Genomic DNA, 72,089 nt, shown 5'->3' with positions numbered 1-72,089 from the left:
TGTATGGAAAGAGCGATTTTTTTTCAACAAAAAAATTAGAATATCATATCACACACAGAAAAGTTGATGTTGATAAGTCTAAAGTGGAGTGGTTAAAAATTCAATGGTTGAAATTTTCTTTCGAAATGCCTTTTAAAATATTTTTTAAATATTCAAACAATGAAATCACTCCTTTTAGTGAACTTAATTTAGAAAAACGAAATACCACACTGATCGGAAATTTAGATTTACTTTACCCTAATGGAAACTGTATAAATCCACTGAAAAAGAAAGATCTGTTATGTTTACTTGATTTTGTTCCTCCGATTCATCATGAGTTTTGTAATAGTCTTAAGACCAATATTCAAAGCATTGATGTTAATGAACTACCTTTAGTAGATGACGACTTTAGTGATGATGAATGATGAATTTAAAAAAAAAATTTTATTACGTGTTGATATTTTTATTTTTAAATTAAGTAGTTACTGTGTTAAGAAATGTTATGTAATAATGACATCATATTATTTATAGACACTTGTGAATTGTAATATGTATTCAAAATACTCCATGTACCATCGTGTAGCTATATAATAGTCTAACTATTTTTCAAATACTGTAAAATTAGTGTAAACTGTTAACAACAACATAGGTATATTTTGACCTGACTTTTGGGACCCTGGCCTGGGCCAGTCTCTCCAAACCCTTGTTAAAACTCTGTTTATGAATGCATATAAATTTGTATATGTGTTATGCCAATTACATTTATCAACACTACTTATTACAATTTATTGAGATTAATTGAGAAAGTAATTGATTCATGTTTTATAATATGAAGTTCGACATTTGTAATTTTCATTTACAATTATCAGTGTTTACAAAAGCCATACCGCCAGTATACAATTTTAATTTTTGAGTGCGTTAAAGTTAATAGAACTCCATAACTGTGTTTTGGTTTAAGAAATTTTCATTTAATTTTATTGATATAAAATAAAGTTGATTGTTTATTTAGTGTTGTTTTTCTACTTTTGATATTTTTAGTTTAATATTCAAGTGCTTACATATTTTTTTTTTCAAGTGTAGTAGTTTAGTTTCAAGTAAGTATTTTTTTATTTTACAGGTATATTATTTTATTTTGTGTAACTATACTATAGTAAAAGCTTATAAGTCGAGATTTAGGTTCAAGACTTGAAATAAAGTCGAGATTTAGGTCCAAGACTTAAAATAAAGTCGAGATTTAGGTTCAAGACTTAAAGTAAAGTCGAGATTTAGGTTCAAGACTTAAAATAATAATTTTGAAATTTACATTTGATATAGATAAGTTAATTTGTGTTTAATTGTCGATATATGGTTAAACTTTTTCCTCACCAAGATTTAGAATTGCACATTTAATTGATTAAGGCTGTGTGTCAGCTTTTAAGTTGTCTAATAAAGATTGTTATTATAAAAAACAATGGAAATTATTGATTCAGTAGCTTTGGTTGATATTATTGACTGGAGATCTCTAGGTGATGGTCAATGGTTAACTGGAGGTGCAATTGATGCTTGCGTGAAGTATTGCTATCAAAACATGTTGACGGTTGATGAAGGAATGAAACTAAAATTTTTATACGTCAATGCTTCTTTAAGTTCAGCTATATTGAATAGACCTAATGATGTGACGGCCGACTGTCCATTAATGAAATATAATTTTAAAGAAAGGATAATATTTTTCCCATTTAATATTGATAACTCACATTGGGTATTATTTATATGTGATTTTTCAAATAAAAAAATTACTTTTTGTGATTCTTTATGTGAGAACCTATCGGGAACATTTATAAAAAATTGGTCTACATTTTTATAAATTAGAAATATGTATTGCCAAGAGTTTATAGAGCCAAGAGATGTAGAATTTGTGTTTTATAATATGCAAGATGTATAAAAAGATGGTTACAACTGTGGTCTATTTGTGGTGCATTATATAATGCAGAGAATTTGTGGGCCATCAAATATGAAATTTTCTCCTGATAATATGAGAAAACTGGTTAGAGAATCCCTAGAGGTAGAGTTCAATAATGATGTTTTTAATGGTGATCATTTTGGAAGTTCTGAGTTAGTAGATTTTACTGAACCGTTGGATATTTATGAAATAAATTTTAATGATAACTTCCTGTTTTACTTTAGTGCACTCTTAGATTCTGAATGGTCGAATATAGTAAAAAATGATGAATGTAGTTACCTCTTTGATTATAATTATGATTCATTTTATAAGAGACATGATATTTCATGTAATTTTGAGGAAAAGAAGACATTCAAAATAAAAGATCCTTCAGTAGTTTATGCTATTGGATCAGAATGTTTGGAAGATGATTGCAAAGCTATGTTCTTTTGTATAGTGGTGTTCAGTAATTTAAAGAACATGGATTTGGGAGTTACAGTTATTACAAAATATTTTGGTAATTCTTGTCCGCATAAGCCTATAAACCGTGCATATGATGATAATTTATTGCACTCAAATTTATTTATAGATGAAAACTTGCACAATTTTCATGTCTTAAGAACTGGAGGTTTTGATTACAGATTGAGGGCACAAAGTAATTATTGCATAAAAGATTTGGCTGAACAATATAGAAACCTAAATATGTATTTAAATCGTTTAAAGTCCTATTTGAAAATATCTAATATTTTAAGTGAAGAGGATTTTGCATATTGTTTTTCATTAATTAAAACGGACATGTATTATCCAGTTGTTGGAAATGTATTAAGACGTTTACATTGCAAGCTTATAACCAACAATAGTTCATTGATATCTATTATTGGTAAAATTAATAAACAATTAGTACAAACTGATTTTCAATCTAATGCACAGTATGATAATATTATTATCAATAATGCTATAAATGGTACTATTAATTTCTCAAATTTGTATGGATCTTGGGTTTTGACAGAGGCTCAAGTGGTGGAGACTAATTATCTAGAAAACCATGAGCATATAAAAAATGTATTTTCACAAAAAATGATTGAGATTAAAAATTATTGTGTTTTAAAATATTATGCTTCGAGAAATAATAAAAAGATTAAAATTACAAAAGAAGGAAAACGCCTCACGTCAGTGTTTTATGCTCGTTGTAAGCATGAAGATTGCCATCATTATGTATTTCGATTTTTTGTGGATCTAGATAACAAAATATATACTTTGCAATTATTGTCTACAAAAATTGGTAGTAATCATAAGCCTGGAGTCTTTCATGCTCCTTCTTTAACGGGGTTACGAAGACTAGCTATCAAGGAAGAGTTATCTCATAAAACTGCTGCCATGGTCAGAAGAGATACTATTTTGAAGGCTGATCCTGAAATGTTAGCTGCTGGTAACTTGAGCAACATTTATTCAAAAAATGGTTTGCAGATGGTATGAAATGAAAAACTTGCTGAAAACGATTTACATTGGGACGATGTAGCTGATTTAATTTTAAAATGCAGAAAGGAAAGAGACTATGTTCTCCTGATGATATATATGTACCTACATCAAGCCAGTGACCCAATTCCTTGATCAACCAGTAATAACTATATCAGATTTTAAAGAAATTTTAAAATATCCATTTAACTCATCAATTAGAGAAAACAAAATCAATATACTGAAAAATAAAATTAATAATATTATTGAAGAAGATAATTTTGAGTTAGAAGACATTATCTCACCAGAGGAAATAAGCTCATCTCATTCATCAGTTTTTGATTGCACAGTTTATTTTTTGTCTGGGTATGACAATTTATTTCATTTATAATAACATTGAATTATCAGTTTTACTTTGTATTACAGATACATAACAAAAAAACTTACATAAAAACAAAATGTGATTTCTGTTTACATGGGTTAAAAAATTTTAATGAAAATACATCAGCCGAAGCTCAACTGGTTAATTTAAAATCAAGAGGGTATTTAACTCATCCAAATAATAATTTATTTCAAATGCAGGTGTGTTACCCTGGCACCCCAAGTTCAAAATTTCGACTTGAAAACTATTTGGTATTATGTTATTTATTATATAACATTTTGTAACCGAAAAAAAAAATTTTGTAACCCCATCGGTGCCCCGGAAAACGGCGATACATGTTCCGGGTGCCAGGGTTACGTTACCCCAGCACCCCAAACATTAAATAATTAAAATTTCGACTTGAAAACTGTTTGGCATTATGTTATTTATTATGTAACATTTTGTAACCGCAAAAAAAAATTTTGTGACCCCATCGGTGCTCCGGAAAACGGCGATACATGTTCCGGGTGCCAGGGTAACGTTACTTAGTTAAATGTACAAGATAACAGCTCAAAATTTTGGAATGTTAAAAAGCTTGACAGTTTTATACAAGGTCCTCTACTTTAAGTTGTTATTGTTAATTTAAAAATATGAAAATACATATACTGCATAGGTACAATTTTTTTTACAATTATATTTGTGTACTTGAAACATTTTATGTACATCTATTATTTTATTTTATAATTTTATTATATTTTGCATTTTAAAATGCAAGTTTTTCGGGAAAATGATTGCATCCTACCTATAAATTATAATAAATTACTTTATTTACAATATTATCATAAAATAATTAGTTATAATATTATATATGCGTACAGACCGGGTGTTGACCAGTTAACCTCAACCAAAGGTACCATTTGCCCATAATAAAAATTGTATTAAAAATAATAGTTCACCTGGTACAAAGAGAGTATTTGACCAAAGTGCTTAATTTTAGATTTGTGTAAGTGTAATTATAATTATTGTTTTTATTATTTTTATAAATTTTACCTATCATTTTATAAATTTTTTTTATTATTTGCATTTTTTATGTTACAAATTACAATACCTAATATCCTTATAATTTATATTATATATATAATAGCAAATATAATTGTATACTATATTACCTTTTTTGAAAACTTACATTTTATGGCACTTATAATTATTGTATTAATTATACTTTTATTATAAATATTATTATCATTTACATATTTACGATATTTATTTCTGCTATTTTGATGTATTATAATCATGTTAATCACACCTACTGTATAGCAGAGCGTTACTCACCCTTTTTCATTTTTTTTTTTACTTCAATGTCACTTGCTTTTTAAACTGTTAAAGTACATGTATTATTTGGAATCGGATAAATAAAATATAAGTAGTATTAAATTATTAACTTTATATATTTTATACAATTTATTTTGTATACAATAACATTTCAATGTTCACTATATTTTTTGTTGCTAACGATACTCCATCTTTTAGGTCATCATAAACTTCCCATTGATCATTGGATCTATAAGCAAACGCCTTATAGTGGCCTTCAGTCACTCTTAAGCCCCACCGGTCTTGACCACTAAATCCTACAGCCCCTCTTAAATAATAAACTTCCTTGTAAATTTGTATTGTCTTTGTAATAATGTCTAAATGTAATTGAACTTCTCCTGCATAATTTTTTTGGATTGCTCCAATATCGCTTGTGTTAAAGCTCGTTGATGCTTCTAGATCTGAGGACATTAAACAGTATAAAAATTACAGTTGTTTTACAATATAAAATAATTGTTTCTCTTTATCATTATTTAAAATATATAAAATACCTTTAGGTAATGATAGTAGTTCTATCAACAAATAGCTTTTCATGCTGATAGATATAATTCTATTACTTTTGCAGCTTTGACACTCAATATACTCTTTTTCTGTGAAATATTTATTAATTTTTTCTTGGACGTTAATTTTTCCCTCATAAGCCATCAATGATAATACTTCATAGCTGTGGTCCAAAGAAAATTCTGAACAGCGGTTAAGTTTAATGTATGATGGTATATCTTTTAATAATTTGTTGGCTGTTGATGAAATAATATCCATTGCATCCATTAATGTAATGTCGCCGACAATATGGTTATTATTTAATTCATAGTATGGAGCTAATAATCTAATACGCTCATTATATATTTTTTTTCCACTTTTACTTTTGATCATAGCTAAATCAGTAATCAGTAGGCATTATAATAAAATTATAAATATAAACAACACAACAGTAATAATTTCATTTAAGTATAAAAATAGATATTTTGGTAATTGCGATGACTTTGAATTCAACCTCTTACAAACTTCTTAATTTTAAATTCTAAATAGGTATAAATAATGTACTATTTGACATTTGTACGACAAGTATCTTAAATAAAATAAATTAAAATATGAGTAGTTAATTATTTATGGATGTCCATTAACATTCTATAATATAAGATAGCTTGATCTTATACTATGCGACCATGCAGATAAAAAATAGGGCTCGGAAATTTTAGGATTTCGAATGTTTTTAAATAATCATTAAAAACATAGTCAAGTAATATATAAATTTGTTTACTTATAATACGAGTTTATACTTAAAATGTATAGTTGCATATTTTGCATATTTGACAATTATTTATATGAATGAGTAAGTTTTTAATTCCCAACTTAAGAAAATATCTAATAGTTCAATGTAATGCTCAAGTTAATTAGTACTGTATTAAAAATAAATAAATATATTCAATTTAAGTTGTTTTTTATTTAAAAAATTCACATCGACACAGCGCATGGAGCTTTCACAGTGCTTCGCTAAAATTTATTTTTGATTCATAAGTAAGCCAGTTAATATTTGTGTTACGCGTTATGAAAACAAGTGTTTCGAATCACAAAACGATTTTATTTAACGTTTATATTTTATAACTAATAATAATATGTGCTATATTAATTAAATAATTTTTACATTTAAGAACAAAGAAAAAGAGGACGACCGAATACGTCCGTTACGCCGGTTACGTATACCGACGATTATCGAATTTCGTGCGAAATGATCGCCGATCTGAAATCATACCTTATCGCATACGACCGATAGGTACGTACCGAACAATTTGTTCATAAGACTTGCACTACATTTTTATGTTTATTTGACGTTTTATGAGGGACGTATTAAAAAATAATAATAATAAATAATATAAACGATAAAGCCATGATAGATTTGTATACTTAAACATTTTAATTAATTTAATCACAATTTTCCAGGGTACGTTACACATTTTTTTTTTGTGGTTACAAAATGTTACATAATAAATAACATAATACCAAACAGTTTTCAAGTCGAAATTTTAATTATTTAATGTTTGGGGTGCTGGGGTAACGTTACCCTGGCACCCGGAACATGTATCGCCGTTTTCCGGGGCACCGATGGGGTTACAAAATTTTTTTTTTCGGTTACAAAATGTTACATAATAAATAACATAATACCAAATAGTTTTCAAGTCGAAATTTTGAACTTGGGGTGCCAGGGTAACACACCTTTCAAATGCTTAAAAAATTTAGAATCATGCTTTATATTACATGCCAACTCCAATAATGTATTTGAAGAAACATTAGATGATTTTTTCAATAAGTAATCAAATCTAACATTTCCATGCATAGAACATCAAACTGATACTAACAGATACTAAACAATACTAACAGACATTTGTAGTAGTTTCATAATAATGCGCATGAGGCAATATAGCTATATAAAAAATCAATTGGATAAGAAACAAAATAAAACAAAAAAAGAAGCTATCTAAACTAGTAAAAAGTTAAGAATGAACATAGATATAGGTAACTGTAGGTATTTATTTAATAATATGAATTTTTAAATTGTTACTAGATGAAAAAAACAATTGGTATTTTAAGATTATCACAATTTTATTTATCTTACTGTGGTGCCTATTAATGTTTAACTGATTTATATATAAAATATTTATAATATTAATGTAAATTCCTACCTTTTATAGATGTAAGATGGCAAGATGTACTTATTTAGTTATTCATGTTAATTTTACAATAATTACAATTTAATCTTTGGTTTTATAATCCCAATCATTGAGGGTTGACCTCGCCTACGTGTACAGAACTATTGTGTTACCCACTAATTAATTATATTACGTTTATTTATAAATGTAAAACATTATTAAGGCACCTATTATTTATTAATATTTACAAAGACATAACGTATAAATGTATAATGTATATTGTATATGTATTTTATTTATCGTGCTGTGAAATTACGAATTAGTAGGTAATAGGTAGGTACAATAGGTACATAGATAATTACAACAACTAGATAGCCGTCTCCCTCTTATCATTGAAGTCGTTCGCCATTTACAAAGCAGGCAATGTTTACAAAACAATATTATCAATCTTCAGTTATCACAGTGTATTAATTAATCAATAATCAAATAAATATAAAATAATCTGAAATCTGAATTCTATTAATTCTAATTAATTTAAAATTTAAAAATATTACTTAATGTTAATATTATATTTTGTTTACATAATTACATACCTAACTTACGTGATATCCAATTACTTAATTGATTTATAGCAGAGTGGGAAGAATTAATGTGGATATGGGATATTATTGTTGGAATTAGTTAGGAACGTTCTATTTGGTTTCACCACTGGAAGTAACAATTTCAAAGAGAAAAATATGTTTTATGTTGATTCTGAAAGAATCTATAGAACTGTCTATGATACCTGTCAAATAACTGACAATTGTGAGTTACTTCCTAATTCTTTCTTTCTTTCTGGGCTTTTACAGGCCCTCAAGGCCCATCGCCGCAACAAAATATTGTTTCCATTCTTCTCTAACATTTGCACATTCTTCTGCGTTTCTTACGTTCAGGAGTTTCAAGTCTTCCTTTACTCTATCCACCCATCTTTGTCTGTGGCGTCCTCGAGGCCTCTTAGTGTCGGGTTTCCATTTAGTTATTGATCCAATCATTCCCTCTGACCTCCATACATGTCCTGCCCAACTTATCCTCGTACTCTTCAGGGACCCAACAATTGTAGGTCCCTTGTATAAATCATACAATTCCCTGTTGCCACTCACCTCATATTCTCCATCGTTATTTCTCTTTGGACCGAAGATTTTCCTTAATATCTTTCTTTCGAAAACTCCTAACTTTCCTTCGTCCGATTTTGTCGTGGCCCATGTACTACATGCATACAGGGCAACCAGTTTGACTATGACTTTGTATAACGTTATTTTAGAATTTATTGATAGTAATCTTGATTTGAAAAGTGGCATTAGACTATAGTAGCATCTATTTGCTGCTGTAATTCGTTTTTTAACTTCTTCGTGGCTAATAGCACTTTCATTGATCTCTGTGCCCAGATATTTGAAGCTCTGTACCCTTTCAAATTTGTAATTATCAACTTTTAAATAGCTAACACTGTGATTTCTTCTCGATAGTATCATATACTTTGTTTTTGACTCATTTATCTTTAAACCAATCTCTTTACCTTCATTTAGTAGAATGCTAGTTGTATTTCTCAGATCGTCCTCTGATTCGGCAATGAGGACTATATCGTCAGCGTAAGCCACTACGGTTAGTTCGTTATTGTTGTTCATTTTTATTCCTTTGGCTTGGATTAGTACCTTTCGTATAACTGATTCTAAGGCGATATTAAATAAAGCTGGCGATAGAGCGTCTCCCTGTCTGAGTCCAGTTGTCACTGGGAACTCATCTGATACCTCTCCTCCAAAACTTACTTTAATTTTGGACTCATATGCACATGCTCTTATCATTCTGACTAATTTTGCTGGTATTCCCATTTTGTTCATGACATTCCATAGTTTTCCCCTATTAATCGAATCGTATGCTGCTTTGTAATCTATGAACATAAGGTGGATGTCTTTATTGAACTCGTGACTCTTCTCAGCTAATTGTTTGATTATGTGGGTTTGATCAACTGTTGATCTCCCTATCATGAACCCAGCTTGATATTCTATTATTTCTTTAATATAAGGATTGATTCTGATTAGAAGAATGTTGGATAGAATTTTATAAGTTGTGTTGAGTAAGGAGATCCCCCTGTAATTTTCACACTCCATGATATCTCCTTTTTTAAAAACAGGACATAGGATAGATACTCTCCACGATTCGGGTATTTCCTCTTGTTCCCATATTATGTTTATTAATTTATGAAGTTGGTTTAGTAAGCATGGTCCACCCTTTTTTAAACATTCTGATACTATTTCATCTACACCTGGTGCTTTACCATTCTTAAACATATTTAATCCCATTTCTAATTCATTTTTTGACGGGGCTTCGAGTAGCTGTTCTACTGTCGTTAGCTCGTTTACAGTGATATTAATTATTGGCTGGTTCAAAAGCTTTGCAAACATATCTTTGAATTCGCATGCGATCTCTTTGTTGCCTGTTAGAAGAGTTCCATCACTTTTCCTCATAACATTTGGTCTGGGCTTGTATCCATGTCTTACTTCATTTTCTTTTCTGAAAAATATTTTCGAATGGCTATTTCTATTATTTTCTATATTTTGTATGCGTTCTTTTTCCCATAGTCTCTTATTCGATCTAATCACCTTTTTTACCTCTCTTTGTTTAAGTGCCAACAATCTTTTATTATCTTCATTGGGTTCATGTAGTACTTTCATGCGGGCTCTATCTTTTTCATGTAAAACTCTTTTACATTCTTCATTGAACCACATTTTCCTTGTTTTTTCTGGTATGTACCCAAGTACTTCTTCAGCTGTGGTTTTTACTGTTTGTTCTACTTCTTTCCATATTTCACTTATATTTGGTCTTTCTTGTATATTCTGTATTTTCGACATTAACTTTACTTGATATACTTTAGCAGTTGATGTTTTCAGTGCATCTATATCTATTTTCCCTTTATGTTTCTGTTTCTTTCGCCACTCTGTTGATATTCTGATATTTATTTTTGCTCTTACGAGGAAATGATCTGACATAGCACTACTCCCTCTCATGCTTCTTACATCTCTTATACAGGACTTAATCCGGAATCAACTATTATGTGGTCTATTTGGTTTCTTAAATATCCACATTAAGGTGGTCCTAGTCTATTAGGTATGAATTTCTAATTATGTCTTTTCTTAAATTATACTTTTTAATAATATTTGAAGACACTTAACAACGATGTACAAAAAGTTCCATGTGAATTCAACAAGTTAAACCCGTGCCACAATAGAGTTGAAATTGTCTATATCTATTTTTTTATGAAAATAGCATATTTTTCTTAGATTTTAAACATAGTATATTAAATATTGATTCTATACAAAAAAACGATAATACATAATTTGCTAAGAAAAATATTTTATATTATTTATAATTTTAAACATTTTTTAATAAACTTAATATTTATCTCGAAAATTATAGTTTAAAAATAATAATTACACAAATCTTGCAAAAAAAAAAAAAATATTATTTATTTTGTCGATAAGTAAATATTAGCATTAGACTATTAGTAAAATATTTGTTGTTATAAAATTACGCTAAATATACCAGGACACTGATAATGAGACAATATTCAGAAGATTATTATTTCAACGGTATTTTCTAATCTAAAGTTTGAACATTGAACAGACCGATAAGTAATATTGTGACCGTCTGTTAGTAACTATTAGAGTTGAACACTAGTCTACACTCTACACTCTACAGTGATATATCAGCGTATCACAAACTCGATTGCCACTTCATATTAACTGTTTATTGTTAAATTATATTTAAATAAAGCATTCGTCATTTATGTTTAAATTATATAATGACTTCAAAAAAGAGTTTACGTAAAGATTCTTATACATTTTTAATTGGCTATACAAATCAAATCAAATTGTCGGTAGCAAATTACCATCTATAAGACAGGTGTTATCGGTTCTTTTTTACAACATTCGTGAAGTTCGCCTTAATTTAAACGAAAGTGCGAAATTAGTAATATAAGAGGTAAGTGTTTTTTGGCAAAAGGCACGTATACCGGTTAGTGCTGAACAATATTGTGCCATAAAACTTCAAAAATTATATAACGAATGGAGAAATTTGCAAAAGTTGCACTATAGAAAAACAGACACACAAATTAAAAAAAATGAAGAATTTTGCATGATATTAGATGATTTATTTGACATTGCTCAAGCTGATGCTCTTGAAGTTATAAAAATAAAAGAAGATAGAGATTTTCTAATATCACAGAGGCAAAAAGGTCGTCCTGGATCCATGTTGGGGATTGATCTAAAAATAATTAATAAAGAAAAAAGAGCCGAGGAAAGATTAAAAATTGTTGAGGAAAGACGAAAAAGAACTTATGAAGAATCTGAGATCCACGGTCAGTAAAATTATTACATACCTACCTAACTGTGAATATTATGTATTCATTTTTATTATTTTTATTTATTTTTTGTTTATATTTTAGATACATATATGGAAATGAGTACGTCATCAAACGATGAGTCTACTATGGAAGATGAGGAGTTTGACAAGCCCGGTCCATCTACAAAGTGCTTTAAACAATCAAATAGAGGAAATATTAATTTCATCACATCGAAACTTGCATCTGCATTAGATAAATGCAAGCTTAGCGACAGAGATGCCGTTCACATTTTAATTTCAACAGCAGAAGCATTAGGTGAGGATGTTAATAAGTTAATTATAAATAGAACATCAATTCGAAATACACGTTTACGTTTTCGAAAAGAGCGCGCAGAGAATATCCGTAAAGAATATAAACTGTTAATCGATGATGCGGTTATTCTTCACTGGGATAGAAAGCTATTACCTGCGTTAACGGGGCAAAAAAATGTTGATAGACTTTCCATCATAGTTTCATGTAGTGGTTGTGATCAATTACTTGGAGTCCCAGCTCTTAATACTGGAACAGGGATTGACCAGGCAGATGCAATTTTTCATATGCTCAATGATTGGTGCATCACAGAAAATGTTCAAGCTTTTTGTTGTGATACTACGGCTTCAAACACAGGCCGAAGGTTAGGTGCTTGTGTATTATTAGAAAATTACTTAGAGCGTAACATTTTATATTTACCATGTCGTCACCATATTTATGAGTTAGTTTTAAAATGTGTTTTTGATACAAAACTATGCACGACATCTGGTCCAGATGTACCAATATTTAAAAGGTTTCAACAATATTGGGGAAATCTAAATACCGAAAAATTTGAACCTGGAACTATAAATGAGTTTATACAAAAAAATGTAAGTGATGTGCGTTCTGATGTAATTAATTTTGTAGTTGATTATTTACAAATTAAACAACTAAGGGAAGATTATAGAGAGTTGTTAGAATTGACAATTATTTTTCTTGGGGGAGTGCCCCCTCGAGGAATTTCTTTAAGAGTACCCGGAGCCATCCATCATGCCAGGTGGATGGCAAAAGCTATATACTGTTTGAAAATATTTTTATTCCGAAGTCAATTTCGTTTAACACAGAAAGAAGAAATGTCTATTGCCAGTGTGTGTGTCTTCATTATTCGACTATACATAAAAGCCTGGTTTGTTGCACCTATGGCTTCGAAAGCACCTTACCAAGATCTAAATTTTTTAAAAGATTTAATAAGATACCAGTCTATTGATAAAAGTATATAAGTATATAAGTCACAATTAAAAAAATGTGTGGCCATTTGTGGTATCTATCACCCGAAGCAGCTGCGTTATCGTTTTTTGATCCACACGTACCAGTAGACACAAAAAGAAAAATGATTGCAGCTCTTAATATGGATACAGAAGAAGATAATATAAATCGATATGTTTTGAACCCAAAAGAGTCTATTGGTATATTAAATAAAGGCCTTGAAGATTTTATTTGTGTGAGCTCAATGCAATTCTTTAAACGTTTCAAAATAAATACTGACTTTCTTACGACTGATCCATCAAAATGGAACGATGATGAACATTTTAAAAAATCTACTGCCATTGTCACCAACATAAATGTAGTCAATGATATTGCTGAAAGAGGAGTTAAACTTATAGAGGAATACAATACAAAAATTACCAATGATGAAACTCAAAAACAATATTTGCTCCAAGTTGTGTGTGACTACCGAAATAAATACCCAGACTCCAAGAAGAGTACTATTTTACATAAAACGTTTTAAAAAAATTAAATCTGAGTATAAACATTAATAAAATAAAAATTTTTCTTTTAAATATTTGTTTTATGAAAAATGTATAAGAGTAAAAAATACACAAAATGTTATTTCAAAAAAATTATGTTCTTATACTTTTTTCGATACAATCATTTTTATTTGTGATATACTTGAAAAACATATCAAACTATGTTGTTTTCTACAAAACAGAGATTCGCAACTTCAACCCTTTTGTGGCACGGGTTAATATTATCCGATAATAATCTTATTATTATATATTAGTCTTATATATCTATATTTTTTTAGTTTTGGATGAATTAAAGTTGCAAGGTCATCCCAAAGTTGGATGCAATGAACATAAATGTCAATTTACTAAACATATAACTAAATTTTACCTGACTACACGAATGATTTTTGCATGTAAACGAAAAAATAAGGATATTGATGCTAAAAAGAATGCAGAAAAGCGATTAAAAAAAATTTCTAAACTAATTTAAATTTTAACTTTTACAATCACTACATATTATTTAAAAAATTATTTTTAAAACAATGCAATACACATAAAATATCAAAATATAATATACCTTATTTATTAATTTTAAAATAATGTGATTTTAATTTTTTTTAAATATTTCTTTTGCCTTTCATCACCTTTTATGACAGTAAAAATGCTTAGATTTTGTTCAACAGTATCTTTTCTAAATGGAAAGTGAATCAAGTTGCCAGTTGATACTTTATGGGGAGGGGATACAACGATATTAAATCATTGAATTCAAATATCAATAGTCATTATAGTGGTCCAATTGTAACAGTACAGCAGAGCGACATCCACTTTTTATTTATTTTTTGTTTGGAGAGGGTAGAGGCGGCGTAATTATAATATGTTGCCCCGAGGCGCAAATTTTTCAAAATATGCACCCCTGAATCCTACACACAAACCAATATTTGTAATTGTCAATTGAGTATCATATTTGGAGCTCAACCTGTATTGTGGCACGAGCACTTGCAATATTTTGAGAGAGGAGAGCTTCTTCTTTAGAAAATTGCTTTTACCCCTTAAAAAGGAAGGATCAAATTATGCTTATTGCAGGTATCATCAATTTGAAACCCTTTATCGACCATTATCGCATCATGTTCATTCATAAATTCAACAATATTACTTTGGTTAAATATAACATTATCAGAAGCTCTTCCTCCATATGCTTTACTTATAAAGGTATTGAGGCCTCCAGGAGATACTCCTAACATAAATTTTAAAGTATAGTTGGATTTGTAATTGCTATAAAGTTTAATACGGCACGAAAGGCACTTAGGTTTTTGAATTGTGATTTCAGTACAGTCTAATATTACTTTAACATTGGGAAAATCTTTAAAACAGTTTGGTAAATTTGATATAATTTCATCATTACTTGGCCAGTAAATACAGTTTTTTAGAAGGCAACTTAGTAAAGGTATTGTTGATAAGTAAATTTGTCTGCAAGATGAAACACTTTTATTTTTAAAAAGAACAGCTAGTACAGCAAATGATAGGTCTTGTTTTACTTTGGTGAATACTTATACAATACGTCCTTTAATGTCTAGGTTATGAGTTCTTTTAAAGAAATTTAAGTACCTTGTACTGTAAGACTCTTATCACAATTCCTTTTCTTAGGAGCTGTTCTTTTCTTTGGATATGGCATGGTCACAGTTGATTTGGGGAGATTTTGTGATGGGATGGCATTTTTTTTTAATTGACGTTTTAATTTTTCCATACCTATTTAAAGTATGCAGTACTAATAAATTACACATCTATATAAACAAGTCACATGTGTATTTGGTATATACTTCATATGAGTTATACATGTAATACTCATGGCCGGCGAGAGGGTGGGGCAGTAGGGGCCAGAGCCCCGGGGCCCGTTGTCAGAGGCGTATTTAGGCACAGCCGCACAGGCCCTGTAGGCCCGGTCCTAGAGTGGCGACATTAGAAGGACAAATTTTACAAATTTTTTAACTTTAGAAAAATTACTTTTATACAAATTATTTTTATTAATTATTAAATTAATTATTTAATATTTATGTTATATAATTTAGAATTACGAGTTGAAGCGTAAACACTATCGTCCGTTCACTCAAAATTAAACAACTATCTTTAATAATATATTAACCAACAAGCGCGGAGAACCGATCGCGGAAGGTTGCCAATAATTAAAATCACCGTTAAACGACGGTAACGGTATTTCAGGTAGTCTTGGTACTGACTTGGCTGGCGCGGCATCGACCTGGTTCTGTTCGCTTGGAACGCGTTTAGGATTTTTGATGTTCTCAAAATCACCCCGAATGGCGATTGCAGTGGTGGCTTTAATGATGAAAGCACTTCAGCTGGAAACTCGGCCGAATATTCGCTTTCGGAATTTATTTCCAGTAGACTATCTAACACGTCGTTGTCCGCATCCTCAAATTGAGCCCACAAATCCCCCAGCGTAGCAGTTGCTACTTGCAGCTCATCCATAAGGTCAGGATCGTCTTACGCGCGTTGAGCGAGGCTGTTAACTGCTTTGATTTTCTTGACAGCTATAGTACGTTTTGTGTCAGCTATAGTGACTAGACGTCTGACGCGTTTGATATCCTTTTCTTCGGCAGTCTCAACCATGTTGACCGGTGTTGTAATATAATGACGTAAACTTAACGGAAACAAGTGGTAATAGACGATCGAAGACGACCAACAATGTGCTTACCCGACACAAATTTGGTAGGTACCTGTTATGATTCGGATATAACCTGTATGAATTGAAACGCGCGATACACCAATGTATACCTATATATATATATATAATAATAAAATAGACAAAAATGTGAATATAATATTATTAAGTACCTGACAATACTAATCAAATATAAATGAATAACAATAATTCAATGTTACGAATGCGACATTAGTGTCGACTGGAATAAATTATTAGAAACTGAATCTAGCACTAACAGTAATATAAATAATAGGAGCGGTCACTCGTTAATTGAATACTCGAAATCGAAAGCTAATTTAATAATAATAAACAAACCACGCTCTGCAACCAGATGTTTTCGCAGGAATAATTCTTACACGTTTATTAGTAGTTTACTACTCCGACTCGCATTGATTTCAGGAAAGGTGACCTCTTTGAATACAATTTTATAATAATGAACAAGATGTCTTTGAGGCGCTTAGCGCATATACATATAATGCGAAATATACGGCAACAATATAACAATACAGCTTAACTATTTAAATAAATATGTGGGCGCCCAGATAATACAATAAATAAAGGCTACGAAATGAATACGAGCTAGTATAAAGAAGAATAAATAATAATGCGATCGATAGATCGATATTCAATACGTAAATAATAATAATACAAATGATAACACGATTATGTGATAGTGGTAATGATAATACTACTTATTTAAGTCAAATGGCTGATTCTTTACAATTTTTTTAAATATCAATATTTTCGTTTAGTAAATTATAGTAATTATACATCACATATTATTAAAATAAATGCAATAAAAAAAAATAATTATATTTTAATATGCACCTATTTAAAAATTTTCTTATAAAATATTTGTAAAAAACTTTATATTATTTGAAATTAAAATGTTTCTAACATAAACTAGATCGTAATTTACTTAATGAAAATATTGATAGATTGAAAAATCAGCCATTTGACTTAAATAAATGTTTTTACCATATACATTTTTCTAAAAATCAGATTTACAAATTGGCTATTAAAAAATAAAAAATGTAGCGCTAGTGTCTATGGATTATATTTAAAAGAAATTTTTAAAAAATATTGATTAGAACAAAAGTTATTTCATTTGTCAAAATGTCAGATCTCTTTGGGACACCCTGTATATATAAAAATCGAATCGACGGAGTATGGAATCGTCCAACATGATAGCCAGTGGACTAGTAGCCAACAATGGCACCAAAAAAAAATGGACGAAGACCGGCCGATGCCTTCACGCAAAAAGCCTGATCGGCGGATGCGAGCGAACTAGTCGGGCTTCGGGTGATAAGTATCGTCGCAATCGCAAAAGTCGCAATATGACGACGACAAATGACGATTTCCATTGTCCATCGACGGTGCCTTCTTATCTGAATGACCCGACTCGTCTCAACGCGTATCACGGCTTTAGATAGAATGGTTGCGCGTCGACGTATGTTAAGTTTACTGACCATAGAATATAGATAGTATAGAACGGCCACTCGATTAATTTTTTGGTTTCTAAAAACGCGCCTGGTGGTACGATTTTGAACTAACACTCATACCCCGCCAGCAACCCACCTAGTAACTACTATCTATTATACTATAATAACCATAGTATTATTAGTATTATAAATTATTATGTATGATTTTAATATTGGCAAAATACAATTTGTTTGAAAATCATGTTCCATAATATTCCATTTTGATGTTTCAGAAGTAATTTGAGTATTAACTATTAACAAATAATTTCTATGTATGACCGTATGAGTAGGTACATAATAATACATAATAAATAAATTCTAGACAACACAAATATTTAATAATGATATTATAAAAAAAATACAAAATATAATTAGTTATTACTAATAATAAATACAAATAATAACAAAATATGAATAATAATTATAATAATAATAACAACATACCTCATATTAAATGATAATGATAATAATTTTATACAGTGCCTTGTTTTAAATTATGAATTTTTATATTTTTAGCTTTATGTTTTTTATAATAATCAATGGCCAAATGTTTGTAAATCGTCATTTATTTTACCATGATTTAATATTTTACCTTTTAAAAGTGAATTAATTTTTTTTGTGTATGTGAATAAAAAGAAATGTATAACTTTTTTTAAATAATATCTTTTAAATTATGAACTGTGCAATTTAATTTAATTTCAACATTTATTTCAATAGCTAAATTTAATTTTAGAGAAATATTGGGTAAATGACATATAAGTGGAGTATAATAACTTAAAATCATAAATATTGTTGCATAAATATACAACATACTGAGTCGACCCAGTCATGTACATATATACATTATCTGTTTGGTGGGGTCGTTATCCGCCTAGCCCAAAGGTCAACGCCGCGCTGTACGGCGATCAAGTATACTATATTAATATACAAAAAACCAGTGTGTATACGGCGTCCGAGCTTGTGACTGGCGTATGCTATTAAGCCGTGGTCGCCGCTTGACGATAAGTTCATTTTGTATATTCCGCCTTCTTGTGTGGTTTTCATTTTTTTTACGCATTGTTACGTCGATTAGTGCGCGCGGTTTCGCCGTCCTGAACCCGACCATTAAGTTCGTGCGGTTTCGCCGTCTTAAACATAACCTACCATAATCAACGACTCAAGTCGCCAGGTCCCGGTCACCGTCCATACACAGCAACTCAAGTCGCCAGGTCCCGGTCACCGTCCATACCCAGCAACTCAAGTCTCCAGGTCCCGGTCATATCGTGTTTTGCATTGTCACGCTGTCGTGAGTTATTTGTCCATTTATTTGTATTATTATTTAAATTTTGTTGTAAAATATTAAGCTCATGATAGTGACATATTGGTTAATTATTTTTACCTGCCTAATCCTCTGATTCATTACGGAACCCGCACAGCGTGTCCAATCTCCCGATTATTGTTAAAGGGATTGGTACGTGTTACAAATATATGTTCAATAATTTCTTCAAATATTTTTGATGGATTTTTAAGGCTTTTCTTAGTATATTACCTGGCTTTGATTAAAGAGTTCTCTAAATTTTTTTTAATTATATCATTCTTACAACATTTACAATTACCAATGGATTTCAATATTTAACGTGCAATATAGCCTCCTACATATCCAAATGTGAAGGTATTAAATTTTGATTTTACTACTGAACTAGGAATATCTAATGAGATGGGTATATTAAATAGATCATCTGCTTTTTCATTTGTTACAGGACCTACTAAAAATGATTTTAAATTAATACTGTGCAATCATCAGTTTCACAATTCCCTATAGATTTTACAGAGCTAAAATTGTTGATTAACAATGTCTTAAAAGAACTAACAAATTGTATAGAAGTAGGATTTGTATTACGGACGCCATGGCTGCGAATACTTCCAAAAAAACATTCAATTGAGTCCTGATTAATGTTACGAGGAATTAAAAGTTGAAATTTATGTACGTTTTTCAATTTGTTCCATAAATAAGTGAAACCTCGGAGTGTTAATATCCAGTTATTAATGCAAGGTGGAGTACTTTGTTTACCATTCACTTTATCGACAAACTTCATAGAGGTGAAAACTTTAATTGCATCAGACCAGAAAGAAACATGAGGTGACTTGTCTTTGACTGCAGATCTCAATGGCTTTCCATCATTTGACATAATCGTACTACCATTGACTGAATCGAACACCATATCCATAAATAAAAGAAATTCTGCTGTCCCATGAGCGTTTGATAGTTTACCATCTTCAGCTATAACATATTAATATATAATATTATAAATAATCTAACAAACCCAAAAAATGTATTTTATGCTTTAATGTACCATAGTCTGTTATCAATCTTAATGTTGCTGCTACTCGTTGGCTCATTGTCTGAGCTGCGATTGACACCCTCAATCCTCATTTTTTTAATTTTCTTTGGAATAATATGAGCTTCAGTAAGTTTGGGAAGAGTTCGAAGGACACATGTTTCATTTCTCAAATCTAACTCATACAAATGTATTATATGATCCCATGAAGCTCTGTGTGTTTGACCATTTTTTACATCTTTTGTAAGTAAATTATTTCGTATAGTTTTCAATAGATGAGGGGGGTCAAAAATAGGTATTATTTCTTCATTGTTGATTGTGAATCCAAAATATTTTTTTCGACATCATTTTGTAAATGGTCCCTGTTTATTTTTTCTTTTAAAGTTTTAATTGCTTTAACATTTGAGGTACCTTGATCACAAACCGTAGTGATGATTTTCAATCCTGTAGTTTGAACTGCAGTTATCACTTCGTTGATACATTTAATTAATTGTGGCGTTTTAGTAACACTTTGACAAAAATAATAGGCGATGGGTTGTTTCCATTTGCGATGAATTCCACGCAATAAAAATACCAACACATGGTCACATAATATTCTACTTTTTTCATTTCTTCCAAAATTTTCAAATCCATACACCATATCATCTTTTATATTGTACGCTGTAGCTGGTTCTATTGCCATTTCATCAAAAACCAATCAACATAATCTGTTGTTAGGTTTTAATCGTGTTGCTTGATGCGTTAAATTTTTAATAATGTGATCATTGATTCCTGCTTCAAACGTAACATGATTAAGAAGGTTGGTTAATGTTTTCTTTGATGGTAGAGCAAATATTGTTGAAAGAAACCGGTAAGCTTTAGGAGAATTTTTAAGTATTGAAAGTAATAATATTTTGTCTTGTAATGAAAATCTGCGGCCTCTAGGTTTTACTGTTTGAGTTTTAATTTGTGAGTGAAAAAATGCAAGTGTTATTGTGTTTAATTTATTTAGCATATTATTATTATCAGTACAAGATTTTGCAAACTTTTCAGCCAACTGAACTCTAGATTTGAATTTGTTTTTGTTATGTAGTAATCTGTCACTTTTTTTTTAAGTTTCATTGCTTTGTAATACAGTTTTTTACAATTTGGCGTAAGATCTCGATGACTATAAACATCTATATCTTTCAGGGGTAACTCATTTCTGTGTGACTTATGGACAACAAGCAGTTCTTTAGTAACTGTACCACTGGAAGACGATGGAACTTGAACTGTGAATATTATAAAAACTTATGTAAGAATATGTTAATTGAATTTACTATTGATTAAATATTTATAAATTACCAGGTATGTCTTGTTAAGTAAGTTTTGAACCCAATGCTCTATCTGGACTAAACAATCATGCCACATAGTTTAAACAAGTTTACAGACATAAATACATTAACTTTCTACCAACAAAAACTATATTTTATTCGAACAATATAATTATTACAATAATCTAATTAATACTGAACACATTACACATATTACAATAATCTGGTTAATTTAACAAAATTTAGAGATTACACATATAATACACATAATACAATTATAACAAAATAAGTTATTACTTTGTTTAAATAAATTATTTCAGTCGAGTATTGAGTCCTATGCAGGCTCTACCTGCATTGAACAATCATGCTACTTAATTTAAACAAGTTTACAGACACATATATTATGGTGATTATTAATATTACTTTTCGGCAAATATAAAGTGGGTAATGAACCCTTTTTTAATTTTTTTGTTCCTGGGCTCTCACAACATTTGTCAAAATGCTTGTGACAGACTGCATAACGGCGCCGAATCACAGATTTATCTAATTCATAAAGTTTTGGGTTGTTACAACGCTCAACCTAGACATTTCCTATACTAGTCAATGTAAAAATCACCTGTTAAGACGCTCAGTCAATAGCGTCAAAAATAACGTGTTGCCTTCATTACTGCGTGACTATGCTCCTGACGATGTATACAACGCTGATGAATTCGGATTGTTTTTTAAGCTTATGCCAGATAAGTCTTTTGTTTTCAAAAATGAGACATGCCATGGTGGAAAGTTGAGCAAGGAACGTCTCACGGTTTTAGTATGTACAAATCTACCGGAACCCATAAATTGAAGTTGGTCGTCATTGGAAAAAGTAGGTCTCCTCGCTGTTTCAAAAATGTTCGTACGTTTCCATTTGAATACCTTGCTCAACGTCGTGCTTGGATGACAGGAATACTATTCATGAACTGGATTCAACAGCTAGATGCACTTTTCGGTAAACAAAAGATAAAAATTATTCTGTTCGTCGACAATTGTCCGGCTCACCCTAAAGATATACCTACTAACAATATAAAACTTGTTTCTTTCCACCAAATACTACATATAAGTTACAACCCCTAGATCAGGGTATCATTAAAGTGATAAAACAAAAGTACCGAAAAAGTTAGTTCAGCGGTACTTGAGAGACATGGAGAGTACCAACCAAATTTCAACTTAAGTTAATGTTTTGGACTCCATACATTACGTTAGTGCCGCTTGGGATGAAATTAAACCAGATATAATAATAAACTGTTTTCGGAAAGCTGCATTTGGTGTGTTGAACAATTCTGAACAGGCTGATAGCTCACCTTTAAAAGAAGAGGACTTTCAGCTTCTGCAAAACTTTGCTGATTATGCAACAGTAGATGATGAACTCATAACCAGTAGCACTCGGACTTTAGATGAAATAATCGCTGATACGAACTTAGTGGACATTGACAAAGAAGACGACGATCAAGAAGAAGAAGATCAAGACTTTCCTACTCCTACAATAACTACTGGTTTGCAACATTTATCGGAAATTCGGAAAGTATTATCCTGTGTTGAAAATTCCGAAGAAATTTTAGGTTGTCTTAATAAAATTGAAAACTTTCTTGCTGAAACGCATTGTCAGAACCTTAAACAATCAAAAATAGATAATTTTTTTAATAAACAATAATAAAATATGTATGTAATAATAATATTTTTTTAAATTAAATTCAGTAGCACAAAAATATAAGTACATATGTATGTATATTGTAATTATAATTAATTTATAAGTGTATTTCTCATTAAATTATGTTTAATAATAAAAAAAATTAACTCGATATTTCAACCACATCATTTTGTTTCATTCCCGCATAAGACGTTCTAGAGAGCTGGTCCCTTAAAGAGCGTCTTAAGCGAGTTTTACTGTAGTTTATACAGAACCATAACTACAGCTATAGAGTTCGTCCCCCCTGTTACTGACTAAGTGACTATGCAATGTACTGTAGTGATCACGTCGCGCGTCGCCTACAGGTATCAGTAGTCAAGGATGATGTTGGAATGTGACTCTTGAGTTAATTTAAACAACTTTGGATTCTTCATAGTTAGACTGATTGGTTATTTATTTTGACAAAACATATATTTATTTATAAACATGAAAGCTGAATTTTATTTAACAAGTTGAGTATTCTGAATGACTAGAATAAATTCGGTTTGACTCGAATATTAGTTTAATTAATAAGTTCAGAATATTATTTATAAGAATTTTTCAGTCCTATGTCGACCGTTGTCCATGAAACATCGTTCGCTACTACTCCGTTCAAATTTTTTTTTGTTATACTTTATACTGCACCGATTTTCTCCATTCAAATACGTACATCTCGAAAAAAGGAAGCCGAGTCGAAAGAACTGGGCAACACATCTGCAGCTGCACCAGCATCTCCCTTAACTTCGGCAACGTTAAAAAAATAATTACTCAACTAATTGCTATCTTCTGTACGGCGGCCGCGCCACGGTCGGTCAGCGGGCCGGTTGCCGTGTAGCGTACGTCTTATCGCCGCGCGATAAGACCTATTTCCTAATTACCCGCGTGCACTATGGCATCATATAAATCTAAAACCGTCGTATCTCCTTTAATTATCCAAAAATCACGTATACAGAGCGTGCCAAATAAATCACCAAACCAATCTGCCCATTCAGAGCTTGAGGATAGCTGGACCACTCCGACTGTTAAAAAACGTGCAAATCCGCTTTCAACATCCCCAGACTGAAACCCAGTAACAAACACAAAAAAATTCGTGTCTCAAAATCGTTTCGCAATTTTCTCCGACCCGGTTGACGAAACCGAAAAAATGGAACAAGATTCAGACCTCAATGAACCTCTCTCCGCCCAAATCAAGCCTCCACCACCTATATTTATTCGCACTGTTAAGGACTACAAAGCCTTTTGTGATAGCATCAAAGAAATAACAAAAGGGGAACCCCCTTCTTGTGCAAAAGTTACATTAATGGTATCAAACTGTCCACTAGCTCTGCTGATTCTTACCGCACTGTGATTAAATTTCTACAATCCAACAAAGCTGATTTTCATACGTTTCAACTCAAAGAAGACAGAGCCTTCAAAGTTGTTATCAGGAACCTACATCACTCAACTCCAATTTCTGAAATCAAAAACGAACTTATAGCTCTCGGGCACACGCCACGAAACATAACTAATGTTTTACAGCGCATCACCAAACAACCTCTGCCGTTATTTTTTATTGACTTAGAGCCCAACATCAATAATAGAGATGTATTTAATATCAATCACTTATTCTATTCAAAAATAAAAATTGAAGAACCCCGAGCTAATCATCAAGCAATTCAATGTCTCCGATGCCAAGGTTTCGGCCACACTAAATCCTACTGTAATCATGCCCCAAAATGTGTTCGCTGTGGAGATCCTCATACCTCGGATGTCTGCTTAAAACCTGCAAGTTTACCAGCCAAATGCGCGCTTTGCAGCGGTGATCACCCGGCAAACTACAGAGGTTGCCCAGCCTACAAAAAAATCCAAGCCTCACACAATTCTAAGAAGTCATACTCAGCTCAAGTTAATTGTACCCATACGGACACTAATTTAACACCTACTAATGTAAACACCTCATCCAATATGAGCTCGTTACCAAAAAAAACTTATGCCAATGCAACCAAAAACGACCCCTCTAATCAGCCTTACCCCCCTTATTATACCTCGAACACCGACAACCTTGCACACCAAATGGCGTCCTTTCTTAATAGTTTTCAAGCAACTATCAATCCTTTAATCTCCTTGCTCACTTCTCTAATAGAAAAACTCATCCATCCTAACAATGGTAAATAGACAAAATACTATCCATCACCCGATCTCAATTCTTTTATGGAACGCTAACGGACTAACCCACCAAAAAAACGAACTCTCTGCATTCCTTCTACTAAATTCAATAGATTTACTTCTTATTAGTGAAGCCCACCTAACACCAAACTCCTCATTCAAATTACCTGGCTATATAATGCACCACTGCGACCACCCTGATGGCTCAGCACATGCCGGCTCAGCAATACTAATAAAATCCAATATCAAGCACACAATACTTCCTTCGTTTCAAAATAATTGCATACAAGCTACAAACATTGCCTTGACATTAAACTACATTCCTACTACTATCTCCTCAGCCTACTTTCGCCCTGGCATAAAAATAAGTACGCTCAAGCTTTTACGCTATTTTACCTCCCTCGGCAACAACTTTTTAATAGGCGGTGACTTTAACTCAAAACATCCCCGGTGGGGCTTTAGTTCACCTAACACCAGAGGGCGGCTACTAAATAACTTTTTACTCAATCACAATTTAAAAATCATTTCCCCATCTAACCCTACATATTGGCCCTCACATGCCAATAGACAACCTGATGTTCTAGATTTCTTCATAACTTCCCTCCCCGGTCATATAAATCATTCCATATCAAATCTCTCAGACTTATCTTCTGACCACACACCTTTACTCCTAATCTTAAATGAATTGTCTACTACAACGACTATTACTTGTCATACATTAATTCCAGGGAAAACCAATTGGGAAAAATTTAGCCAAACTATTGACGACCTCATTTTACTAAACATCCCTTTAAAAACACCTTCAGACTTGGATAACGCAGTCCAATCATTTACAAATGTCCTTCAAAACGCAGCACGAAATTCTTCCCAAATGCTCTCAAATACCCCCAAAGTCACTAGAGATTTACCTCTTCACATAACACAACTAATTTCTGAATATCGCAGAGTCCTTTGTAGATGGCAAAGAACGCACTTGCCTAGTGACAAAAAAATATATAATGCTCTCACTTGCTCCCTAAAAAACGTACTTCGAAATTACAATTCTGAAAAATATCTACAGTATCTAAAATCTCTCTCCAGTTCAGATAACTCACTGTGGAAATCAACTAAAAATATTTTGAAAGAAAAAAACAAAACACCTCCTCTACGCTACCCAGATAGATCCTTAGCTTCATCAAACTTAGACAAAGCAAATCTTTTCGCAACTGATCTTGAAAGTAGATTTACGCCTCATACAGACATTTTAAATTTAGAACACTCCCTTCATGTCGAAACCTCTTTAATCAACACCCTACCAATGTGTCTTCCAACAAAACATACTTCCCCTTCTGAAGTTAAAAACATTATTAGTAAATTGCGAAATAATAAATCACCTGGCCATGACCTGATAACCAATACCATTACGAAGAAACTGCCGAAAAAAGCAATCCTACTACTTACGTATATCTATAATGGCATACTTCGCCTATCATACATCCCTTCCACATGGAAGCACTCAGTCATCATTCTTATTCATAAACCGGGCAAGCCACCCGATATCCCGTCTTCTTACAGACTCATCAGTCTTCTCCCTACGTTCTCCAAAATCCTCGAAAAAATTATCCTAAAAAGAATTTATCCAATTTTAAATGGAAAAAATATTATTCCTAACGCTCAATTCGGTTTTAGAAGCAATCACTCTTTGCTCCATCAAATCCACAGAATAGTTGACAACATTGCTTCTTCCCTTGAGCAAAAAAACTTTTGTTCAGGGGTTTTTCTCGACGTTGCACAGGCGTTTGATCGAGTCTGGCACGAAGGCCTTCTTTATAAACTTCTCTTTCTACCCACTCCTTTATACCTCACCTTAAAATCTTTCCTCACAAACCGCTCCTTCGTAGTACGATGTGAGGAAGAGTATTCTAATATTCATCCTATAAGAGCAGGCGTCCCTCAAGGCAGCATTCTCGCACCTACTTTGTTCAATATATATACAGCTGATCTACCTCAATCAAATAACACCAACTTAGCTACTTTTGCAGACGATACTGCAATAACCTCATCCAGTCATAACTTAGACTCTGCCATAAATAACCTCCAAGACCACCTAACTAACTTACAAAACTGGTTTAACTTATGGAGAATAAAAATAAATGAAAGCAAATCCACTCATATTACCTTTACCCTCAGCCCAAAAAATATTCCCCCCGTTTACCTCAATGAGGTAAACGGGGGGGAATATATGACAAATTAATCCCTATGGGCACTTCAGTCAAGTACCTCGGTCTTTTATGTTAATAATAAATTATGAACGATACATTTTTTTAAATATTTTGGATAAAATATAAAATTACATACCATAATCAGTGACGCCAAAGAGTCAAATGCAAACGTGTTATTAAATATAACTCTCCCTGGAAAAGCATTTGTTTTACACCCTTTAAGTTCTTCAAATCTTGATCCATTCTTTAACACTGCTAACGTTTTCTTTTTATTTGAGTTGTTCATGGTCAAATATTTTAAATGTGGATTCGGAGTCAGATAAGAATTGTTTTTCCGGTGCTTTTTATTTTTTCGATCCCATTTTTCTTCAGCTTTATTTTCACAAGTTGGTATCTGCTTCCAACAAAGAGCAAACGCTCATTTTCAGTTCCTGGCTTATGAGTTGAACACGTCAAAAAGCTATGTACAGGTTTCTTACAAATAAAACATTTATTTGCACCAGCTTTTGGATGATTTCCTGAAAATATTTAATAAATAAAAAAAAATATTATTAAACATTAACAAAATTCTTTAAGTTTTAAGTTAAAAATTTTATAGTATTTTTAAAATGATCTAATAATTACTTATGTGTATGATACACAAAGACTATTAATTTTTTTTTTTTATCATCTAAAACAACATTTTAACAATTAAAGAGATTTCTGTTTCATAATTAAACGTATTAATATTAATTATAAACTGAAGTTGTGAAGTTAAACTATACAATAATGATAAAATAATTACTGATCTATATATTCTTTTATTTTTTTACCTGCATTACACAACGAACATTTTACTCTTTGGGATAAACAACATTTCCTCAGAGTTATAGTCTTCTGAGACTTCTTAAAAATCTGATGACGACATAGATGTATGATGAATGGCATGGTCTTCGTCTTCATTATGTCCTTTTAAAACTGGAGCTGGCGTCAAAGTTTTATTTATAGTTGCTACTTCATCCATTTCTTCCAATGCTGGGAATAAAATTGAAATTTGATGAGGGTCATACTCTTCATTATTTATTTTCACAATTTGGGGATAATATTGGTGTGTGGTATTTAGCTGCTCGTAGCATAGAGGAACTTTTTAATGACATGATATGATTTTCCAAGAATGTTTCTATGTTTGTTGGCAAGTCAATATGTTTTAATGTCACTGTCTTAAGTTTTTTAAAGCTTGACTCTACAGCCGCTGAGCATGATACTTCTTCTCCATAACCAAAGATTGGTACCATAACTCCCGACCAAAGTGGTAATAGTTTAGTACATTTAATTAGTAGTGGCACTAAATCAGGTGAATTTAATGGGTTTATTCCGTTTCCAACTTTAATTAACTAAAAATTAGACGTCACCAAAATCGTTTGTATTTGAAATATCGCCACTTTCGAGTATAGTATTTTACGTGATGTAAGTACCATGTTCTATACACCATTACTCTATGTCAGGGGTGGCGAACCTATTTTGGGTCAAGTGCCAAATTTTTCAAATTAAGGTTTTGAAAATTTTTCACTTGCCCAAAGGAAATTAAATTTTCTATAAAAATAAAAATAAGCATATAAATAAAGTTACGGATTCATTAAACTCTTTTCAGTCGTCCATCGGTTTAAACGTGTCATGTATATACCTATGGATATTATCCCAATTAACCTATTATAACCAAAATGTTATCTGTATATTATCTATATATTATATATAAAATAGGCGCCAGGTTTTGCAAGATGTCAATGGGGGCCAAACTTACTACTTTTTAATTTTAACTTTTGCCCTTCAAAATAATTTAAATAAGTGGTTAAAGAGTAGAGAGACGCGGGAAGGGGAGCACATATAACACAAAATAAATTAAAACTATTCATGAGCCCCGACTCAATCGTTTTAATGGGGGTTTCAGTCTCCTAGCCCCCATGCAGTCAGCACCTATGATATATAGCATAATTGTTTATAATTTTCATTTTTCACGTGTCATTGAAATTTGAACAACTTTTCCATCTTTGGCACGCGTAACGTAAGTTTGCCACCCCTGCTCAATGAGCTACGCGAAGACGATTACACGCTAGTACGCCACCACCGCGCCCAGAGAATCGGTGCGAATTATTAGCGCGCGGCATCAACGACGGAGCCAAAGCGTGATAACACAAATACGATATAATATTAATTATAATTTTTGGTTACTGAATAAGCTACTTACGTGTAACTTTATTTTTGATTTTCAACCCATAGGTTGCTACAAAATATGAATATTTTATAAGTTTTTAACTACAAAATAATTTTTAAGTTTTTTAACCAAAAAAAAAAAAGAGAAAACCGTTAAAGCAGGAATTATGAAAACGTGGGCAAGAAATTAGTACTAATTATTGGCACGAAAAAAATTGCAAATAGTTAAATTTACTAAACAATACTTAACAAAAAATTACTATTCAAAAAACATAAAAAAAATCTGTTGAAAAAATGTAACTTTCATCAAAAAATCTAATAATAAAAATCAATCAAATTACCATTATTAAATATATTAATAAAAATCTAAATAAAAAATGAGTTTAAAAATATATCTAAATTTAATAAACAATTTATATAAAAAAAATTTTTGATTGAATTAATAAATCTAAATATTTATAAAAAATCAATCAAATCTAAAAAGAAATCAAATAATATTAATAAAAATAAAAATTTGATAAAAATCTAAATTCAATAAAAAAAAGCCTAATTGAACGCCAGCGCCCGAACATTCCAAAAGTCTCTTACACGACTTTTCAGAATTTTAATTGGACAAGTTTTCCCCGCCCCACCCGGAGTTTTTAATTTTTTGGGGGGAGGTTTGAATGGAATTCTGGGAGTGGTGGCAAGAATTGGCGAAAATGGAGCACTAAATATTGGCGTTGGAAAAAGTTGAAAATGTTACCCCAGCCCCAATCGTGGAAAATTCGACTTTCCGGGAAAACGGTCAGAGCAGGAATTATGAAAACGTGGTCAGGAATTGAGTACTAATTATTGGCGCAAAAAAAATTGCAAAAAGTTAAATTTGGAAGGTGGGTGGGGCTGGAGTAACGTTACACCAGCCCCAATCGTGGAAAATTCGACTTTCCGGGAAAACGGTCAGAGCAGGAATTATGAAAACGTGGTCAGGAATTGAGTACTAATTATTGGCGCAAAAAAAATTGCAAAAAGTTAAATTTGGAAGGTGGGTGGGGCTGGAGTAACGTTACACCAGCCCCAATCGTGGAAAATTCGACTTTCCGGGAAAACGGTCAGAGCAGGAATTATGAAAACGTGGTCAGGAATTGAGTACTAATTATTGGCGCAAAAAAAATTGCAAAAAGTTAAATTTGGAAGGTGGGTGGGGCTGGAGTAACGTTACACCAGCCCCACCCGTGGAAAACTCAACTTTCCGGGAAAACGGTCAGAGCAGGAATTAAGAAAACGTGGGCAGGAATTGAGTACTAATTATTGGTGCAAAAAAAATTGCAAAAGTCAAAATGGGGGGGGGGGGCTGGGGTAATGTACGTTTGTTAATGAATTTGAACACGATGTGTCTTTATTACCCATTGAAAACTCTGAAATTTTTGTAAAATTTTTGTCATTTGTTTTGTAGTTGAGACTTAAAAAAAAAAAAATTAAATTCATAATTTTTGTTAATATTTCTCATTTTGAATTTATAATTTATAGCGATTATCTCCGAAAACAACTAAATAATTGAAATCAAAAACTTTTGGAAATTCAAAAAGAAAATGAACAACTTCATATTAAAAATAAAGAAGATTTTAATTTAAATGTGCATAAATTGTTTTCGTCAGTGTTCACTAAGACACAAATTAATTACTTTTTAAATGACAAAAAAAAATTAAAAAGTGGGAAAATGAGGATATTGTATCAGCGATAACACTCAGAAGTATTTCTACAGTCGCTTATTCATATCTGCTTCAAACTATTCCATTGCCAAGTATTCAGTAATTTCAAAACTGCTATGAACTATTTTACAACATGTTGTCATATTTAAGGTCTTTCTACATTAAGAAGATATGCCAAAACATTTTCCATAGAGCCAGGTGTATTAGATAATGTTTTAAGTATCATAAAACAAAAAGGTTAATAACATTAATAATTAATTAACTAATTAAAATTTGGTAGTATTATAAATTATAATATCACTAATAATAACCTATTACTTAATGTACATCCATGTCTGATAGAGATAAAATTGTTGTTCTATCTTTTGATGAAGTTTACATTGCACATGATGTATGCTATGATAAAGCAATTGATCAAGTTTTAGGACCACATCAAACTGTGCAAGAGGTTATGGTTAGAGGACTCTTCAAATCTTGGAAGCAGCCAGTCTTTTATTCTCATGACACACCAATGACTGCTTCAATACTAAACAACGTAATTAGTAAATTATACAACTGTGGATAGAATGTGCCAGCAGTTACAAGTGATATGGGCCCTACTAACATTTCTTTGTGGAAACACTTGAATGGCACATACAGTCTTTGTTATTTGTTCCGAAATAATGTGGGCCGTAATATACTGTTATTTCTTCTCCGCGTTTGATTTTTTTATTGGCTTTGACTATTGCACTGGTACTTCCTAAAAATATATATATCCATGTTGGCTTCACAATCGTGATTCACGAATGCTGCAAGCCCAAGCCACAGTTTTGTTATGCCTGTAGATGCGGACTTCACGACTGAATATTCTTTTATTTCAGCAGAAAAAAAATCATCAGTAACAGGTGCCATTGCACCGTATAATTCTGTTATAAGGTTGTTCATGTAAATAGGCTTTGTAGCCACCACTTTGACTCCAAAATCTTCGTCACCTGGGTATCTATAACATTTCTGATATGTAAATCGAGAACTTGCTCCAAGCGATTCTATGTATTTCTCTTTATGGAATCTTAATAGTTGCTTGTCACGCAAGGAGGAAATAGCCACTGGCATAACGCCTGATTTATGTGTGTTAAAGCCTAGAATTGGGTCTAAATATTCTCGTAGACAAATGTCGTCCACCGTGCAGAGAATTTATTTATAATTTATATTATACTAGCATAGAAACATACATAAATGATTAATACCTAAGCGTAGCAACTTGATGTAGTTTAAAGGGTTCGCTATAAGCTTTATATACATTGTATGGTGTTCTTTCTCTTAAACAATGATTTTAAGTTACTGCGTTTCGCCTTGGAAAATTGGAAAAAAATACTAGACTTCCGTAAATTATACAGCTCTTTGCAAATATAGTTTTTAACATTTTATAATAGGTTGCCACTGTTTTCGTTAGTAATTTATACGTACTTATAACGTGTAATTTATAGGTACCTATCAAGGTTTAAATTTGTACTCAAGTGTTTTTTGAAAGAGTTAGAAATATTGAAATTTCGAAAAAAATTCGTGTTTGTTCATACGTCGACGACTTAGTCATAGAATCGTAAATACGCGTACGCCATTGATCAGAAAATGTTCGATATTCGCCAGATTGAGCTGAAAATTGTGTCCAATGACGGAAAATTTTCTCTTCTCTGTAGGCTGCTATGGTGAATAATTATAAAAAAATCGATTGACTTTTTATCGCTTATCCCGTGAGTAATAATTATCCCGTAAAAATTATGAATTTTCTAAAAAAATTGTATTTAGTCAATTTTTTGGTCCAACACAATCCAGAAAGTGCAACAGCCTGAGAGAGTCCCGGTGAATACGATTAAAAAAAAATTAGACCGATTAAACCATTTTTGAAAGAGTTAGGAAAATCGAATAAAAATACTAGACTTCTGTAAATTACACTGCTTATGATGAGTATTATTATTCATGTATTAAAACACATTACAACTTATTTAGTCTATTATTTTTTGATTAATTATCAAACGTCGTTTTAAAAATATAAATAGAAGGAACATAACCCTTTAGTTATTTTATTGAACAAAATCTTTGATATAATTATTTATTTCTGAAAGATTGCAATACACACAATAATTATATCTACACAATGATAGAATAAGTATTTAATCTAAAAAAATAAAAATAAAATAATGATTTCCTCGAAAAAATCATTGTTGCGATATAAATATGTTTGACATAACCCTTTAAATAATATATTGAACAAACTCTTTGATATAATTATTTATTTCTGAAAGATTGCAATACACACAATAATTATATCTACACATTGATAGAATAAGTAATTAATCTAAAAAAAATACAAAAAATTATGATTTCCTCGAAAATATCATTGTTGCGTAATAAATATGTTCGACATAACCCTTTAATTATTTTATTTAACAAACTTTTTGATATAATTATTTATTTATGAAAGATTGCCATGCACACGATAATTATATCTACACAATGGTATAAGATTATTATAATCTGGAAAAATAAAAACAATTATGATTTCCTCGAAAATATCATTGTTGCGATATAAATATGTTCGACATAATCCTTTAATTATTTTATTTAACAAACTCTTTGATATAATTATTTATTTATGAAAGAGTACAATGCACCCAAAAATTACGTCTACACTTAAATCTGGAAAATTATAAAAATCATACATCGTTATAATAAAACGATTGGAAAATAATTTTCGAAAAAAAAAACGTAATATTCATAAAAATTCATAACATAATTTTCTAATTCGTAAAAGAATACGCCGTATAAGATTAAACCGAAAGGAATATTGTAGAGCGGTGTTTCGACTTAGAAAATCGAATAAAAATACTAGACTTCTGTAAATTACAATGCTTATGATGAGTATTATTATTCATGTATTAAAGCACATTACAACTTATTTAGTCTATTATTTTTTGATTAATTATCAAACGTCGTTTTAAAAATATAAATAGAAGGAACATAACCCTTTAGTTATTTTATTGAACAAAATCTTTGATATAATTATTTATTTCTGAAAGATTGCAATACACACAGTAATTATATCTACTCATTGATAGAATAAGTATTTAATCTAAAAAAAATTATGATTTCCTCGAAAATATCATTGATGCGTAATAAATATGTTCGACATAACCCTTTAATTATTTTATTTAACAAACTCTTTGATATAATTATTTATTTATGAAAGAGTACAATGCACCCAAAAATTACGTTTACACTTAAATCTGGAAAATTATAAAAATCATACATCGTTATAATAAAACGATTGATATACCGATAGGTAACAGTTTTCCGAGAATGGCTTATCTACTAGTAATTTCTTATAATCGCTGCGGCGATTAAAATATTTTAAGTACAAAAACAAATTGCACATAACACTTTTAAGCATATTATGTTCTATTAGGAAAAAATACTTTATTTCAATTTGGAAAAATATTTAAGTTTTTATAGCGTTATGTTCAAAAATGTGTAGCGAAAATTACGATTTATATGTAAAATCAACGGTTTTTTTATGTTCAAAAAATGATTTCATCCAAAATATTCTAAGTACATAAGCACATTGCACATCATAATTTTTGTTATAACTCGTTCTATCGGGAAAAAATAACAGCATAGACTTGGGAAAAATATTTAAGTTTTTAGAGCGTTAAGTTCAAAAAGTAGATGTTAAAATTCTGTTATAAAATTCGATATTTGACATATTTTCATCATTTTCATCATTTTAGCTAGTTATTTTTGGTTTGAACATAATATAAGACTATTGAACTTTTATTTCTTGCCTAAACCTTATAAAGTGGTATTTTTCTGATAGAACAGATTGTGTCGAATAGTTTTATGTAACTTTTGTCACAGTACTATGATTATTTTATTTTTAATGATTTTTAACACAAATATATCTATTATATTAAAGAATAAAATATAGAACTAATATACTGTGACAAAAGTTGATAAAACTACTTAGTAATGTCCTCACTATTTTTGAGCAAAAGGTCTAACCTCCAGTGTATTTTAAGATTGAAAATTGCATTTAGTTTCAAAGTAAATAATAACTCATACTATGAAACAAACTATAATATAATATAAATAAATATTGATAGTACAAGATATAAAAAAAAAGAATTTAAATATAATTTAATTGTAAGTTAAGAAAAATAACTGTTTTTACTGAATTTATGTATTAGAACATAAATATAACTTATTGGGAAAATTCGTTGAGTTATAAATTTAAATATTCTGGAATAGATTTTTCTTTAAGGGGTTTCTCTGGATTTATGTATTCAAGAACCGTATGATACGATTTTATGAAGTTTAGACAAAATTTAAATGAAGGCCGTTTATCAGGCTCATCATGCCAGCATTTATTCATTAATTTATATCTGAAATAAAAAAATATAAACATTAATTATTAAATTGACTAATTTTTATTGCATATTTACAAAGTTTTTGGACAATTATTTGGTTTCTCAAGCCTTACACCATTTTGAACAAAATACATAGCATTTGTATTGGACAGTCCTGGATATGGATGTTGACCTTGCGACATAATCTCCCATAATAAGACACCAAAAGCCCAGACATCAGATTTATTAGTATAAACACCATCCACTAGTGATTCTGATGCCATCCATCTGAAGATAAAAAAAAAAAAATAAAATATAGGTAATTTACATAATATACATCAGATATTGTAGTACCGAACTGGGAGTAAAGCTTCTCCGTCCTTACGGTAATAATCGTGTGCATACATATCTTGCTAATCCAAAATCGCCAATTTTTATAATTTGATTACAAGGACCAGAAAATTATACTAAACAATTGCGACTAGCAAAGTCACGGTGCACGAGGTGCATTTCTTCAAGATAATTGCAATCTTTGGCTACATCGATACATATTCTCATATAGTTAATACAATTGAATACCTGCATTCTGGATTTCCTTAAAAATCTCAATAAATCGCCTCCCTCCATAAGTTCCATAATAATAAAAATATGTTTATTATCTAAACATACACCCAAAACTTGCAAAATATTTTTATGTTTTAATTTATTCATAAATTTAGCTTCTTTTAAAAATTCATTTGATTCGTATTCATTGGCACCTTCTTTTAATGAAATCAATGCAACACGATATTCAGGTTTTCCATTTATTAAACCTTTGACAATTCCTTCAAAAACTTCTCTAAAAGCACCTGTTCCCAATCGTTTTGTAATTGTTATTTGATTACGTTTAATTCTGATCAATTCATTATTGCACTTTTTTTAAACACCATGGCTCTTTGATAATTTGGATTATTAGTAAGTATGAATGTTGGTCGCTGTAAAATTTCTTTGAGATCCACTAAAACATCAGGCTCTTTAGCACTACCTGAAAAGATAAAATATGTAAAGATTAATTAATTAAAAATAATAGGCACAATTTCATACAAAATTACATACAATTTTTTATTGGCCTTGCTAAGAAAAACAACATCAAAAAAAGTCCAAATGATAATATTAAAATTAATATTATTATAATTCCTGGTTGTTGTATTATGATAAGTGATTACATTTATAAAAATAAAAATGTATTACACGTGCATGGTTTTTTTTTATTTATTTAAAGTCCATTTCAGCTTAAGTAACAGCTATAAAGTATAATAGTTTTATATGTTGTGGAACAAAATTGTTATAAAATTTAATATATTTTTATTATCATTAAACAGTAAAAAAGCGGGTAAGTCGTGTATGTCGCTCTGCTGTACAGTAGGTTACAAGTGGGTTACTGTAATGGATGGAATTAAATTTGAATCCAATGATATTATATCATTGTATACAAAAAACGATTCTGAGCGAAGACGGTTTATCTGTCTAGGATATATTATAGATTATTAAAAATTTTCAAATCTTAGATTTAAAAAGAAAAATTTTTATGAATTTCTAGTTTGAAATAATTTGCGAATTTTCGTGATTTTTACATATGTTGTCAAAATTCAAACTTTGAATGCTTGTAAAAAAAAAATTGTGACTACGCATTTCTTTTATTTTTCAATTTTTATTGTAAAAATATATTATGAGCCTTGTATTAAATTTTCAAATCTTAGATATAAAAAGAAAATTTTTTATGAATTTCTAGCTTAAAATAATTTCTGTATTTTCGTGATTTTTACATAATATGTTGTCGGCGGAGAAACTATCACTATTCACTAGGCACGCTACGTATACACAGACACCGTTTACTCCTCACCACGACCGCCGGCGACCACCAGCGACGATCGTTGTCGTCGTTGCAGCGCTGCGGTGGGGATGCGCAAGAATGACCGATTTTGGTCGAGACACGGTCCCGTTCTTTCGTGAGACTGACTTTTTTTTATTTATAGTTATAACATCCGTTTTATTTATATTAGCTACATATTAAAACAAATAACGCAATCATGTGTAGAATAATGCGATTAATTTCTGTGAAACCAACATATTTATCAATAAGCTACTAGGAATTTAAATTTAATAATTTATATTCTAGGTATGCAACTATTAACTATTACACATAATATAAGTATATACATGTTAAATAATATTTCAATACATTTCCTACTTATATTTATTGATTTATAATAATAATTAGGCTCGTTAATACAATTTTTGGGTGGGTTTGGAGGTGAACTGAATAATATTATGTTCATTCATAATTCAACCATGGGCACAAATGCAGAGGTTTTAAGCATCCTTAGAAATATGAGGCCCATTGAAGAGGGCGAAAAAGCGGAATACACAATAACTATGCCCGGAAAGTTATTATGCGTGACTAGACATTGGATTGAGTTTAATAACCGAGTGATAGTCAATGTTTTAGGTATGTAACCATTTTCATGTTAGACATGTAGGTAGACTGTAGACAAAACCTTTTGCGGAATCTTTAATCTTGTAATACATTTTATTAGCATTTTCTATATACCATACAATTTTTAAAATAAATTGACTTTTTATAAATCAATAAATTTAAGTAGGAAATGTTTTGAAATATTAAATTTTTTTTTTTTATCCCGTGGCAACTTAGGCCATTGGGTAGGATGTGGACTGTAGGTTTTTGGAACTATAAGTATGTTACACGTGGGTGTATTTTTGGCAGAATTTCTATTGGGATTTGGGGCACCCGTAGGTTTCTGCCATGCCCCGGAGTGGAGGATGGCAGCACTTTTTCTCCGGAAACCGTGACTTGCCCGGAGAAAAATGCCGCTCGGTGGTCGAGGATCAAACCCGGAACCGGCTGCGCCATAGCCGACGCGTTAGACCGCTCGGCCACCTCGTCGCCCTATTTGATATTTGTATGTATTTGTAATAGTAATTAGTTACCTACATATAATATAAATTATTAAATCGAAATTCGTAGTAGTTTATTATTAAATATGTTGGTCCCACAGAAATTAATTGCATTGTATAGGGGAGAGTGTGGTAAGTTGACGAACATAATAGTAAACATTTTATAATAAATTACTCAAGGTAAATTATTGAATATTATTTTTAATTAAATTATATTTAAGGGATTTATTTATTTAATTTTATTAAAATTTTTCATACAAATTGTATACACAATGAAAGTTCAATTTCAAACGTTTTAATTATTCATCATAACATGCAGTTTATCATAGTTATCATAAATATATTCTAAATATATGTAATAAAATGGAGTTTCTAAAGTGTTTAATCGATTTTATCTTCCTTTTTATTTTATTATGTTGTAATATGACGTTAGGTACATAAACATTTATTGTTATATTTAGTTCGTTTATAAAATTAACTCAGATAAACCAAATTCAAGCATGTGTGTATTGGATAAGCTAGAACTTTTTTTATTTTGTTTATCTACATTGTATTTCTCGTTTGTTATAATAAATAATATTATTTTTTTTATTATTAATTAACTAAAATAATAATAGAATTTAAAATTATAATTATATTTATAACTTTAATCTAAATATTGTGTACGATGTATACATTTTTAATAGTTTTGTTTCCCGCCATAACATTATTACGATTTATCATTTTATCATAATATAAATTTTGTAAACATTCACCTCTTAGATAAGAGAATTTCCGCCATTTTGTAGGCTTCATAATTTTTACGTTGTAGGAATAGGGAGTCGTCTATCTAGTATTTTTATATATCTGTGGTTAAGAATTATAATCAATTCGTCAACTTACCCGACTCGTCAACTTACCACACTCACCCCTAACATTATTCGTGGGTACTTGAAACTTCTAAAGTATACCAATGGTGGGCCAGTTAATGAAAATAATTAATCTTTGAGCTGCCATATAGATTAACTGTTGGAGTTTTAAACCAAGTCCTTTACCAATTCACAAGTTTAAATGTGTTTAGGTGTTATATCAAATATACACCAAACAAAAATCAAAAATATATATTGAAAGATACCTTGTAAAAAGTCAAATAAACTTCCATTTTTCATAACTTAAGTAATAATATAAGTTGGCTCTTTCATAGTGCAAACAGCGTATAATTGAATTAATTTAAGAATTAGTGTATTGGTGTGTATTGGTATGCCATAAGTGTGTAAGACGGAGACAACAAATGCATGGGTAGCGTCTTCTCAAGAGTTGAATATTAATTTAATTTAATTTATTTGAATTTTAGCCGAAGGCGTCAACTCCACCAAGGTTAAAATTATTGGAAAAAAGCGGGACATAAAAGATGTGGTGTATAATTTGTTGCATTTAAAATAAATAAAAGTTGTTAAAATAATAAATTGCTAGTTTTTTTTTCAATTAATGTACAAATCTTATGCATTTAGCATCGACTTTTGTGTATTAGCAGCTCCTAAAATTGTGTGTAGTACAAAAAGTGAAGGTGTGTATGTCGAAATTTAAAAATGTGTAACACATGTGACAAAAGTTACATAAAACTGTTCGGCACAATCTGTTTTATCAGAAAAATATAATTTTATAAGGTTTAGGTAAGAAATAAAAGTTAGATACGCTTATGTTCAAAACCAAAATAATAACCAGCTAAAATGATGAAAATATGCCAAATATTTGCAATCAAAATGTGATTTATGGAAAACTGTATGAAGTTAAGCTAAGTTCTGTATATATAAAGATTCAGTGTGATATTATCTATCAGAAAAATATAAATTTATGGATTTTGGTTGCGAAATATAGTTTTCCAAGGCTGGACATTAACGAGTTAAAAAGTTAAAGTTATGTTAAAAAGTAAAGTAAAAAATCACTCCGTTCACTCATATTTATAATTGATAAGATAAGTTGATAGTAAAAATTGGTGGGCGCATTCGCGTGCGGTTCGTGGAACTAGCTGCAGTGTTACGCTCGTGACTAATTGGACTTGTAGTGGTGGCTAAATGATGTATTTCAGTCCCGTAATCCTGCAACAATTGTTAACAATATATTAACCCCCCCCCCTAACCCATCCGGTGGAGCAATGTCTTTTTTTTTTAAAGAAAAGGTCTCTTGGTCGCAAGTGAATTTGAATCAGTAACTTTGCCACTGATCCTTCGACTGCTCAGCGGCATCACCTCGACACGGTGGACCTTTATTCGATGCCGCCACCCTTAACCCCAGCCAACCTCCCGAATTAGTTAAGGGTGGTCAAATGATCTGTGATGTTAGGGATTTGGGATCTTATACTAAATTTTAGCTGTAAGGGGCTTACATAACTAATTTTTAAATGTAAGGGACTTACATAACTAATTTAATATACCTACCTACTTAATTATAACACCACAGATCACTTGAGATTTTAAAAGGGGTCAAATTATCTGTCTATGTATTAGGGATTGGGGTTATTATACTAATTTTTAACTGCTAGGGGCTTAAATAACTAATTTAACTATAATGACATATATTTTGACTAATAAATTTAATTTTTAATAGTTTAAACTAAAGGTTCTGAAAAAAGAAAAAAAATTTTCTAACCTGAAAACATCAAAGTAATTCAATTATATTTATACAATTTTCAAACCTGAAAACATGAAAATAATTAAATTAAATTTATAATATATTATAAATAAATAATCTTACCCTTGAATTCCTGAACAATTCGCCTTACTTATCAATCGTTCCTTCGTCTATCATGTGATCGTCTATGAATGTGGAGCAAATAAGGTGTCTCAAATCCTTGATTGCATTCCTTACACTTATACGGTTTAAATTGAGTGTGCTTTAAGTTATTGTGGTATTGTAAATCTTGTTGGCAAGTAAACGTTGAAGGACATTTTGGACAATGGACTGTGGTATCCTCTACGCTATGAATCCTGCTGATGTGTCTAGTTCTGGCATGAGTAGTGCTAAATTTAGCATCGCATATGTTACACGAATGCTTTACTTTATTATGAACAGTTTGTATATGTCTCTTAAGGGTATCTTTCCTGTTAAAAACCCTGTCGCAATATTCACATGCATGAATCGGTTGCATATGGGAAGCAATGTCTCTCTCCAACCAACATTTGAACAAAAAAATTTGTCCACATATATCACACGTAAAAACATCGTCTCTGGGTTCAGTGCAGTCTTCTTCACTGCAGCCTGAATTTGACATTATGCAACCGGTGCCTTGTTCATTTACTTGATTTACTTGAAACACACAAACACTGGAAAAAAAATCCATATTTTTGCCGATGTACCACATTTATTGAAATTGATAAGACACAACATCATTGATCATGGATTTAATATTGATACTGAAAATGGTAATACTTTAAGTTCATATAAATTGACATACAAATTGACTGGCAATTTTTTTTACTTCATATTATATTCATAACAATGTATTAACATTTCTTTATGTTAAGGTAATAAATTCATAGGTAAAAGTTTGTTTGAATCTTTGTTGAAAGTACAAGGTTCAAATGACTTGACTTTTACATACAAAGTGACAGAGTTTCATTTCAATGTCAGTGGAGTTCAACGTCAAAAAGTTAAAACCGCAGCCCAACTTCTTTCCAGGACAGTTTCTAAAGCAATGCAATACTATGGAGACATGGGTGCACTAACATCTAATTGGAAAGAAGTAAACTAAAATTTCCTGAGTTTGGATATTATCACATTGTATAATTACTTACTATAATTGTTTATATTTAGTGTTCAGAAGCAATTTTGTTGATTAATAACTGGTTTGATCTTCATAACTCTCAGCAAATGTTAGGGGACAATTCCAGTGCATATGGAATACATTTGGATAAACAGAACAATATTTTAAATTTGATGGATAATTTTATTAGTTCAATGAGAGTACACGGAAAAAAAATCTTATGACATTTCAAAAGGGAATTCTGATTTCAAATTTATCTTTAAGAAACCTGTATAAAGATCTTAAAGATTATATTGGTATAGAATTTATTATTACAAGACGACTTAACTAGGATGTAATTATACGTTATTTTATCTACTTATTTATAAAAATAATTAATTATATGTACCTACATTTATTTAGGTATTAGAAAACTTTTTCAGTTTTATGAGAGACATGGGAGGATCAAATGACCATCCAACCCCTATAGATTTCAAGTATCGGTAATAACTCCCTAAAATATTTAAACTTAAATTAAAATTAATCATCCATGTTTTTAAGCCTAAGATGGTACATATTAGGAAAGCATTCTTCAGCATTTTTCATAAAAAATAGTAACACTGAAGATTGTATAAATGAAAATTGTTAACTGGAATCAAATGATAAATTTAAGGAAAAGGACACACTACTTATTGCAGCTCAGATATTTCAGACTTAAAATATTAGAAGAATCCACTGTAACGGAGACTGAAACAATAGAAAATGAATATTTACAACTATTAAATTCTTTTGAACTTGAGGTAGGTATCAAAAATATTCAAGGCATTCAATAAATAAATTAAATAAATAGAATTTTAATATATACCATTATGGTTTTAGACAACTGTTGAAGAATTATATACTTCAAAAGATCCATGCGAGGAAGATAATTTGGTGTATATATCTGGTTCTGTAGCCAAAAAATTTAAAAATAAATATCCATTCCTAGAGGATAATAGCAATGAAATAAATTTTGAAAGTGGATCATGGATGTCTTGTATATCAAAAGGTTATTATTAGTTTGTTTTTTGCATTCCAGTAATCTGAAAAAAATGTTGTTAAATAATCAAATTTGCTGTTTATTATTTTTAGGGTATCTTACTTATCCATCAAAAGATCTTTTGAATTTTTCAAAAGTCCTTGAAACCATTTTCATGCAAGAATTTGATAATAAAAAGGGTATCGTCAAAAAATTAACCATTATACTTAATCAGCATGTAAATGAAAAATGCATACCAAATGAAGTCATAGAATGCCTGGTGCGAACAATAATGTACATACGTATACGAGAAATGAATAGGGCAGAAAAACAGAAGTCAAAATTGAATTATTTAACACAGAAAAATACACAACGGAAAAACTTAAAAAAATCCATAAAATTAATAACAAACCACTGTACTATGACTATTATTTAGTCCTGCATTAAATTCCCTATGATGTGACACACTTATTGTCTACTTCATTTAATATTTTAATTATTATTTTTAATGAATAATGGTATACCTAACTAATTATTTATTGAATCATAAATTTATAACTTACTTATAAGACATGAGCACAATCTTGACTAAATAAAGTTTATTCAATAAAACATGACTATAACTTAGTCAATATTCATGGCCATGCAATAAACTAAGCCAGTAAGCCTGCTGATGCCGGCCGGTACATCATATTTAGTCATGGTCATGATATGAACAATAAAATATTTTTTTATCTTAGGTATTTTACTGTTTCTGCCAAGTCTGGGGAAAATGCGCAGTGATAGGAAAAATTGGTTTTTTTGCGATCATGCCTGTTTATTTAGTCTTGATTATAATGATGATGTGTTTAAATCAATGTTATTCTGTTTCTAGTTTTTTTTTTTTTTAATAGGAGTAAAGGTTAAAAGTTTTAATAAAATAATAAAATAGGTACTTACATAGTTAGTATTGAAGTATTCTTTTCTAAGTCTGACTGATGACTATTTTCTGAGTCTGGCTGGCGGTTGCTATTCACTGTTGTTGAAAATGTTTTTGCGTTTTTGATGGTTGGCAACTGTTTTGCTGGAGAGTCGAGGATGGTTGCTGTTCTGATAGCTTCTTGGTCTGTTTGAACTGTTAGAGCTGCTGGTGAACTGATGATTTTATGTTTAAAAATTCGGTATTTTATACAACAGTTTAACCCTCTCTTTGAACGTTGAATATTAAGTACCTCTCATAATCCTGTGGTGATTGTAAATTATACCAGTTTATAAAAATACCATTCTCTTTTGTTCATGTAAGAACATGTTTGTAGTCTTTCATGCTAATTCTTATTACATTTGTACGCGACCAACAAATGTTGGGGTACCCGAAGGACCACTCGGTAACGTCCGAGAGCGAAGAGTATAAGACTCTGTTAAGGGGCGTAGGTAGGCAACTAAAGAGCCGTCGCCTTATACTCTCTAGGATAGGCAATATGAAATGCACTACGAACAACGACGACGTGTACAGGAACTAATGTACAATGGAAAGAGGATGTGACAGTTTAGTTATGGGCGGGGGTCTCTGTGGTCGATCCGGTCTGGTGCAATGACCACAGAGCTCACAACAAGTCAGGGACAATACTTAAACTAAACTTAAATTAATGAGGTCTTGAGGTGATTGGCTTGCAATGACGTTGATCTGGACGGCCTGGGCGGCCTCCCACACACCACGGCGAGTGCTGGCGGTCTTACGCGGGTGTGGACAGCACGATGCTTAGATGAAGATGGCCTCGAGGAACTCGAGGAAACTGAGGACCTTGTCAACCTGGGTGGCCTCCCACGCAACACGGCTAGTGCTGGCGGTCTTACGCAACGGTGAACAGTCCGAAGTCGTAATCGACGGGTATGCAATATATATGAGTACGTACTAACCTTAAGTAGGAGTCGAAGTAGTGATAGTCACACACGACAAATCGAGTGATGAATAAAATAGTAAAAACAACACCAATGAATTTTACGCCTTACTGGCGAGACAAATATAATGAAATTTCGTATCGCATTGACAACGAATAAACCAAATCTTACAACAATATGAAAATAATAATAATAATTGATGATTGCGCTCAATGCGACTTACAAAAGAAAACACTACATAATTCAGCACGACAAAACAACGCTACAGTAGCGGCTTAGAGAATATCAACATAACCATATACGGCATAAGAAAAAAACACGTAGACACCGAGACGACAATATTAATAATAATAATAATTAGGGCGTTGGCCGCATAATAATAACAATAATAATAATAATAATTGATAGGAACATATGGTATTTAAGATAATAATCGTACGGCAATAACCGACCATTAATTAAAACACAGAGAACATATAAACAAAGAGAATAAATAATACACAGGTATAATAATTTGACAATTAAAAACACAAAAAGAAAGAGTGGTGTTCGGGGAAGACGGAAAAAAGTGGACAGACCGATAAGAACTTCCACGTTGCCGCGCACCGCTCGCATTAGCATATCGCGATAAAATTTTCAGCGCCAACAACATTATTATATGAGAAGTCTATTTGAATATATACATACTAATTTATTTTAGATTATATTTGATATTTTAACCAGTTAATATAAAGTGATGTTCATATATAATAATTTTTTTTTTTTTTTTGGAAATGTTTTTCAAGTCATTGCTATTAACCTTTAACGTTTTTATATCGGAAATCCGGTTCTCATGAGAGATGTATATACATGTCTTCATCTATGAATATCTCTTCTTGGATATGGGGCAAGGTGCACTCACGTTAATCAACGTACTCCAAACAAACAGATATGTTTGTTATTAATGCAATCACGCATCAACTCCCTGTTGCACACATTGATGTCTCAACATGGGCCTTGCCTGATCACGTTTTCAATCAATTAGCTGATCCAAAGTACCTACCATCAACCTGCTGAGATCGATTTATTACTCGGTGCAGAATTATTTTTCGATCTATTGGGGAACGAGCAAGTCAAACAAAACAATGAATCAATAACTGCATACAACACAAAGCTTGGGTGGGTACTTTCCGGAAGGGTACAATATGAACAGTGGACACCGTCGTCGATGTGTTTATTGGCGTCAATACATACTACCACACCATTAGATGAAGCAAAAGAAACTAAAAATCATTTTTGTTCAACATACATCAGAAATGAGTCGGGTCGCTTTATTCTAAAACTTCCGTTTAAAGACAACTACAATCTGGGAAGTTCATATGATATGGCTCGAAGACGATGCTTTAGTCTGGAAAAAAGGAATGTCCCAAAATGAAGTCCTCAAAGGCCAGTATATTGAGTTCTTAAATGAATACGAAGCACTTGGACATATGACACGCATTGAAAACCCATCAAAAATCCACACGGAGTGTTATTATATGCCTCATCACGCAGTGTTGCGCTTTTCAAGTTTAACAACGAAGCTGAGGGTAGTTTTTGACTCATCGGCAAAGTCCAGTAACGGAACCTCATTAAATGATATGCTAATGAATGGTGGCGTAGTTCAAGACGATATAGTATAAATTGTTCTGCGTTTTCGTCTTCATGAATATGTTATGACAGCAGACGTTGAGAAAATGTATAGACAAATTTTGATTGACCTAGCATATAGAGATTATCAACGTATCTTATGGAGAGACTCCCCTGAGAACGAGTTATCTCATTATCAGCTCAATACCGTTACTTACGGAACAGCATCAGCCCCATACCAAGCCACTCGATGTCTACAAGAACTATCAACCCTAAATGCTGTCAATTTTCCTCGAGCAGCTGAAGCAATCGGAAAGGATTTCTACATCGATGATCTGTTAACGGGAGCAGATTCAATTGACGAATGCATACAGGTACAAAATGATATCTCTCTGATATTAAGTTCAGCTGGAATGAATCTCCTGAAGTGGTGTTCAAATAGTGCAAGATTAGTAGCCAACATGACAAACACAAACTCAAATGAACAAGTTATGCTCGATTTGGAGGACAATGATACAACTAAAACTCTGGGTTTAGTTTGGAACCCAAGAAAGGACCAGCTTCTATTTCAAGTATCACCTCACTCAAATGAGCATCCATACACAAAACGAACATTGCTGGCTGATCTAAATCGAGTATTCGAGACAATGTTGGTGATCGTTTAAGATCAGAAGAATATGATGAGGAAGTTTTCAATTCGCTAACTTTTCGACAAGGTGACGGTTTAATTACGATAAAAACTACATTTGAGGAGAAGCCAACTGATTACTGGGTAATAACACATTATAAATGTTCAAATATTGAAAATGTTCCAGTTAAGGATAGGTAAATAATTTATCATTAATTTACTTTTTTTAAACTATTGTTAATCTTTTTCAATAGGTATTTTTATTATCACTTCATTTCATGATTTAAAAAAAATATATATAATTATAGGTGGAAGTTTAGTGAAGCTGGTGTTAAGTTGTATACAAGCGAAAAGTCAAAAGACCAGACATTGAATGTTAGCTTGAATCAAACCATGCAGTCAATATTTGATACGATGCTACAAGACCCAGGACGTCGTACAATCAAAAGTAAAATAATAGGCTAATTATTATGTTTGAAAAAAAAAAAAAAATGAGTTTTTATTGAATAAACAATACAATATATTATTATATAAATATTTATTTATTTTATACTATTAAATCCTGAAGTCTGACATTGTATTAAAATGGTATTGTAATATTTCATATAGGAATGATGTGTCATCGTTTTGCAGATGAGTGTAATAACTAAAATCATAGTTTTGTATATACTGGTTTGTGAATTCATTTCTTTGACAACTGATAGGTAGACCACGGACGTCGTTTTTTATTAGATCGTAAGCTGTGTTAAATGTGGCTTGGTAACTCGGTAAACGTTTCTGTTTTTCTGCAATGTAGAGGTCTACACAATGTTGAAGCTGTTTAAGTCTACATAAATCTGTATGTGATAAAGTAATATATTCATCATTGATATGTAAAGTAATTGAACTCTGAATAACATTAGTTGAATATGTAAGGTTATCAGATATATTTGTTCGTCTACATCTGGTGTGTAAATTATTAGTAATTGAAATGTAATTAGATTCAGACATGAGTGTAAACCATTGTTCTAAGTTTAAAGTAATTATCTTCTTTGATAATTTACATTCTAATAACACAATAATCGAAATTTGTTTATTAATTAATAATCCGACTGTAACGCTCTTTTTACTATACGGACGAATGTCGAAGGTTGATTTTGAAACAATTATAGGTAGAACCATGATGAATAATATTTATAATAATATTTCAGACTATCAATATGAAAAAAATCTAGTATAATGTAACTGATGGAACATATACTTTGAACTGAGGTTTTTATTCATCAGTAAACATATGATATACTAAATCTGTTGCAAAAAAAAAAAAATGGTAAAAAAATGTGAACGTATAGTTCAGTAGATTAGTGTTTAGTGAAGGGAGTAGAGGGAATTATTTATACTTACTTACCTGAAACATGAAATCAACTTATTAAATTAACTTAACGCACTAATCCACTGAGCTATAAGTCCACGAGATATTAGATTAAAAACTAAGTTGTTTATAATATTTTTTTTTATTTATTACAACATGTAGGTATAATGAAAGAACATGATTTAACAAACGGTGTTGTATGACCTAGTTTCACAATTACAAATATATTCATTGTTACAATATTTATTTAATACTTTTTGAACAAACTGATTTCCCTTCATTAATAATACATATATACACTTTGGATTATATCTGCAATGTTCAATCCAAACGTCATCTTCTCGTTTCCAATGATAAAGAATAAGTCCACAGCAAAAGCATTCAACGATATCTTCTACTCCTGTATATTTTAACCCACATTCAGCTAGAGCATATTTATTTTGAAAACAATTTAAAGGAAAATGTTCGAAAGATCTTAATCTTGAATAAATTGAAGTATATCCTGGATGGGTTGGAACTGAATTATTTCGTATACGATGAACTAATGATTGAAAATCGCTTGAAAGTTTTGGTAAATTCATTTCCTTAATTAATATTGAAATAATAACTTGAAAAAACACAACTCGAATACACGACGGATCAGCAGTAACTAAATGTAAAATTATTAACTTGCAACTAAATAGTAGAAATTAAATTTATACATTTTTAAAAACTAGAACAGTGTAACCAACGTGATTAAAAACATAAAAATAATCTCCCTGTAATTTTTATAAAAATTAGCGATATTTGATTGAAAAAATTTAAAAAAAAACGGAAAAAAATAGTTGATACGGTAAATATTTTTGTGTAAGAGGCAAATAGACGGGACAATTTTATGTAATCACCGTATTGTGTTACGCAGTAAATCAGTGTGCCCCAAGAGAGAATTTTCCGCTTGAAAAAAAATTTTTACCGTGGAAAAGCTGGCTGTGAACATACAAATATATACTACTCATAGCGTAGAGAGCTCTATCTCTCTCAGTTTGACCAGGTTGGTCTACAATACTTAAGTAGCTTAACTAATGTTAATATTGTTTATGCACTGTGACTTCATGACCCGGTGCTCGGTGCCAACCGATCTGAGTTCCCGTCCTGTGGTTCAGGCTCCAACTCCTCCTCCGTGCTGAACCCTTCTTTCTTCCTCTTCTCTGCGCATCATTATACGTGTGAAAAGTTGTTCTATTCTGCACCATGCCTTTTTTGACGACAACATAATACCAACCACGTTGTCTGGGGTGATCTGATCTATCCCCAGATAGATGCACGCATCTTGTCGCCAGTGATACCAAGCGTCACATAAAAATATAGCGTGCTCGGCTCTATCAGGACTTACCCCACAGTGAGCACACTCATCGGTCTCCCACTTGTCGAATCTTTTTAAATATTGGTTGAAACACCCATGGTTGGTTAGCACTTGGCACAGGTGAAAAGAAACCTCACCTTGATTCCTCTGGAACCACGGTTTAATGTCCTTGATCAGCCTGAAGGCCCATATCCCGTTCTCGGTTGGTGATTTCCAGCTATTTTGCCACTTGGTCAATAAGATCTCTGGCAGCATACTTATCGACTCCATTGTACACGTTGGTTCTTTCCTTAGCCAGTAAAGCGAGTGGGGGCATGCTTGCCACTAATGCAGTAGTAGGACGTGGTTCGGTAGCAGCATGCGACCCTCAACATGATTCTCCTGTATGCAGACATCATATTGCAGAGTGCTTTGGCCGTGATGCTGGGGTACCATAATAGGTGCGCCATACAGGAGCCCTTAAGGTCACATCCGTGGCGAGCACTCTCCTCGTCCTTTGTTTTGCGCCTCTTTGATTTGGCAGTATCTGCGTTAAGCATCTCCCCGCCTCCGTCGCGTGTAACGCGTGCTCGTGGAAGTTGAACCTTGGGTCAAAGTGCACGCCTAGGTGCTTTACGCAGCGACGAATGCGTGCGGTGGGTAGTCAACTGTCATGGTGTTCCTCGTATTCTTATTTGTAAACAGTATTGCTTCGGTTTTTTGTAGTGCCAATTCAAGCCCGTTTGTAGTCATCCACGATACGACGTCACTCAACGCTTCGCTCAGTCTCTCTTCTATTTGGAACGGCACCTGGCCCGTGGTTATGATTTCCACGTCGACAGAAAAAGCGATCAATTCCGTTTCTTCAGGGAGACGCATTTTTAAGAGATCGTCATACAGCAGGTTCCACAGTTCGGGTCCGAGGACTGAGCCCTGGGGGACTCCACAGCTGACGTCTCTTGTGATGACAGTCCCGTCTGCCTTTTATAACGTTATTTGCCGGTTGAGTAAGTAGTCCCCGAGCACATTTCTCAGGTACTTCTGAGTCTCTGTTGTTTCAAGTTTGCAAATTATTACGTCCCACGAGGCACTGTTGAACGCATTTTTAACATTCAGTGTCAGCATGCCGACGTATTTGCGTGCACTTCTTCTAGCGTTTGCATTCTGAACTATTTCCCGCAACATTGCCATAGCGTCCATTGTCGATTTCCCCGGTTTGAATCCGTATTGATTCTCAGCCTGTTGTCCGGTTCCACCAAGATGAGCACGAAGCTTTTGTGTTATCAGCTTCTCGAACAGCTTGCCAGTAGAACCTAACATGCATAGTGGACGGTATGCCGATGGGTTATCTAATGACTTCCCAGGTTTGTGTATTAACACCAATCGCGCCTTCTTCCACTTTGTAGGGAAGTGTCCACTCTCTATGCAGCTGTTGTATAGTGCAGCAAAGTATTCAGGCTGAGTTGTAGCTGCCAGTTTGAGTACCTCGTTTGGTATCCCATCAGGTCCTGGTGCCTTTCCATTTGGGATACTGATTGCTGCTGCCCTTACCTCAGCGGCTGTTATCGTTGCTGAGCCTAGCTCTTCTTCGTTATCGATCGCTAGTATAGGCCTTGCAGAGATGCTTCTGCGCGGGAACAGCGTGTCAATTATCGTATCTAATCTGCCGGGGATTTCCAGTCCATGGATCGGTCTTCTGCGGGACAGCTTTTTCATCACTGTCTTGTATGGTAGGCCCCAAGGGTCTCGATCTAACTGTGAACACAGGTCTCGCCAGTGGCTATCTTTCGAGTTAAGAATTTTTCTTGTTAGTAGCTTCTTTTGATCTTTGTAGCGTTGGCCCTCGATGATGCTTCCGGCTTCGCCTGCCTTTTTTCTTTTCCTTGTGTACGCTCTTCTGGCCTTGATGTATGCCTTCCGCGCGCTGCTATTTCTGAGTTCCACCAGTAGACAGGTCGCCTTTTGTTGTTTCCGCTCGCTCGTGGCATGCACGCATCACAAGACTCAGTTAGGCAGGTGATAGCTTCTCCGCAAGCTGTTGCAGCGTCGCCGTAAAGGGGCGCCTTTCCGTAGTTTTTCGGCTAACTTTGGATAGTCCAGCTTCTTGTAGGCCCAATGTTGTTTGATGTAGTTTCGGCGGTGACTGCTATCGGAGGAGACTTGGAACTGGATGTAGCGATAAAGACTTAGCTGGATCGTGCTGGAAGAAGAATCAGCACGATCCAATCGGTAACGTTGCTCGCGGATGACTGAGTTAGGACTTGAGACACTGTTAGGTCCAGATGTGATTCGGATGCTCCCCTGACGAAGGTGTGTCGGTTGCCTTGGTTGCAGACCGCGAGACCCGTGGAGGCTAGAAGCTCTGCTAGGGCTAGTCCCCTACGATCTTCGATTGGACTGCTCCACTCCGGTGACTTGGAGTTAAAGTCACCAGCGACAACCACAGGACACTTGGCTTCTCCGATGCTTTCTTCAAGTCTGTCCAAGAAGGCTTCAAATTCGGTGAAGCTGGTGTTAGGTGAGCAATAGCAACTGTACAGCCTGTGGCCAGTGGTTTCTAGCCATCTAAAGCCTGGGATTAGCGGTCCTGTTCTATCGACTGACATATCGCTTATGACAGCTATAGCCGATCTTCCGTTGGCGTCTGCGTACCAACCAGCGTCTTCCCCTAAGTTCCTGTGCTTCTCGATGATAATTAAAATGTCAGCTTTAGCCTCGTTGGCAGTCGCCAGTGCCAATTCTTGTGCCAATCTGCAGACTCCAACATTAATTCGCAGGAGCTTAGTCATTAGGACGTACTTTGTTGCTCCGGGACATCGGCCGTTTCCACTATAACGTGCGCTGTACGCCTGCCTAGTCTCCTTCCTAAGAAGTTTGCCGAAGATGTTTGCTTCCGTGTCGCCAGTAGGGCAGTTCTTTACGTAGTGACCTTGTTACCCACATCGTCTGCAGCACTTGCTCCTGTCAACTCCTTTGCACTCTTTAGCTTGGTGGTCGAATGCCAGGCATCTGAAGCACCAAATTCATATTCGTTCCGCCACCCGTACGCGACAGTTAACCAAGCTGACTCTCGGCCGTCCTTTTTCAACAATGTCGCGTGAACATCCTGCCGCTGCAAAGACGAGCGCTGTTTGTATACCCCCGTACGCCGGCCTCAGGTTGATGACACGGGCAAATGTAAACTCCCCTAAAACATTTTGCTACCGTATTACACTTACGTAAACTCCCCTAAAAATATTTTGCTACTGTATTACACTTATGTAAACTCCCCTAAAAACATTTTGCTACTGTATTACACTTATGTAAACTCCCCTAAATAACAAATTTATTATTATTATTTTTTTTTTTTTTAAATTAAATAAACTATCCGCGGCATCAAAGGCGTATTACATTTTATTTTATATACATTTATACATTAGATAGATAAGAGTGAGTTTATGGGAAAATACAGTATATTATCTAGAATCTAGATTGTACTTTTATAAAACTAATAATAAATAGTAATAAAGATAACTGGGTCTAACTATTTTCCTTTCTCAGTCAGTCACATACCATAGACGTTAGTTGATCTATATTCTATAATACATTTTTAACATCGTTTTAGTTTCGTGTGATATTTTTCATTTATTTATTAATTAGTAGTTATGTCAGAAATCCAATTTATTACCAGTGAACGTGGTCGTTCATTAATTGTTTATAAACTTTTTAAATATTATTTTGAACGTACATTGATTGTAACTGGTGAAAAGAAGTGGCGTTGTTGTATTAAGAGATGTCCAGCTTATATAAAAATATTAGAACCTTCAAACTTAATAACATCATCAAGTAATGAAAATCATAACCACGAATCTTGCAGTGAACAAATGATACAGCGCCAACAGTTGTCTACATCAGTAAAAAGAAAAGCCACCGATAATCCTCATGATAAGCCAAGTAAAGTTTTAATTCAATGTTTAAATGACCAGTCAACTAATAAAATTAGAAATCACTGATTTAAAATATGCTAAAAGAAACGCATACAATGCACGCCGTAATATTTTACCTTCTTTACCAACAAGTATGAATTCTGTCCACGAAGCTATAGAACAACTTAATATAAAAACAGTCCAAGACGAACATTTTGTATTAACAAATAATGTAATAGACAATTTGATAATTTTTTCGTGTAAATCAAATTTAAAAGCTTTTTGTAAAGCTGAAATTATTTATCTTGATGGAACATTTGATTTTTGTGCACAATTTTTTTACCAATTTTTAACTTTTCATGGTTATTTAAACGGTCATTATGTTCCTTTAATATTTTGTTTATTGAAAGATAAAAAAGAAGTAACTTATAAAAAATGTTTTCAAACAATACATGAATTATGTAATGAAGTTGATAGTGGTGAATTCAAACCAAATAAAATTGTAACCGATTTTGAAAAAGGTTTAAGAAATGCGTGTATGTTCCATTGGCCAGAAATTAAATTAGATGGTTGTCGTTTTCATTTATCACAGGCGTGGTGGCGCGCAATTCAAAGATTTGGGCTCGCAACTGATTATAAAAATGACGAATCAGAAATTAGTAAGTGGCTGCATTACTGTTTTGGATTAATATATTTAAATCCAGAAGATGTTGAAAACTGTTTTAGTATTGACTTGTATAACATTAAACCAAACGATGACCGCCTGGATAAATTTTATAATTATTTAAAAAATACGTATATTGACGAAGAAGCAACTTTTCCACCAAAAGTCTGGGCAGAAGCTTCTTCTGAATTGACAAAATCGACAAATGCATGTGAATCATTTCATGCCCATTTTAATGCAAATTTTAATCACAGTCATCCAAACATTTTTATATTTATAGATACATTAAAAAATATTCAAACAGAAATTTACATAAAATTACAAAGTATTCATAAAACAAATAACTCCCATAATAATAAATTAAAGAGACGACAACAATTTTTAAACCAGTTAATAAAAAATTATAAAGAACAAAAAATTACTACATTCCATTATATAAAAACAGTTTCACACTATTACTCAATTAAAAAATAATTATAGTTTAAATAAACCTAGACATATAGTATCTAGTATGACAATGAAAAATAATTTTTCAAAATAAAATTGAATAAAATAATATAAATGCAATACAAAACACAAATATTTTTGGAGGATAAATAGAACCGCCTCCACGTGGTGTCCTCTGGGTTACGCTAAATGGTTCTATTAAAATATTTTAAGGGGAATTTACATTAGTGTAATACAGTAGCAAAAGGTTTTTAGGGGAGTTTACGTGAGTGTAATACGGTAGCAAAATGTTTTTAGGGGAGTTTACATGCGCCCGATGACACTAATCGCATCTCGGGAGGTTCATGAATCCCGGGTAATGGCATTGACGATGTCCTCCTTGTCTGCCCAAGCGTCAATGTCCCTGACTTCCAGCAGTGTCCTCTGTTGGTATAGTGTTACTCTAGCATCGTCTCCAGCTGTTTTGGTAACCTCTGCCTTTATTCTGCTAACTTCGGCTTCTTCACCACGTACCTCAAGTAGTAGGTTACCGTTTTTTGTTTTTCTCATTCCTGTGTTTGCATTTCCCACTGCTTCACCATCCATACCACTTTTGATGCGCTTGGCAAGCGCCGGGAAGTCCTCCTGACTATCTACGTGTACTACAATTGCCGAGGGCCACGTTCTATGTCTCCTATTGTCGGTCCTTGGCTTTGAGTCACCATGTATGGACGGCCGGGCCGTTGTCCCTGTAGCCTTGGCCTTGGTCTTTCCACTCACCGCAGCACTCCAGCTTTTGGTCTTCTCGGCCAATGTTCCATCATCCGTATGCTCTTTATTCAGTACCTAGGGCTTGCTGCTCTTCATAATTGGCGGACTACCACTGTCCCACCAACAGGGCGTTTGGGTTTCCATGTCCATGGTTGTCGGCTTTGTCTCCAATTTATTTGTGCGCACAATCTCCAGACTTCGCCGTTGTTTCAACACCTTCACGTAGTGCCCCATGATTGTATTGGAGTTTGCAAGGGTCTCTTTTAGTTCCCTATGCACGTTCCTATTACTCTGTGCGAAGACGCACATGGAGTTTAGGTACACACGTAGTTTCACCAGCAGTTCATCCTCGCTAAGACCGCCAATAACCACGACCTTCCTTTGGACTGTCCGACTTGTTGTCTCTTCACCTGTTTCCGTATCTGCTACCGCTTGAGGAGCGATTGACCTACCCTCTTCAGCTCTAGTATTGGATAGAGAAACGGGGGCCTGGCTGGTCATCCCCGCACCATCACGGTCGTAGAATAACGACCGCAGTGAGCCCGCTACGTTGGACCTGGCTTTTACCCCGGATCCACTCACTGCTGCCGGCACCTGGGGGTCCGAATCCCCTGGTGCGGTAACCAAATTTCCGTTCTTGACTTCCATTTGAAGTTTTTTAAAGGGTGCCTCTCCCTTGCGTTTTAGCCCTGCCGCCAGGGGGATTTTAAGTCAGTGTTACCTTCACCTATGTCCGTTTGCAGGCGCTTGCAGGTGGACCAGACCTGCCCGACCAGTTAAGGTCAGGCTCTGTGTTTTTGATCTGATTTAGACCGGGATCGCTTAGTAAGACTCAATTAAGAGCCCGCAAGCCTCCCCGCCACGTAAAGGTGGATCCCGTGGGGAGGAGACACGGTATTTTACCCTCCTCCGTGCCAACCTAATTCTCATAGCTAAGTACCTGAGCTTAGGAGGTGTCTAGGGCTTTCAATTAAGAAAACCCTGTGCCATTATGCTTCCGCTAGGCAGATTCGATGAAGGACACCCCCGGTTTACCGACATATTTAACGATATTCATCGTAATGTCGGGCCGAGCGCGCCTGATCCAGCTAACCAAAGCAAGAACCGCTTTTGACCCCAATAAAATTAATTATTGGGGTCAACCTAATCCGGTGGAAAGGGCTAACCGGGAAATAGTACGCATTCTACAGGCCTATTACAAGAAGCACACCACCTGAGTAATGTGGCTCAATAACATCGAATTTTCGTTGAACAAAACCACGCGGCACGCACCAATAGACCGGATTCACTCCCATGCAAATTATGACAGGGAAGAAATGCAGTCTATCAATTGATAAATTAGTTTCACTACCTATCCAGATTCCAGAAAAGGATGTGGAAAGTATCATCAGACTCCAAAAGCGAGCGCAACAAAGAACTCAGGCCAAGTATAAGGGAAAACGTTTTCCATCATATCAAGCCGGAAAACAGGTGTTAGTTCGAGAACATCGACTATCGTCAGCACTAAGTCAGAAAAAACAACACGGTCGTGATCACAGATAGAATTGGGGATCAAGTCACGCATAATTTCAAAAATATCAAACTCTACATCCCTCCTGACCCCGGAAAGAGTGGAGTAAAATCTGAAGAACCACAAAAATTCGTTTCGTGTTGTGTCGGTGGTAGTTCTAACTGCAATAAATAACATGTATTATTTTTATTTTTATCGACATTTTTTTGAACGGACCAAACATGGACACTAGTGACGTCCCTCACACTAACCGCACACAAACGAAAACCCCAGAGCCAGATCGTTGGCTGGACGAATTGCTTGAAACTCGACATCACAAAAACCATCAGTTATTCGGTGAAGATTATTTATATGAAGACATACTTGAACTACGTACAGAAAAAATTAACAAGCTCAACGTGTCAAGCATACCTGTAAACATTCAGAACGAGAAGGCAATGGCCGAGTATAGGCGTGAGCTAGAGGTTGAAGTAACACAGTATCAAGTCGGGTCTACAATTAGTTTCCCACCCACGATGCAGTGTGTTAAGGTTCCAGATCCAGAGGAGGGCCTCGAACTGAGTATTGATCCTGCGGAGGTCACCAAAATTATGGGTACCACGGACACTATTGCAGTCTCCAAAAAACCAGTCTTCAGATCAGTAACCGCAAGCGCAAGAAAGAGGAATGGAGGAATCGCCGGAACATGGTCCGAATAAGGGCTAACCGTAACTAATAGAGGAAAGAAAAATTAATTGCACGTTTTTTTTTGTTATTATTACCGTGGAGGAAGGATACCCCACTTGATTCAAGCCGACACACAATTTTATTGATGTTTGGTTTTATATTTATTTGTTTTATTTCAAAATTATTAACAAAGCAAAAAACCTAAAAATCAAAAGGGGAAAATGTAATGAGACATAGTTAATATAATAACTTAAACATAGATGAAACATAACTTCCTGAGTATAACAAGAGCTACATGCGCGCAACCAATTGGTAGCCACAACAAGTTTGAGACGTTCGACGCCGTAGTTACACACCAATATCAACAACAGAGCGCGTTGTCCACGAACAGTTTTTTTTTTATCACCGTGGCCGGCAACCGTTGAGTATTAAGGCGCGTCCACACCAGGGGCGTCATTTCAACTTTTTTTTTGTTGGTGCGAAAATGTTTGCAGGCCATTCAAATTGTTACCAGGCCACATAGAAAACTTTTTTTTTTTTGGTGGGGGGGGGGGGGGGGTCTAGTGGGGACAAAAACTGTAGAATATTTGTAAAATGTATTTAATACATCACTTATATTAGTATGAAAACATCACAATATTATTACTATTTTTGAAGAACTATGTGTAGGTACTTTTAATAAGTTTATATTATATTGTGGATGCCAGTTGTATTTGGTAAGCAAATTTATGGATATTAAGCACCTTAATAGTACTTAATCGAAACTAACCTATACATTTTTTCTCCCTGCACACTCAAAATAAATAATATAGCTAAACACCTAAACCTGAAATTTGTTTTATGGGTTACCTTATTCAAAATGGCACAATATACTTAATTCATATTTCTAAATTTTTCCACATCTAATTTTAATTTAACAACTTAAATTTTATTTTAATAACAAATTATTTAGTTACACAAATAAAAACATTTATTATCATAAAGTAATAATTACTTAATACATATTATATTACATTAGTGGATATCTTCGATTTTTCAACTTTGAAAATGAATCTACAGCATCATTTAGATTAATTTTATTGGCCTCTTCTTTCTCCACACTAACCACTAATAAGTCACTTAAGCGCTCATCTCCCATGGTTGATCTAATATAAGACTTGACTTTCTTAAGTGAAGAAAAAAAATCTTTCATTAGAAACCGTACTTATAGGTAAAGTTAAAACTAAAGATATTATTTTTAATGTTTCTGAAAAAGCAACTGGAAAATCTTTTAAACAGGAAATAATGTCATTTAAATTCAAATTGGTTATATTTTTTTTAAGAATCAAGGATTTTGCAGAAGGAAATTCGGATAACATTTTAGACTCATTAAATTGAAAATAACTATAATGGTTTGTAAAGAATATTAAATGAGGGGAGTTAGGATTAAAAAAAATATTGCTGGATACATCAAAAATTTCAAACAGCTTAAACAAATCTTTGCTCTTCTCTGAAAATCTTTCATTCAGCTGTTGAAGAAACCTGAAAAAAATCATGATTATGTTATTAAATCAAAAACTAAACCACAGAGTTGAAATATCTACTTTATGAATTTGCATTTACATTTAAGAAAGGGAATTTAAACAACATTCATATAATGTAAGTTATGCATGGATTCTATTTTATAAAATATTAATATAAATAAATAAAGCAAGTAAATATATTTCTACACAGTGTTGGATAGGAAAAGTACAAACACACAACATTTTAAAACTTTGGCAAGCTCAAAATCAAAATTGGGTTACAATTGTTAATTATAACACTTAAATTGAATCCAGCTCACCGATTTAAACTCTGTAACTCATGGTTCTATCAGTGTTTCGGGTTGATATCTAAATGTAGGTTATCTAATTTTCATAAAATAAATGGTTGTCTTATTACATTCTTACCTGTCAATGCAGCAAGCTGGTTTTTGCTTTTCAGATATTGTAGAAAACATACTTAATAAACTATGACAGTTTGAACCAGCTGTTAATAAAAGCTTTTTATTTTTTTCTCTTAATCGAGCTGCACCTCCTTTTCTTTTTTGTTCGTTCATAATAGAAAATACTTAATACACTCGTAAAATTTAAAAAAAAAACTTTTAATAATTAAAGATAATTTATCAGTTGAATAAATATTTATAAAAACAAACATATAACATTAATATATTTATAGAAACTGAAACCACTAAACTAATACTGACACTTGGCGGTTGTCGGGTTGTATAATATTAAATATTAAGCAAATATTATTATTATTATATAATATATATTATTAAGTATTTCACTTCTTTCTCGATCTCGACTAGAACAATCGTACTCTCGACGTACTAAAATTGGTAGAATACCATTTCTACCGTAGAAAGTAAGTGACAAGGTTAAAAATGTAAACAAATAATATTCTGTGGTGTTCTATTTTAAGACAATTTTTTCCCTTTTGATGGGAACTATATGTCATGTTGTTTTCTTATTATAACGAGTAGGGAGATACCGGAGCGTGATAAGAAATCAATATCAGCATAATATTATACCCACAGATATTTATATGAAATATATATAATATATTAATATATAACACTTAGGTACATCGGCGCTTATATTTATTGTTGGCAGGCCAAAGAAGGCGTTTATAAAAAATGTTGGTGCAAATGTACACCCTGCACCCCCCCCCCCCCCACCAAATGACGCCCCTGGTCCACACTATACCATATGGCTTTGCCAAATGGCATTGCCAAGGCTGATGTGGACTTTTTGTTGGCACAAGCCATTTGGCAAAGTTTTGCCAACTGGCATGCCAAGCCGTATCTGTCGACTGTCGGTCAGGATCAAAGAAAGCCAAATGGCAAAATGAAGTGCGGACGTGCCAACGTTGGCAATGCCGTTGGCTTTCTATAGCCAGTTGACAATCGACTATTGTACTAAGTGCATGTTATTTCGTTTTTATTTTCGTATTACATTTTATTAAATATGGAGTGGTCGAATGAGAAAGTTTTAACATTGATAGAATTGTATCGCAGTCGTCCCGTTCTTTGGGATTGTAAATTAAAAGATTATAAAGATCGCAACAAAAGACACGATGCTTTTATTGAAATTGCCATTAGTTTTGGCGTAGAAAAAGACGAAATTGAAAAATTTGCTGTGTCATCTTTCACGGGAAATTAAAAAAGAAAAAGATAGCGTAAAATCTGGTGGTGGAACCGAAGAAGTTTACAAGAGCAAATGGTTTGCTTATGAGAGTATGCTCTTTCTGAAAGACAGAAATCGCCCAAAAGTGTGACAGACACACAGGTAATGAAGTTTTTTTTTTTTTAATTAGAATTATTATTTATCACGTTGTGTGCTACGGTGAGAGATAAACTCTGCACTCCCTGTTTCTGTATGAAAAATGTAAAAAATATAGAATTTATTATTATTTATATATATAATTGTTGTTATTTTGTCGATTAGCAGTCCATTTTTATAACAATCTATATTTATAACAAGATAATTATAACCAGACAATTATAGATACAATTAGTCAAAATAATCAGTTAATAATAATAATAAGATTAAATATAGACGCGATCATATCAATATACCTTGTTAATTATAAATATTAAAAACATACAATTTTCAAATACACTATACTTTTACATAAATACTAGTTCAGATGTTTAGTCATATTGAAAAGATATCCGTCCTTGTGGTGAAATAAAATACTCGGCCAATTCATTTCTAACTTCTTGGGCATCGGTTGCACTTCTTCTGGGAACTCTAGCAATATTGTTGAGCCCGTCTCCTGAATCACTTGGATATGTGACTGAGCTATCCACATCAAATGCTCCATTGAGATTATAAAGTGTTTTAGAGTGTTTTCGTAGAAAATTATGTAAATAAACTATGGCCAATACAACCTTTTTAGCAGTTTTTGGTTCCAACAATATTGGTTTTCTAAGTATGCGAAAAACAGAACTTATAATTCCGAAAGTGTTCTCAGAGTTCTACGAGCTCTACTCGGTAATTAAAAATTCTTTTCATTGAACCCTTTTCTTGTGTCCCGGCGTATGGCTTCATAATATTGCATGTGAGAGGGAACGCATCATCACCAACGAAAACAAATGGTGTAGATTTATTTCTTCCAGGAAGTTTGCAAGGGCTGGGTAAATTCATTGTGTTATCTTCTAGACTTTTTTTGAATTTAGTTTCATTAAATACACCTCCATCCGAAATTCGGCCTTGACAGCCAATATTTGCATACGTGAAATTGTAGTTCGCGTCTACAACTGCAAAAAGAACGATACTAAAAAAACCCTTGTAGTTAAAATACTCAGTTCCACTGTTAATTGGTGCCTGCAGAGCTATATGCTTTCCATCAAAAGCGCCGACACAGTTTGGAAAATTCCATTTCTCATTGAACTCATTTGCTTTTTCTTTCCATTCCGATTCATTTTCAGGCATCTAAAACGAAATACACATTCAAATACCTAATACCTAATACCTAATTATAATAATTATTATAATTATTATTATACCTAATTCAAATAATATAATATTTATTATTTATTATTATATATTATTTTGAACTATTATTTTTTTTGCCGTCAATATACTTTAAAATGTTATACAAGGTTGTCCATAAGTTTTGCTTACAATAATTATAAAAAATAGCGAGGGCTGACTTAGTTAACGCTATATTATTAATACTGTTATCGATTTATTTATTTAAGTTATAAACATTATTTTATTAACTTAAAATGTTTCATCAATTAAACTTTTAAGGACCCATTGGATATCATGACTACTGAGCCTAATGAAATCGATCAGAAAGTATTGGAAAAAGATGACGATGTATCAATTCAATCAACATCCACATCCCAAGTGAAAAAGCGGTCATTAAACTCCTCAAAAAATCAAAATAAAGCAAAGTATTCAGCAACAGATGAAGCACTCGCTATCATGAAAGACATACAAGGGAGTAGATCTGTGAAAAACCAATATACCTTATTTGGAGAGCAAGTAGGTATGCAAATAAGTGGTCTCAATACGCCGTAGAGTAAAAAAGTTGTGAGACAAATAATTAGTACTGTATTATTTGACGCGAGATGGGGAAATATGATTATCCACCTAACACTTCTACACAGCTATACCCAGGAGCCCACCTCTACTCACAGCCACCAAACTACAGTGTACCTATGTACCCAAATTTCGGAAGTCCAACTTCTAGTAACCCTTCATTCCGTTCACCTTTTCCCAACACTAGCCAAGTATCTACACCAATGACGAGCCTGCTTCTTTCACAGATGGACCAGGTACAACTGTGAGCTCCGCTTCATACATGGATGGGCCAGTTAATAGTGATAATGATTCATTTGATAATATTTTATTTGAAATGTAATTATATTTAATTAATAAATATATTTTTACCTTCAAATGATTTGTAGTTTTCCTTCAGTCATGTACAAAATACTTTTGAATAAGTATTAAAATACTAACACTAGTATCATATTAAAAATTGTTAAAAATACTTAAATAAAAACGTATTTTACGAATACTTACAAAGTATTTAATTACAAATACAAGTATATTTTTAAAGTTTAATTATTTACAGAAGCAATTCTCAAACTGTTCGAGCACCTGTCAGGAGGGCCAAGAGGTAAATATTTTACACATTTATTTTTAGACCAACGAAAATTTTATAAGTAAAAATATCGGCCCAAAAATGCCTATAGCAGTAACTATGTCACTTCAATGCTTTCTAATTTTAAGATATATTATAGGCATATTGTTACATAAGCATATGATTTCATATTAAGATTAAATATTTTGTAATACTTAAAGTTTTAAAATTATTTTGTTTAAAGTATTTTAAAATTATTATATTTAAAGTATTAAAAAATTTAACATATTTGAATGTTAAAATAGTACATATTTTGACAACAAATATGTATTTTTTGTATTCGAATACTTTAGAGACTGATTTCTTACCATAATATAATCTTGCAAAGCGTTGATCAAAGCATCACAATCTTCTGGAACGATGGCTGAAATTACTTGCTTCGAAATTTTAAACATGTACATTAAAGAATGGTAGGAATCTCCTGTTGCTAGGAATCGCAATGTTACAGCAAGCCGTTCATTAACAGGAATAGCTTTTCTAAATGTGGTGTCCATCTTGGTGATTCTCGAGCCAATCAAACTAAGGAGAGTCTCAAAGTCACTGCTCGTCATTCGGAAAAAATTCTGGAAACCAGTTCCACATCGGTACTCCAGATTTAATTTGTCTACTTCGTCCAAAATTAAATCATTCATAAAATCATTGGCACTGTACTAAGTACTTAGCTCTACCACTTTTTAAGCTCGGACGTACCCAAAATCGTCGTTTCCGTGATTTTCTAGCTTTTTTTCAATCATTTTGGTCGATTATAATTACAGCTGCGGCAGCAATAAGCAAGTCGTCGTCGGCACACATCGTGGTTGACTGATAGCCGCACGTATACTGAATTTACAATGTGGACACAATGAATGGTAGTTGGCATCGGCATCTGATTTTGCTATTTGGCAAAGCCGTATGGCATATATCGGCATAGTGTGGACGCGTCTTTATAATATTCAAAACAAGTATGGATTGTAATATTGATAGCTAAAACGTTGGCTACCAGACTTGGTTTTAAAAATATTTTTTTTTTTTACGATGAGTATCACCGGTGACTCAAAAAATATAAGTTTTCTTCGTTATTGAATCCTACATAACTTTAAGAAAACGAAATACCTGAGAGTCACCAGCAACTCACACGATACACACATAATGACGATTTGTGAGTCCCCCGTGACTCTCGTGGTACATAACCAGAGATCGTCAAAATTATGTCTATTGTATCATGGTGTGAGACAACCGTGATACTTATGGTAGCCAACGTGTTAAAAATATATACGGTAACACTCAGAAAATCCACCAGAAAATCGAATTCAACCGCTGAGCCGAAGTCGCCGGGACGAGGATTGATATTCCCTACCACAGTCGGAATACGAACTATCCGTATTAACGCCGCCGTATACATATGTGTGTCACTCGGTATCACGTAACATAGTTGGAAAACACGGTTCGCCCGTATTATCGCCTCAGTGTAAGTGTGACCGTAGGTCTGTAACAATCATATATTATTGCTATGAATATTATATATTACATGTAATTTAAAATGTGAGTTCAACGCGACCATTTATATATATATATATATATATATATATATGTATGTATTAAAAGAATATACTGTATAATTATTATTTTATTTAACTATTGTTATTATTTGTGAAATAAATGTACTTGGTTTATAACCCATAAACACAGCGAGTTATAAATTCCATTAAAATGTATTAATATAAACAGACATTAACTAGTCTTCACTATATTTGTGTACTCTGTAGTCAGTAAAGTTAGTCAGTAGTATATTATATTGTATTAGATATGTATATTCTATATCAGCTTTAGATTCTATATCAGATTTTTTGTGAAAAAAATGTGATACGACTTATGTTTCATACTACAAATTCATTAGCTAAATACTAAATGTATCATGGCCACTTGGCACAAACTACATTACAATCTAATATTAATAATACCTATTTAAATCTACTGCCAAATTTATATTTTCATAAAAATATAAAACAACTTGAAGTGGTAGCTGGTATTTACATAATATATATTTTGTTATAAGTGTTTATATAATTTTATGAAACATCAATCATCATTAAAGTATGTATACGTTGAGAATAACAATTGCATATACCACGTGTTAACGAAAACCATTTAAAATGTATAATTAAATTATCAATATAACTTAATAACCTATACATATTTTTGAATCCTGTTTGCAAGACATAAAATAACACTATTTCATAATCAATCTCTCGCTGATAGAATTCTAAAATATGTTTAGCGTACTGAGTAATCACGTACCTATAGGTAACTAAGCTAAGTAGTTTACCCAGTTTTAGTGGACACACAGTTTATAATATTTTTTTTTAAATAGAAAACATTGGAGTAGGTATGTCTTTAAAAATTAATAATTATGTATTTTCCAAAATAATGCAAAAATGATAAAAAAAAATTGCACAAAGTACAAAATCAATACTATTTTTTATTTATATGCCGTGTAAGTATTTACTAAAAAAAAGATTACAAAACAAATAATAGAACTAATATTAATATTTTATTTGAATTTCACTGTGTAAAAAAATTATAATTGATACCTAATGAAAAGTATTCATACTGACTATTGAGCATTTATTTTTTTAATTAGGTACAATAGAACTGAAAATTTTTTTTTTTTTTTTTAAATAGATATCATTTCATTTGTATGAATTTCAAATATCTAGTAAATTGTGTATTTATTATTCGAGATTTTCAATTAATTAAAAAAAAAAGAAACATGTTAAGTATTGAAATAAATGTTCAATAGTTTGAATAAAAAAAAACTTTTATGATGATAAATATGTATGCTATATATATATATTATTTACCTGTTTTATGAAATGTAATCCTTCTCTTAACTGGTGTCTTTTGTGATACTTTTGATGTTATATCTTCATTGTCTAGATATATTAAGGATAAGTATAATTATCATAAAAGCTTCCGTATATATTTAACTAGGTACAGACAATTTTAGCTGAGTTATAATAAACATACTATTTGCATTAAACATCATAGGGATGGCTCCTGTTGGGAACAGCTCTGGAGTGATCGAAAATATTATCGATCATTCTATAGGCACTGTGCAGCTGAACAGCCAGCGCTCGGAGTGGACTAAATACATATTATTGTCGTGAGACAAATAGCGACCGGCTTATGCGGTTAGGTAGATCAGATGATGTTGGCACTACAAAAATTTACCTTCTCTCGGTTTAAAATAAAATTTAATATTTTGACTTTTAAAAGATAAAAAAACCCAACGTTACAGTAAAATAATTTTTTTTAATTATTGAATGTATTGAATTGTTCATTCATTAAATTTAGCGCTTGATCAATTACTGTATTAAAAAAGACATATTTGAATTTAAGTTCAGCATCTTTAATTGAATTGTCAGGCACCTCGTAGCTAAATGTGACTTTTTGACTCTTTTACGGGTTTTTTAAAATTCTTTATTGATATTGAAGTCCTCTGAAATTTTGTTAGCTGTTATTTTTGCAGAATGAAATCCAGAATTACGATATTTTTCAAAGAATTGTGTTAGTCCTTTTAACAAATTAATAGACACTTCCAGATGCATATTTAATATTTATACTTTACAAACTTTTACTAACAACATTTACTTCCACCAGAGATTCATACCAGATCACTAAACTTATCACATATTCATAGCTATGTAGTTCATTAATAACCAAAGAATGGGATTCAATTTTGGTTTTTGATCATTCATTGTATTTGACACTTCTTCCAAAGCTTCAATTACACTAGGTAATTTAAAACGCAGAGCTTTTAATCTATTTACTCTACACTCAATGTTATAAGTTTATCTTGAATATCGTAACTGAGATAATGATCATTAGTTTCTTTACATTGAATTCGTTTTACATGCTCAACTATTACAGGGTCAAACTTGGCTAAAGTTTCAATGTAACCAAGAAATTTGCCATTATGTTCAGTATAAATAACGTCAGATGACCCTCTAAATGCATAATTGTACTTTGCTAAGTAATGAATGTCAGCCAAAACTCTTACAAGAACATCCCTCCAGTGTTTTTTTCTTTTTCAATTTGGCTTAAGTGTTGTTTATTTATAGTATTTAAAGTTGAAATTTGTATTTTTAGTTCCATCCATGTTTTAACTAGCTGATTATGAGCAGAAGTTCGTTCATGTTCAAATAATTTTTCCAGTCACTTATTCCTTCACTAACCAATCCACTTCTATTATTCAAATTACTTGGTAAACTTGTTCGAAATAGTTTGCAGCAAAAACAAAAAACAGCATCCTTACTGATTGAATAAACAAGCCACACACGATTAATTATTTCTCCGTTAGGTATAACACGGCTATAATAGTAGCTTACGTTAAACTTTCTATTTTTTTTTTCGATCCTCGACCATCGGGCGGCATTTTTCTCCGGGCAAGTCACGGTGTCCGGAGAACAAGTGCCGCCATCCCCCACTCCGGGGCATGACAGAAACCTACGGGTGCCCCAATAGAAATTCTGCCAAACAGACGTCCGAACTAGGCCTTCGGGCCTACTCACGGACATTTTATTATGTTAGATTTATCAAAAATATCAGAAACAAATTCTTGGATTTCCATGTCTGATTGTATCCTTTCTTTATTTTCTGTAATTAGTTTATCAGATTCCATACTATTATCTGAATAAATATTTTGAATTTCCACTTCCCCATATTTATTTTCAATTAATTGTTCATCGTCTATTATTATGTGGTCAGATTCATCACAAATATCAGATACAATTTCTTGAATTTCCATATCTGACTGTGTCCCTAATTTATTTTCATTAATCAGTTTATCAGATTCCATACTATTATCTGAATTATTATTTTGATTGTCCTTTTCCCATCATTATTTTCAATTGTATTTTCTGCATTCGATAATATGGATGTTTCTCTAAGAAATTTATCGAAGGCACCGTGTTGTTATAATAAATATTATATTTTTTTTATCTTGTTTTAATCTTTTTTGATGACCAGATGGATGTTTTCGAAAATTATCACGTTCACGTCGAGTTGACATGGCGAATAATTATTGAAAATTATGAGTCTGATAAAATAAAGAGAAAGAGTTATGCTACAAAAAATTGAATGATAAATATGTTACGGGCAAAGTAAAAAGTCTCGTGCATTGTGCACAATGACCGGACACTGTACACAATGCCCGATTTTCAAGGGTAAAGTTGGAATAAGTTAACGTTGCCCGGGCATTGTATACAGTGCCCAATTAGATTTGGGCAAAGTAGATTAAATATTGAAATATTATATAAAAAATTAAAAATAAAGATATTAAAAAATATTATTAAATATTAAAAATAAATAAAGTTGCACAGCTTTACTATTTAATTAATTTATTATTAAATTACAATTATTATTTATTTGCTTTATTTATTACCACATACACCACTATTATGACACTTTGAGTTGCAAAGACGACCAGATCTTTTACATTTACACCAGTTGGTCTTACACAATGCATTGCAAGTACACCTATCGTACCCTTGGCCACCCAAATTAGAAGATTTTCTTGCCACTTCTCTTAATGAAATTTGTACTGGTGGACCCATGGTTTGGGAAACGCTGACCTATTGTATGATTGTATGAATACCTACATGGCTACATTTCAAATCTTATATCTCATAAGTTATAACTAGGGCTTTCAATCATATTCACTAAAAACTTTTTAAACTCTTAAAACAAAAAACATACAAATGCATATAAATCCTGGCCTTAGTTATATCTTATTAGCACAAGAAGAATATTTATATAATTTAGTTTATTTTGGGTATGAACAATATGAACTATGTTTAAAATGTAGCCAATGTAGTGACACGATATGTGAATAGCTACGCGATTTAAACGTGAAACGCCCGCTAGTGTGCAAACATAGAGAGCCGAGAGCCCATGATAATAAATTTCCAAGATAAAAATCATAATTAAATTATACTATTATAAATATTATTTTAAAACATGGGTGCGCCGTACGCACATATTGTCATCGAATGCACAATCGAAATTTCTATTCCAACAAAACAACAAAAAGTACTAAAATGAGATTAATTAACCGCTCTCAACAGAAAAACGGCCTTGACTTTTTCATTTATACGTATAAAAACATACGTACCTATGTAGGTTTTTGGTGCAAATATTAATTATGAGTATGATAATTAACTACACTTACCACTTACCAGTTACCAGGTCTCAACATTAGTTATGGCATATTGGTACATATTCACGTGTCGACAGGCGGCAAAGAAAACAATTAAATGAACCTAATAAGTTTTATATATTATAAAACGTGGCTTATTCCTGGTCCCCTCCGTCAAGCACCGATAAGATAATAATACTATTATACAATTTTGCGAATAAAACAGTCAACTGGTGAACTGGGGACAGTTTCTTTAACCGACGGTCGGCGATAATCTTAATGACGTAATAGCCAATAGGTACATTCAATTTAAAATCCACGAAGTCAAAATAACTATTTATACATTATGAACCGTTCGATAATGATTAAGATATAATAAATACCAAATATTTTTCAATTCAGAAAAAAATATTCTCATGAATTCTTATTCTTAATAAATTTTTATTTATTATCACAAAGTGTGGTCGTTTGGGTCACACAAAACCAAGATATAAATAAAAAAATGTTGCCGGTATATACTCCGCGAGGCCCTCATAGAAGCGCGAGGCCTCGGGCAAGGGCCCTGCTCGCCAACCCGTCGAACTGGCACTGCTTCTACATGCTGGACTGAAAATAGTTATGACATTGATTCAAAGGAAATATTGGATTGTATCAGGACGTGCAGCCATTTTAAAAATTATGCATGCATGTGTTAGATGTGTGCGCCATAGAGCTGCGTGTCCACCACCAGTCATGGCAGACTTGCCACCAGTACGAGTACAGCCTTATCGACCATTCGCATTCGTTGGTATAGATTACGGTTGACCTTTTTATGTGAAAGAAAGCCGTAGACGAGGTGCCAAGACTAACAAGGCTTATCTTGCTCTATTTGTGTGTCTATCACTAAAGGCAGTCCATTTGGAAGTGGTAAGCGACTTATCCGCGGAAGCGTTTCTTGCTGCCATCGATCGTTTCACTGCTCGTCTTGGAATTCCAGTTGAAATACGTTCTGACTATGGAACAAATTATGTAGGCGCCGCTCGGCAATTGAAATCTTTGTTCAACGAAGCAAAAACCCAGGACACTTTAATGAGTAGGATCCCGTTCAGTGGTATTTTAATCCACCTACAGCCCCTCATTTTGGAGGAATCTGGGAGGCGGCAATTAAAAGTGTCAAGACTCATTTGCGAAAGGCCATCAGTGACCAAATAATTACCATGGAGGAATTGACTACACTAATTATTCGTATTGAAGGAATCTTAAATTCGCGTCCACCCACAGGTGTCTCCAGTGACCCGAACGAGCTATGTGCATTAACTCCTGGACACTTTCTGATAGGACAACCCCTCATGGCAATTCCAGAACCTGATTTTATGGACGTTAAGATGAAACGTCCAACTAGATGACAGCTGATTAAACAAGCGCAACAAAGTTTTTGGAAACGATGGACCAATGAGTATCTTCAGACATTGCAAGGCCGTCAAAAGTGGTTAAGGCAAGATACTAACTTAAACATCAGTGATTTGGTCGTCGTAAAGTCTTCGGGATGGTCATTCATGTCATGGCAATTAGGAAGGGTAATTGAGGTTAATTCAGGTGCGGATAAAGTTGTACGCGTTGTGACGTTGAAGACATCCGAAGGAACTTTGTAGCGTCCAGTGGTCAAAGTAGTGAAGCTGCCTGTGTCCTGATTCCTGATCAGAAGGTTCTTCTATCAACCAGTTTTGTATTTTTTAATTTTTTAATTTTTTATATTTATTTTATGTAAATGGTACAAGATGTACAATTCATCGCTCATTATTTGTATAGTTGTAAC

General features: G+C 32.5%; 6 protein-coding genes and 2 pseudogenes across 6 annotated transcripts; 2 read left to right on the top strand and 6 right to left on the bottom strand.

Moving 5' to 3' along the window:
• Positions 1 to 5,174: 5,174 nt before the first annotated feature.
• LOC149062449 (uncharacterized) lies at positions 5,175 to 5,852 on the bottom strand. Its single transcript, XM_089216539.1, has 2 exons — positions 5,576 to 5,852; positions 5,175 to 5,485 (listed from the first exon to the last, which is right to left on the bottom strand). The coding sequence occupies exons 1-2, from the start codon at positions 5,850 to 5,852 to the stop codon at positions 5,175 to 5,177; spliced, it is 588 nt and encodes a 195-aa protein (XP_089072665.1).
• Positions 5,853 to 14,861: 9,009 nt separating this feature from the next.
• Positions 14,862 to 16,387, bottom strand: LOC149062448 (uncharacterized; annotated as a pseudogene).
• A 15,963-nt stretch (positions 16,388 to 32,350) lies between these two features.
• LOC149062447 (histone-lysine N-methyltransferase KMT5B-like) lies at positions 32,351 to 32,734 on the bottom strand. The gene has a single exon (XM_089215331.1). The coding sequence runs from the start codon at positions 32,732 to 32,734 to the stop codon at positions 32,351 to 32,353; it is 384 nt and encodes a 127-aa protein (XP_089071457.1).
• Positions 32,735 to 35,897: 3,163 nt separating this feature from the next.
• On the bottom strand, positions 35,898 to 37,150 carry LOC149062446 (proto-oncogene tyrosine-protein kinase ROS-like; annotated as a pseudogene).
• Positions 37,151 to 47,308: 10,158 nt separating this feature from the next.
• LOC149062445 (uncharacterized) lies at positions 47,309 to 47,866 on the top strand. The gene has a single exon (XM_089215330.1). The coding sequence runs from the start codon at positions 47,309 to 47,311 to the stop codon at positions 47,864 to 47,866; it is 558 nt and encodes a 185-aa protein (XP_089071456.1).
• A 2,452-nt stretch (positions 47,867 to 50,318) lies between these two features.
• Positions 50,319 to 50,792, bottom strand: LOC107170029 (uncharacterized). The gene has a single exon (XM_015520028.2). The coding sequence runs from the start codon at positions 50,790 to 50,792 to the stop codon at positions 50,319 to 50,321; it is 474 nt and encodes a 157-aa protein (XP_015375514.2).
• Positions 50,793 to 52,687: 1,895 nt separating this feature from the next.
• LOC107170028 (uncharacterized) lies at positions 52,688 to 53,290 on the bottom strand. The gene has a single exon (XM_015520027.2). The coding sequence runs from the start codon at positions 53,288 to 53,290 to the stop codon at positions 52,688 to 52,690; it is 603 nt and encodes a 200-aa protein (XP_015375513.2).
• Positions 53,291 to 70,912: 17,622 nt separating this feature from the next.
• Positions 70,913 to 71,679, top strand: LOC149062444 (uncharacterized). The gene is made up of 3 exons (XM_089215329.1): positions 70,913 to 71,077; positions 71,183 to 71,384; positions 71,528 to 71,679. Exons 1-3 carry the CDS (start codon positions 70,913 to 70,915, stop codon positions 71,677 to 71,679), a joined length of 519 nt encoding a protein of 172 aa, XP_089071455.1.
• The last annotated feature ends 410 nt before the right edge of the window (positions 71,680 to 72,089 follow it).

Source organism: Diuraphis noxia, unplaced genomic scaffold (genome assembly GCF_037042655.1).
Source record: "Diuraphis noxia isolate RWA-SAM2 unplaced genomic scaffold, SU_Dnox_SAM2 contig0001, whole genome shotgun sequence".
In the NCBI taxonomy this organism is placed as follows: domain Eukaryota; kingdom Metazoa; phylum Arthropoda; class Insecta; order Hemiptera; family Aphididae; genus Diuraphis; species Diuraphis noxia.
Note: the sequence above shows the minus strand (reverse complement) of the source record. Positions and strands in the feature narration are given on the sequence as shown.

Coding starts and splice junctions, on each gene's coding strand:
- LOC149062445 (XM_089215330.1), top strand. CDS start 47,309: ATGTATAGACAAATTTTGATTGACCTAGCATATAGAGATTATCAACGT.
- LOC149062449 (XM_089216539.1), bottom strand. CDS start 5,852: ATGGATGCAATGGATATTATTTCATCAACAGCCAACAAATTATTAAAA. Junction 5,486..5,575: donor ACTACTATCATTACCTAAAG/GTATTTTATATA, acceptor TAATGTCCTCAG/ATCTAGAAGCATCAACGAGC.
- LOC107170029 (XM_015520028.2), bottom strand. CDS start 50,792: ATGGAGTCGATAAGTATGCTGCCAGAGATCTTATTGACCAAGTGGCAA.
- LOC149062444 (XM_089215329.1), top strand. CDS start 70,913: ATGACATTGATTCAAAGGAAATATTGGATTGTATCAGGACGTGCAGCC. Junction 71,078..71,182: donor CTTATCGACCATTCGCATTC/GTTGGTATAGAT, acceptor CTATCACTAAAG/GCAGTCCATTTGGAAGTGGT. Junction 71,385..71,527: donor GAGTAGGATCCCGTTCAGTG/GTATTTTAATCC, acceptor TTCGTATTGAAG/GAATCTTAAATTCGCGTCCA.
- LOC149062447 (XM_089215331.1), bottom strand. CDS start 32,734: ATGCCAGTGGCTATTTCCTCCTTGCGTGACAAGCAACTATTAAGATTC.
- LOC107170028 (XM_015520027.2), bottom strand. CDS start 53,290: ATGACTAAGCTCCTGCGAATTAATGTTGGAGTCTGCAGATTGGCACAA.